At 25.4% G+C, this 62,457-nt stretch overlaps 1 pseudogene; it reads left to right on the forward strand.

Moving 5' to 3' along the window:
- Positions 1 to 23,649: 23,649 nt before the first annotated feature.
- LOC112603024 lies at positions 23,650 to 60,748 on the forward strand (annotated as a pseudogene).
- Positions 60,749 to 62,457: the final 1,709 nt, after the last annotated feature.

Here is a 62,457-nt window from a genome sequence, read left to right on the forward strand (position 1 = left end):
TTTTTTTAACCGATGTGCAACTTCTTATTTCTAACAGAAAATACAATATTTATTTCATTAATTTTTATTGTTTGTCAACGATAAAATGCGAATACTAATTCTTTGAAAATTAAATTATCATTCATTATGGAAATATATTTTAAATATTCATTAGAATATATAAGTATATTTAATTATTATTTCATACAAAAAAGTAATGGGTTTTATTGATTTAAACACAACTGAATTAAGCTATTATTTTTTATAAAATTATATTACGTAATAAATTGTGTTTGTCCATATATAATTTTAATGCGATTTTGTATACAGAAATTGTAATTATTAATCATTGAAAATAAATCAATTTTACTTTATTTATTTATGCAATGAATTCAAATCATATGACATATGTATATAGAGTCATATATTTACTTTACACATACTATTGATTAAATATATTAATCGAGTGATTTTATTGCGTAGATAATGATGTCAAAGTTGTATATAATAATTATATATACAAATTTCGTAAATATAAAATTATGTCTATAATAATATAGTTTATAATTATTTATTATTATAAACAACTATAGATGACAAAAAACAGAAGGATATTACCAAAATTCTTCTGGTAAATCGATTATTCAAAACATTTGTTGTGCCATCTGGATTTTATATTTCCATGAAATATGAAAAAATAAAATTATTTTTCAAACATTGTAAAATATGTTAAAAATATAAATCTTTTTTTATGGCTAAGCTGGTTTAGTCACCACTTTTGAATCCACCTATAGCACCGCTAGCGAAATTAATTAATTTATTAGACTGTTCTAATTTGTAAATGGGCTGTAATGTGTCGGCCAGCCATGTTGTTCTCTTATAATTGGAGGCGATGGTTTTCGTTCACGTAAACTCGTCCTGATTTTTCTAGTCCAATGGAAAAGTAAAATACTCTAATATTACTTTTTTAATAGTTTATAGTTAGTGTACAATAAGAAAATAGTGATTAATAGACAAATGTTTAAAATATTAACCGAAAAGATTTTAATCAAAGTCAAACGAATACTTTACTAATTAATGGATGAAGTAAGTTATAAAAAATGCAAAATTTAATTAGAAATAAATAAATAATACATTTTAAATTGTGTTTGAATCAAAGACTTATTGATTAGGTATTTTATAACGGTTTATATTTTATTTTTAGGAAGTATTTATATTTTGAAGTTGGTGTTCAAGATAACCAGTAAAAAACTTGAAACATTTATATTAGCTAATAAAAAAAATTACTAAAATAACATAATTAATATATATATATATATATATATCATGTCAATGTGTTTTATATTGATTCGTTTTAATTATTTTATGATGATTGGATAAAACGATTTTAAATATAGTTTAATAGTTACTTTTAATCAATATTTTCTTAATATGGAATTGTAATTTATTAATTTATGTGATTGTCATTATAAAGATTTTATACATTCTTATATTATGTTTATTATGTAACAAAAACCGATGTTATATTGTTCGTTGTATTATATTATTGAATAACAAATAGGTAGTATGTACTCCATACTATTATAGTCAGGTTATAAAGGTTAGTAAGTGCTTCTCATGTTTTTTGTTTGACTCAAACTATGATCCACTTGTAATTTGACAAATTGAAATAAAATTATCATATGTTTATATTTTATAATATACTTAATCTTGTATAATAATATAATATATATTTGTATACATTAAGTCACTAAGATTTAAGTTAATATTTTTTTATTAGCTATTTTAAATCATGGTATACAATCAAAGTATTTATAAGATATCTAATATATTTAAAGATAATAATATTATTACTAATAGTATAATTTTACTTTTAATATTTTACAATTATTTAAGATGTTATGATTTATTGAATAAGATATGTTGATCATAGTTATGAGTAGGAAAATGATAATATTAAAATATTATAACTTCCTAATGATAATTGAAAAAAAAACATTGTCTATTGAGTAAAAAAAAAAAATTGCCATCACTAACTACTGTGTATATTGCACTGAAATATTTAACGAATCAAAAAAATATTTGAAACTAGATAATACACATATAAATAATTATTTAAAAAATATTACACTTAATTAGATTTATGTTTAGTTAATTAGCAATTATATACAACGTATAACAATTTTATTAAACTTCTTTTTAGTTTATTTTATGTAAAAATAAAGATAAAATAAGTAAGGCTATTTATGATACCTATTAAGGTAAATTTATATTTTTTAAATAAGAAATTTCATTTAAAACATTAATTTCATACTTTAAAAAAAAAAAAAAAACAACCCTATGTTATTATTACAATATTTATTAATTAAATTAAATTGAATTGTATTTATTTTCATGAGACACATAAATATGCATAAATATTACAATTAATATTATTTATATTACGCAAAAATGTATCAATAATATAAAATGATTGTCACTGAAAGATATTATATGTTTGTTAAAGAGTCATGGTTTCTTAGTATCTACTCATATTATTAATTAATTTGAAATGATTGATTTTATAACAATTATTTTATAATCATAAAAAAATAGTCTGGTAATCATCATGGATAAAACATTTAAGAATAAAGCACAAAAAATTCTAATTGTTTAAGATAATAAGTTATTATTATTTATTTTTTTTATGAAATCCAAAGTTTGCGAACAAAATAATATCAATATTTAATACCATTGCCAACTTAATTCCAGTATTGTCAAGGTTTAGTTTTTAAAATTCTGTTTTTCATTTAGGAATTAATTTTTTTATTAGTTTGTTTCACTCTAACGGTATTTATATTGAAATTTAAAAGTACGTACCTGTATACAAAAATATGTATTATTTATGAAATTGTTTTAATATAACTATTACAGTTTCAATAAAACAATATACTATTAGTTATAAATTTTGTTTTCTACATTTAATTTAACTAAATAGTTTATATTGTTTTAAAACAAATTCAAATTTATTGTATTATAAACATCAAACCATATGGATATTAATTATTATATTATACACTACCGAACTATAAATTTCATTATCATAGTTTTAGGTGAGAGTATTATATTGCTTAATAAAAATAGTTTTGAATTTATAAAATAATACTCTGATATTTATTTTTTTGTATTTGATATGTTGATGCGATATTTGTTTAATTTATATTATAATACTTAGATATTCGTCGATCAAAAAAAAAACAAAAAAAAAAAAAAAAAAAAATAAATTAAATAGTATAGTTACATTCCAGATCACTGAGTTACTATTACATTGTACTTCTTACATTCGAAGATCAGTATGATAGACCATAAGTATGTTATTTTCATTATGTGATAATAAATTTAAGTTAATAATGCAAGTTTTGAATTTATTTTTAAAAGATTATCAGCAAATAATATTTTGATAATAATTTATACATAATTAAATTTATTACGTGTTATTTTTATTTATATCTTCAATAATGATTTGCTGTGTTATCAGAAAATTGCATTTATTTATCTACTACACTTTATTTTAAATTAGTCATTAATATACACAATAAAAAAGAAGATGGTCCAATATATTATCAGGGTATTTCATGGTCTGAAATAAAATTATCGCTTAAAGTACTTTTTACTCATACGTGTTATTAGGATTTTTTATGAAATAACGTATTAGATAATTTGCAATGCTTCTGATACGAATTTATCAAGTTTGGAAAGTAATATTAAATGGCCGACAGAATAAAAACTTTTTATTACATTACAAAAATTCGATTAATAAATAATAACCTCATAATATAGAGATGAAATAAAATAATATGTGAAATGGAATTAAAAATAATTAAATAATTTCTGGTAAATAATCAAGGCAAAGAGATTTATGTGCCTTATTTCTATTGTGTGGGATTTTACGTTTCTTCATAGATGTATTTATGTTCATGAATTCTCATATTATATATAAACATATTTATAATAATAATATTTTTGTAACAAAAAATGTTTAATAAAGAAATAAAATATCAAATAAAATGATGTGCTTAAATTTGGATTAACTGAGTTCATAGTAAAACATAAGTTATAAAAAAAATATTTTATAAGATAAATAATATCATAAAAATAACAAATTAAAAACAGGAGAAAATATTATTAATATATATATATTATCAAAATTACTTTATTTATTGGACTTTGATTTATAAAATTAGTATGATTTAATGATATAATCAAAATACAATAATTATATTTTATTTTCATAGTATAATAAAGTTTATATATTAATTTATATTAAAATTAAATTATAAGTATTATAAAATTTGTCATTCATTGGTTCAAATAAAAGTTTGAACTTTTAAATCAAAATAAATTTAATCAATTAAATATAATTTAATTTACTAAAAATAATTCTAATTAATAAATTAATAGTTGTAAATAAAACATGTATGAATTCTGAAGGTATAGCCCCACACAGAGATATCAGTAATATTAATTACATACTGTGTTCAACAGATTTTAGTATATGATTAAAATTTTTACAAATATATTTAATATAGCCAATATTTTCCAGAGGTAATAATTTATAAAAATGATTTATGTAAATACTATTAAAAAAGAGTACACACAAATATATACATTAGTCAAAGATCTAAAAATCTACATACTTAGATGTAACAAAATTTAACTGTAAATTATTATTATTATTATTAATCATAATAACCATAATTCATAACTACTGGAATTAGTTATTATTTATCTAATATAAATTATTTTATAGTTTAGAATTATTTCAAATAGAAAAACTGTCAATATCGTAGATTGAATCATAATATTTTAAATAATAATATAGTTTCACCTTTGTTTAATGATTTTTACAAAAAGGTAATTCATATTTTTAATTCATACAATAGCCCTCAAAAATAGTAAAAAATGTTTATTTTTACTTAACTTTATAAATATAAAGTGCACGAGAAAATTATCTCTCAATTTCTTAAATTAGATAATTACTGTATGAATATAAAAATAAAAATTAAATTGTTTACGTTTAAAAGAAAATTTTAAATAATATAATTTACAAATTATTAATATATAGGTGTGATAAAACCGAATAAAAGTTTTTATTTTTGAGTTACAATAAATATTTAAATATTTATGTTTTACGCAATTATAAATAATTTTGTATAAGTATGATGATGTATAATTGTAATATACGTATATTACGCTGACAATGAAATATTATTAAAATGTCATACATTTAGTTAATTTGCTTCTATATATTTTACTTAAATTTATATCTTGGTGTGGAAATGACTACCTAAAAAGGTCAACTATATTTTAAAAGATAATGATAAGTATATTTCGTTATACTTATGTACTATAAATCATATTTTCATATTAAAAACTAATCACGGTGTTATCATGACTAGTCTATCTTGACATAGTTAAATAAATCATTTGACGTACATACAATTATTCAAAGCGAAAAAATGTTTTAAAAATAATATTTTATTATTACTTTTACTTAAATACAAATGAAACCCTTAATTAAATTATGTAACTGAAATAATTCTAAAAATATTAGTCGATTTTTATCATTTTCCACGTATAGTCTAAGATAAAAAATGTGTTTTTTGAACTTAAATGTTATTACACAAATTATGTTTTTAATATTAACATTATCATATTCTTAATTAAATGCAAGACTATAAGAAGCGTATTTGTTTTACTCGTATCCGATGAATTTAAATAGTCATATATTAAACAAATATACGGATTAAGTAACCATAAAATAAATTATGTTTGGATTGTAATAATGAGAAAGATAATCAAATATTAAGTTGGTATTTATATGTATTTACATTAAATAAACTTATAATAATCATATAGAAAAAATTATTTTTGTCTCAGGATATTATTTGATATAAAATATTAGCGTGAAATTAATAAGTTTATAATACGTATATCTGACATTAACACAGCGTCATATCCTGACGTTATAGATTTTACATAATTTTAACAACCAAAGTATTCTATTCTAATAAAATTCGATATATTTTTATATTATGTTTCATTTATTTTATTTTAATTTATAAAATTGTATAATAATAACCAACATAATATTATTGGGTACTTAGAAATTATTTAAAACAAAATTATGATTTTCTTTTTAGTATTAAATAATTAAAAGATTTTGACTTAATAAATAAGTACATAATTCATGCATATTATATTATAGTTATATATTGATGTATTTATTACTTGATATAAATTATATAATATACGTACAACAAAAAAAAAAAGTGTAACAAAAGAGTCAGGCAGACTATTACTTTTATTTATATCATTGTATTGAGTTTGAAATTAAAGTTAACCCATCGGAGTCAAAAACGATTCTGAACAAAACTAAGATTAATAGTATTATATATATATGTATATTGTATATATTGTGTATAAAATATATTTATATTGCTGTTATATTTTTGGTATAAAAAACTTCTGAGAAATTCGAAAAATAAACATAGTAACAAAATGCAATTTCCAATTTATAAATTGAATTACTTTAAACTTTTAGGGTTTTTTTATTACATAAAAAATGCTTTAAGAAAAAAAAATATTACCGTTGTAAATCTAATACATTTTATGCATATTTCGAAGTCTACAAATTTTATAATATGTGTTAAAAAATAACACAATTGTTGTTGGTTCTCACTTCTCATTAATTTGTCATTAAATTATATTACTAAGTTTTATAAATATAAATTTCAGGTATTTATATAAATAAAACACAAATTAATATTTTCAATTGATTTTTGATTTAGCGAATTTATGATTGTGCTGAGGATTTAAATTCAAGGATATCATCAATAATAATTAAAGCTATCAATGGATCAAACCGTAACAGACAGTTTATAAATTAATGTCCTTATTTTGATCCGATTAAAGCTTTGAATGAGAAATACGCTCAGAGTTATAAATATTGTACGGTTATTGCACATTATATCTTAATATAAATCAGTTATGTCTTTTATGAAAAAATATGTAGGTACCTCTACCCACATTCGTTTTGATAAACCGCCAATATAGTACGTACAGCAGAGGGCCAATTCAACCATTTTACGTTTATTTTTAATCCCTTCATCCTGCAGACTAATTATAATTTCAGAAATAACTATAAATCCTCAACCATACGTTGTAGATACATACAATATTGCATAAACTTGTCTTTTCCAGTTATTAACTTATTTAATTAATAATTTATGTAGAATAAATTATTATATTATTATCTTGACCAGAACTTAGAAAAGAAAAAAATCACTGTTGGTACTTTAAAGAACATTTTTTTTTTCATAATAATTCAAGTTTTACAATCTTTGAAATATTTCTGTACAAAAGAATAATCGGTTTTTTTTAAGTAATTTAAAAGTTGTTTTAAAGTTGCGTCTAAACTTAAAGTAAAATGTTATTGACAATTATTATGTGTACAGCTTAATTTTAATTAAAGTAAACAAAGAAAAGCAATTTAAAAACTTGGTATGAATAAGATGTTGTACTTCAATGGTTTTAATATTTGAATAATTTATTTTCATAAAAATAATTAAAATAATAATAATAAATTTTTTTGTTGTTTCTAGGAAAATTAGACTCAACCATATTTAACCATTCTAAAGTTCTTATAATATTTACTATAAGTTCTATAACAATTACAAGAGATAAAACTTTAATAGCTCTAGTTGAATATTATATAAATTATACTTATCATAAATAATCACTTGAAAATTCTTTTTCCATTATTTTTCACTGTTAAATTATTTTTTTATTTTGTTTGTGTTAGTATTATGCACTTAAATAAAAAGTAAAAATATTAGGGAAGAAAATAATGGATATTATACGCAAATATACAATATTACTTCTAAAAATACATTTTGAGTAATGCTTGTACATCGTTTGTAAGATTTTGAATGTATGTTTTCAGTTTATACTCAAACAAACTACAACTTTGTTCAAACATTACTTAAATCTCTCTCCAAAATGTTTGTTTTGTGTTTCATTAGTGATTTGTTCGTGATTCTGTAATTTGTAGTTGAAAATTAATTGTGTCTTAAAGACATATAATAAATTAATAAGAATAATAAAATATATAACCTAGATACTATGTTATTCATCATATATATTTTACCTATTTAATTATATAAAAATAATTAGCTTAAAAATATTTATTTTAACTAAAGTTATCTGGGAATCATAATGATATATATGAAATCATACAGAAATCCATATGGATATATATATATATAAATATGCGCAATGAAAATATCAATAATTTATTTTTCTCAAATTTTCAGGAAAAAGTAATTAGTAGAAAGATTTCAAATTATAACTATTATTAAATCGGTTGCTAATGAACATTTCATATTAAATTATTTATTTGAACTTGAAAAAAAAAAATAAAATAATGACCTAGAGTATATTTTGAGAGTCTTATAGATTTTAATTGAATTACGTTTGTAAATAAATAAAGCTGTTATTCAAGTTACGACTGTTTTCGATCGAAAAAATAAATACAAATCTGATAATGTAACTCAAGTTACATAAAACAAAAAAGGAAAACAATGTTGTAATGGTTGTGCTTATTTAATATTGGCTATTCAACAAAATATCACGTATTTACAAATTTAAGTGTTAAATTATTATTTTTATTATTAATAATAATAATTTATTATTATTATTTTTTTTTTTTTGGTTGATCTTTTACAAAATATCAACGATATTAATTTTTAAATTTATAATGGTACAGTCAGTTTTATAACTATTTTATTGTCTATGTGATTTAGAATTCTAAATGAAGATAAAAAACAATACATTGTATAATAATAATAACAATTTTCTAGTCTGATAGTATTACTTTCAGTAAATAAACATAATTTTATACATTTTATATTATTTTAATATTACTGATTTGAATGTATGTATTATTGTAGTATAAGCTAAATTATGTATACACACACTCTGTGACTCTAATCAATGATTTATTTGTAATTGGTTTGGTGCTCATTGAATTTTATATAAATTAAGTATCTGGCGTATATTTAATTTTTTTATCTAACCTGTACAACCTCAGAAAATCAATAATTTTGAAATGGTTTTATTTTTATTTTAAGTGCCTTCCGGTGAGACAGCAAACAGACAAACGCCGTCTTGACAATATTGGCAGTCAACACACATCTCGAGGCTTTGGGAGACACCTTGTTAATGATGCGAACCATGTGCGTACTAGGAAGACTCGGTGTGTTCTTATGAATTTAGCCATCACAAATTACAAGAAAAAAATGATAAAAAAAGTCAGCCTATTACAAGTGTCTAGTATTAAATTTTAAATTAACGCACGCAAAATAACGTTCCGTTGCAATATTTATAATCATATTTTTTTTATATTTAGCGAATACATCACATGCATACGACATTTTATTACGACAACAATGGTCAATTTTTTAAACAAAGAAATTCCTTCGTTAAATCTGAGTAGTTGCATTCAAATATAACGCCATTGGTATAAACATTATATATATATATATATATATATATATATGTATAAAAAAAAGAAGCTTATTGAATAAACAACAACCGTCAAAATAATCAGAATATAATTATTATAAGTTATATTAAAGTAATAAGTACACATATTCAATACAATGCATTTTATGTTACTAATTTTATAATAAATTTCAGTATACATATTATAGTATAACTTCACATAGTGTAATATAATTCGAGTAATTCGAGTAATTACGAGCGCGTGCGCGCGTACACACATACATATACATATATATGATATGACTATTGTTACTTAACACTCTTATTACAAAATTGTCTGTTCATTTTGGATGGTTTGTTGTTGAATTTTCAAGTATCTACACGAAATAACTGTAAAGAAGAAATACCTATCATGCCTATACAAAAAATACTGCAATTTTATAATTTTTAAGACGTATATTTCTACATGTATATATAGCAGGTTAGGTTCCTACTTACTAGTGTTTGTCTATTACATCTATTGATCTATATAAACATAATATTGACTCTGTAGTAACGAAGCCGTTTCGTAAGTCACACACGCCGCATATACTGCTGTGTTTGACAACAATTGGTAACAGTCGCAACGATCGGTCGTTTTAAATTGGATATCACGGTGATCCGTAAAGTGTCACGGGGTTTGCGTGCAAATCAATTGTCAACGGTGCGTTTTTAAACAATGCACCATCTTAGCATATGAAAAGAGACAGCGAAACTATATGTTAATCTTTTAATTTCCAGCGGTCCGACGGTGCGCTGGCGAAATTCCGCGATGGCGGAAAAAGGAACCGTCATAACACGATCATACATGTATATGAGTGTATCGCATTAGATAAGCTAATACGCGTTTCGATTCGATTTCGAAAAAAAAGTAAAAATAGTGACACTTCCCTTGAAAAGTCTACACGTACAAAATATAGTAATCAGTAGGTTTAAGTATACGCACGTGTGTGTATAAAGATCGAATCTCTGCAGCATTTTATCGCGGGAATGAAAATTAGAGAAAATATTGATTGAATCTTCGGGGAAAACCAATATAATTTATTTAATATGAACATATGCGTAAGGATGTTGAGTCGTGCCAGTAAATATTTTTGGTAAAAGTATAGTTGCTTTAGTATTGTTAAAATCAGGGCTTGCATTTGAAAAAAAAACAAATTCGTTATACATTATTTACAATTTAAATATTTTACAAATTTTGCGTTTACCGTTATTCAGAATTTAAACGTTATTTAACTTTTGCATTTATCGTTATTCAGAAATACATTTTTTACAGTATTGTGTATGAAAAGGGCATTTATACAGGATTACAGCAATTTATATTTTGCACTGATTATTTTGACATACTTTGGCTGCATTTATTGATACCTTATTACAATTGATAAAATAATCAGCATCTACAATTTTTTTTGTTTTAATATAATATAATATAATATTTTATTGATTAAATAAAAGTATCTAGATAGCTAATATACTATAAAATATGGATATATTACTATCATTAAATAGTACATACTACATTAACAAATAACAAAATAAATACCTACCTATGTCTTATATCAATATGTAATATATTCATGAATACATAAAAAAAAAAAAATTATAAACATTTTATATTTTATTAATTGTTCCTTCTAACAATTAATGTATCTTATAATAGATCATAAGAAATTGAACTTCTCAAGTAAGACAATATAAATTTTAAACCAGAAAAGTTACATCCGATATTAACCTATTGGCTACAAGACAAAATAATAAAAATACTTAGCTAAAAATGGATAATTATAAATAATTAAAACTAAAATTGGTTTTTAGTGTTCTAAAATTATTAAATTACAAATAAAAAAAATTGTCCTACACAGATACCTCAACAATTCTGAGCGAACTGAACACAATAGTTGAATAGTTTAAATTTCGACAGTACCTAGTACAGTTTAATATTGTTAGGGCATTACTCTATGGCCTATGTGGCATCGCTAATTGTTATTATTATTGTTAATATTATTGTTAGTTATTGGCAATAAAATTATTCTATTTAAACTTACCCATTAATTATTAAATTTTAAAATAACATCTAATTGCGGAATAAAATTAGTACTCGGTTGAAATAAAATAAATCGCGTAAAATAAATATTTTCCCGAAACCAGTATTATAATTTATATTAATTATAACTATTAAATAATTGGAAATTAATTATTTCGTTCAATGATATACTATAATATATAACATTTTTCGTTATGTTTTGTTTAATGATATATCATATATTTTGTTAACCGTTATATATTGTTTTGTGTTATTTAATTATTTATGTTTATCGTTTTCCGTTATAATTTCGTTTACAAATTTCAATCATTTTTTGTCAAATACAACGTTACAATAACGTTTGCAAGCTTTGGTTGAAATACAATAAAACTAAATGTCTATAATAATCAGAGATTATTATCAACTTAGCGGGGTTAACAAAATAATGCATTTTTTTATTTAAGTAACTAGGCTAAGTTTGACATGATTGAGTTGTATTGACAATATTTAAAAAAAAATCTAGGAACGTTAGCAGATTCATCACGTCTTTTAATTCTAATAAGATTCAGACTTTCGCAACAGTCGATAAAGCGTATTAAGTTCGTTATGATTGTGCATGTCAAATGAAAGTTTTTATTCGTTTATAATACACATGACATGCGTCTAACTAATTCAGCGTTCCCTCATCATCTCCATAACGATTATGACCTTCATTCCCAACATCGTGTACGCTTGGAAACATAGGTTAATCGAAGGCGGAATTTATAGATTTACATTTATCGAAAAACTTTATTGCTCACGGTAGACATAAGATTAAATCATCTTTATTAGCTGCAGGTATTAACTTAAATATAGTCTTTGTGTGACACACTAGTACACCGTTTTCCTTGACCATCCTATACAATACTATTAATAGTTTTTTTTTTTTTTTTATCTCTTAATAATATGTATTATACTTACGTGATATAGATAATCACTATTGATAATATTTTCAGTGTTTTTGCCAATTTAGGCTACTGGCTGTTTGATATATTTACCAACCTAAATTTATAAATTATAAATATTATTAACTTATTACTTTTTTAAAAAATAAATTATTTAAATATCAAAATTTAAATACTTCATATTTAATAAGCATAATTTGATACAAATATTCAACTTGAAACAATAATTAATAACAATACAAATATTCATCTATCACTTTTAAGGGTTTCATAAAAATATTGAAGATTTAAAGATTCTTCTTTTAGGAATTTAAAAATATTGAAAATGCATATTCACAAATTTTTTATAAGCATTCGATTTTCAAATTTCAAAAGAATTAGTTACGAGTACACGTTTATAAATGTTTTTTTATATTCTATATGTAACCATAATAGCCAATTGGCCACTGAAAACAGTTATATTAAATAATATATTATGTATTATGCATTTAGACTCGAAGGTGTGCTGTAGTAAACACCCTTGTATCTTTTTAGACCTGTTTATGTATATATTTAATATGGAATAGACATATAAATATAACAATCCTATAAAAACTTTCACTAATGTAACATAAAATATAATTTTGGTTTGCATTTAACTATGTTTTAATTTTTAACTTATTATAGAAAAAATAATATAATTTAAATTTTAAATTATTATTCATATTCATAAAATGGCTACTTTAATCGATAAAATACTGCAATAACGTAATAATTAATTAATCATGTATTTGTGTCATTACTATAGTCTCTATTGTTCTTTTTTTATTCATAATTAATTTTCTAATTTAATCAGGAATTGTTTCATTTATCTGTTCTTCATTAGTTGATCATCTCTATGCAAGTATCTAAATTATATGATTCATTATAATATAATTATCCATATTAGTGAAATTAATATTTAAATTCAAAACAGATCAAATTACAACACTATATATTATTGGCTTTTGGATCTAATAACGGAAAAGTTTAATTTTTTCAATTTTTATGACACTATTTACATTATTTTCATTATTTAGTCAACTGTACCTTAATTATGAATAAGAGTATATGTTTATTTTTTATGGATATTTTATAGGTATCTACATAAAAAAAATGAAATATCTTACGTCTATCAACAATTTACATATGTAATACTTCAAATTAACTGTAATTATAGTTTTGTTAAATATTTAATTCAAAATTATATAACTGGCTTATACATTTATATTAAATTGTTATTAATTAATTCAAACGCCATGTGTGATAATTGCATACATTATTCATGTAAATAACGTAGTTTTTCGTAGTTAAACCGGAAATATAAAACGTAGGTATTTAAATAATAAAATAATTATGATTAAACAAAACATAGTAATTTAATATGAAATGTGAATTGTCAGGTACCTAGTATTAACATTTTTAGTTTTAATTATTCTATTTTTAAATGAGCTTTCTTGATATTTTTCCCCATTACCTATAAAATACTTTATTATCACTGTTTAAGATACTAGGTTATATAGTATACAACCAATATAGTTATATACAATTTGTGTTAAATATTTTATCAAATCTTTTTTTTTAGCATAAACTGTCATTGATCTATTATCTTTTGTTTTGTTAGTCCCTTTCTTATAGATTTTTTTTAAAACTATAAAATGCAATTAGTATAATGATTTAACTTTATTAAAGGGACATACAAATAATAAAAAAATCTTAAAAACTATATTTATGCATTTTTCTTTTGAATGTATTAAAACTTAAATTTCAATAAACTCTATAAAGTTCAAAAATGTCACAATATAATATAATAAAAGCATTTTTATTTTTTATTTTTGCAGCTATTACAGATGTATTACGCATTTATAGACGATGAATAAATAAAGCTGCACTTAATACATTTTTTTTTTATAATATGAAATGAATATATTAATAATTATGAATAACTTAATAGTTTTTAGTTGTAATATTTAAAATTTAGATCTAACTTTTAATATGACTGAAATAATATTTTAAATCTCCAAAGTATTAAAATAATAATAATTTCATTCTCACGTAGTTATAAAAACAAAATGTAATCTTCTGAGTTATAAAAGTTGAAATCAAAATATTTAATATTCTTTTTTCAAATATAATATAATAATATAATGGGAAATGTAAATTTATGATACTATACTATATTATTTAGTCCGAATGATGGAAGAGAACAATAATATTCTTAGAAACAGGAAATGTGATTTGAAAAAAAATTTACATTTTATAATGAAATCGACTGGGCAATCGTTTATTATTACTTTTGTAATATATTTTCTTATATAGTTCATTCGATAAAAATAAAAATTTATCTACACTGAGATATACTTGAAATGTGTCCATATTAATTGCAGTTCTTAACTGCTTTATCCTAAGTGACATTGGAGTTTACAAAATGTACTATGACAACCACCATGGATGAATATCCAGTAATAGGATTCGGCGCCATTTCTATACGTATGTATGGTATTGAACCTCTCAACAGAAATGTAATAATATCTAACAAGAATTAGTAACGCTAATAGTATAATGTAAAAACGTCTGTAGAAGAAACTTTTTAAAGTAAATAGTAAATAATCAATCAATGTTTTTCAATAATTTGTTTTCAGTAAAATGCGTATTTCAATATTTGAAAATTATTTTTTTGTGAACAACAGGCCAGTGTGAATAATGCTTACAGCACTGGGATCGGAATAATGTAGTTTTAAAATTATATACTCCGTGTTTCCATTTTGATTTATACCTTCTTAGAGTTCAAATAGTCAAAGCTCTATACACTTATTTAAATTTTTTGTTATTAAAAATTTAAAGTTGAATGGTATGCAATACACAAATAATATACTCAATTGCTAATCAAAAAAATTAATTAACTTTTAAAGAATATTTTTGGTACATATTTTGTAATTTTTAGTGAATACTTTACACTTTATAATTATATGCATATTTTATAATTTTTAGTATGTTGAATTTATAGCCACGTAAATTAGGTATGCCTATAGAGTGTAATATATGAAAATAATTATGGTTCTATCATTAAACATGAATTAAAATAATGTAACAATTTTAAACTAATGTGATACTAAATAAATTCAAATTGATAATAAAAGTGGTTTGTAGAATTTTGGTGATAGTTTATATCGACAATTTATAGTAAATAGATAATTTATATAATATATTATTTTATTAAAAGTTATAGGTGGTTTATATTATTTATACTTAGATATGCAACTCGATCGATGTACGATGATTTAAGCTTACTTGTAAAGAGCCGTTTGAATATGTAAATCGAAATAAAAATCATATAATGAGAGTTATTACAGTTAACAAGCGTTAAAGTAAGTACTAAAATGAAAATAAAAAAATAGGTATAATGATTACACTTATTTCAGCAAATTCATTAATACTAAAAACATCAAAGATTGATTTTAAAGAGGAGAGACTTATGATCAATGAATATGAGTATTGTGTATGACAACAAAAAGTAGCGATGATGACACTATTAGATATAGGTAATAAAATAGCAGTTGATCGACTCCAAAATATGATTTATTTGAATTTAATATTCAATTAGACATAATAGTCATAATGGTATATTAGAAGAGGAGTTATGGTTGAAAAATATTTATTCGTTGTAATTACACTTTTAAGAATTGAAAAAATTTCTAAATTATGAGACTACGAGTAAGAATAACATTTATAATATTGATAATATAAAATAGGTAATAATAATAATAATAATAATAATAATGAAAATAATACAAATAGTAATAATCGTTGTTTAAAGTCCTAGAGTCCAGACAACTATAATAATTAAACCAAGTGATATTAATCATGTAGGATAATGGGAGATGAGTATATTATCGCGAACAGGGTGCAAGAAAAATATTTTGTTTTCCTTGGAATTTTGTGTATTAAAAAAAAAAAAATAACAAGTTAATGTTAATATGTATAAAAAATATTTTATGTAAGTTTATTTCGATGTAATTTATTTAGATAATAACTAATAAAAAGATACATATTTTATTTGAGTATGAATAAAAAAAAAAAAAAAAAAATAACAAATGTAAAATCTTATAACACTTTTAATTTTTTTATAACACAAACACAGCTTTTATTAAAAATAAAAAAGTTTCTATTATATAATATTAGTTTTTTCTTAAATTGTTACATTTGCAGTTTTATAGTTTTATTTTACTGCGAATATTTATTTTTTTTTATGTGTAGGAGTTATAAAATGTAAAAGAACTTTTTTAGGATACTAAATAGAATAATATATATTACACAAACATTGACTTTTGAATATTAAATTGATATATAATATGAGCTTTATTAATTATTTATAATTCAAAAGTTGATTGGACCAAAAGTGTATTAATTACGAATGTTTTGCTTTGGTAGATTAATTGTTTACACAATTAAAACTATATTTGTACACCATAACTACATTTGGCTATTTATTACTATAATATGAGTCAACAGAAGCATAAACTGATTAACTAAACTAACAAGAAAACGTATATTTTCGTAAACGTTTCATATTTTACTTAAGTATTAGAGTAAATAACTTTATAAATTTACAATTGTATTTTATATACAATATATAATAACAATAATAATAATAATAATTAAAAAAAAAAACATTATGTAGTCAATTTGAATTATGGAAAAATATTTACAATATAGTTCGTATACGTGCATTATTAATAATAAGTGAGCATTCGTGAATTGCGTTGATCATTTACATTGTTTGATGGAAAATGTTTTGTACATAAACGAAATGCATTTACCTCTGGGATTTTATTAGTGCTTTTTACATGGCTATTAAATAATAAAAACCTTAATTTATGGTATATTACTTTTATTATTGTGTTTTTTGCTTTTAGAGATATTTGAACAAACATGTAAAATTATGATACGGTTCTCAGAAAAGTTCAGAAGATTAAACCTGTATTAAAATCAGTATTTTGAAATAAATGTACATCATAAATTATTTGAATTACTTGTGAATAGTAACCTTAATTTTTATTAAGCTTCTAAAATCAATAAAGAATAATGAACTTTTCAGTTCGATTTTTTTCTAAGGCATACAATAAACTTTAATATAATATTATATATCAAAAAAATAATAGTTGTTTATTTTAATATTTATCAGTATAGAAAATAATTTTTATATTTATAATTTTTTATTTTTATTAATCCAAAGTACATCTTTTTCTTCAATTATTATATTATATTATAGTTGTTAATTATAATAATACTATCTGAATGTAAATGTTGGTTATTATTATATTTCACTGCTCATTAGATTTTATTAAATTGATTAAATTTTTATTGAACAATTTGTACAGTTTTCATCTTGTAACACAATCTAAAAATGAGCATTTAAAAAGTTAAAATTGATAAATAACGTAATTAATGTCTTTATTAGTAGATCTCAATATTAATAGAGCAATTAAGTGGTCAAATAAAATTCACATGACGTTTACTAGCAAGTATAGATGAATTATACTCGTATAGTCAAACATATTTCTATATTTACTAATTCACAGTAAATATAAAATATATTATTATTTTGTATGTATGCAATGAGTTAGTTATAATGTTTGAAACAGTTGAAACTCATTTATTAATACACGGCACTATACATATTTTAAATTTTGAGCAAAGCGACGAATGTACTGATTTTGCAATGATGTGTGTCTGTGTATGATTTATATTTAAAGACTCTGTAATAGGAAAATGTTTGAAAATTGGTCCCAAGATCACACATAAGTTTTCTTACAGAATTTTAATATTCATACATATTTTTATTTATAAGTACTTAGATTTAAAATGCTTACAAAATTTGTTGAAACTATATAAATTTGAATGAGTTAAGGAAAAAAGACTTGAGAATTTAATACAAAATCATTTATGAGTTTCTTTTTTTAGGACCAAAAAATGTAAAAGATCAATTATTTTATAATTATTTTCTATAATTATTTTTATATACATTTCAACTTTAAATTGTAACTAAATTGGAATTTAAAATAATTTTTATTTTATTATAATTCGAAAAATATTTTTCTTAGAATCTTTTGCCGTTTTGTATATTACTATTTTAATTGTACACAAAGAAATGTCTATAATATCGAGATTAATTTTAAAATATTTATACCACGAACCTATTCATTCAACTTCTACAAATTGACTTATAACTTATAAGTGAATAAAAAACTTGGAATATTATATGAAAATATGAATTAATAAAATTGTATAAATAGTTATTATATAATATAATATACAATTAGTTATTTGTTTAAATTAGTTTTGATATAAATATGAACTACTATAAACGATTTAATATATAATAAAAATGTTAACTAATGAATAGTTTTCAATCAAAATTGTTTTTCAAATACGATAATTTATTATTGCATTAAAAATTAAAATATTTATTTCAGCGTTCTTCTCAATAATTAGAGGTACACTCGACACCTACTATGAGCTATATAACATAGCTAGTTTTAAAATTTTGAAATACTTGTTTCTGTTTATAATTTTATTTTTATAGTACAAATATTTTTTTCGCACTGTAATAGTGTATCATACTGTACGCTAAAATATGACAGGTTCTGGTCCTTGACGGGTTATTTTAAAATGTTTAAATAATGATCAATAGTCGAGCCCTTTTCAAAAGAATCGCATTCAAATTCTACATGTGTCTGTACAACAGATGATCGCAAACAATATCACTGCTCAACAATATTGTCGGGTGGATTATACGATTACACACGATCGCGTGTGTTTTTCAAATAATATGCTCTAGGCAAGGGACGTGCCGTCGTGTTGAGTCTTAATGGTTCGCCAGTGGAGCCCTTCATGCTGCGCGCTAAATTGTTTTTACCGAACATCTGTGTTGGAATTTGTTGTTCATTTACAGTCTTCAATGGCATAAATTAGAAGAGCACGTTGCTGTTCATCGCTAAACGACCGGAAAACGACCGATGTGATTTTGTATGGCGCGAAATAATATTTCGGAAATCAGTAAAGCTAATTCCACGTTAATTTTTGCTCTTGTCCCATTTTCAAGCATTACATACGGAAATTAATATCATTATGGCTTTGGAATTAATCCATAGCAACATTTTTGCCGTTTTATATTTGCGTCCACCCTGTCTGATTCGACGCAACAAATATATATATATATATATATATATATATATATATATATACAAACATACACGTTCACACAATATATATTATATACATATATGTGTATTGTGTATATAATATATACGTAGTTTATAGTCCAACCATTCATTAATTGTATTACCATATTTTATATCACACACTTTAGTGTTCGTGTTCGAGTTAATAGAGTTTCGGATTCAAATTGAATTAAATATGCGCTTCAAAATTCGAGTAAAAAAAGTTAATTTACACTAGTATAATATATCCAATGAATTGAATTGTGAGTCTGAGAGCATACTCACTACTATAAGCACTTGTTCTGTGTACATTTGTCACGCATGAACATACAGTCTATTTTTATTCCGTTTGTTAGTTGAACACTTGGATGTGCAAAACGTTGATTGAACTATAGGTACCACCCTTCTATTTATTTTCTTTGGAAAAACATGGCTCGTAATAAGTATATACTCGTATTTTTAAATGCAGAATTTAAAGAATTATAGTTAAAAAATAATAAACCAAATTACATGTTCTAAAAAAAATAATATTATATATATATAAAATAAATATAAGTTATTTGAAAGCGTAAACAAATTATTCTTAGTACATGGCATTTCATTAAAAAAAAAAAAAAAGGTCAAACAAAATACATTAATTTGGCTTAAGTAAATAATAACACGATTAAAATAAATTAATACGTTTTTTTATCGCATTTGCATTTGATAATATAAAAACAACTTATTGAAACTCTATCAAAAAAAATAAATATATATGTATATTGTATATGCTACATATACAATCACTTTAATATTATTTGAAATATTGGGAGTTAATTGAAATTTATTAGAAATACAACACAATATAATATTTTATTGATGCTAAAATATTACACGTTCGAGTTGTCGATTTTTCAATATTGCGAATAGCCATTATAATAATAATAATAATAAAAAAAAAATAAAAAAAAAAATACTATTATAAAAAAGTTATGAATTAATGTTGAAATTGATAGGTCATTAAAATATTTTAAAATTATTTATTTAAATGTATTGAATTAAAAATTGACAAAATAATACTTGTAATGGTATGTATATATATTATAATATATAATTTTAACTTAAATGTAATCGTATATATTTATTAGATGAAATTTAGACTTAACAAGTGAATTATATACATTGTACTATATTTTTATTACATTTAATTAAATAACATTTAGATTTAAGAAGATAGATTATATATCTAAATTCTACATAATATTATAGCTCCATTAGAGGACATTTAGATTTAAGAAATATCACAAAATTATCAAGACATTTAAATATTCCAATTATTTACATATAAAACACAGATGTTAAAAAGATGCTGCAATCTATGCTTTAATTACGAGCAAAAGCGGCATCTCAGGACATCATCATCTATAAAAACCTAAATGACACACAAAAACGCGCTCAGTCACCCACTCAGTATCTATTCATTAATTGTTAATTTTCTAAAATCTATGTTAATTTCTATTTGTATTATTCTTTGATCATTAAGAATATTATTTCGATAAATTATTCTCTGATATTTTATTAAACCCTAAAAACTAATCAACCCATTATCCAAAAAGATAAGACGGTATATAAGTTCCACAAAAGGTAAGGTAACACTTTATTCAACACGTACCTTAAGTTGTTTAATATATATATATATATATATATATATATAAAAGAAAAAGCTCTCATACTCATCTCCGCATTATAATATGGTGTGACGTAGTTATATTCAAGTGATGAAGACAATCAAATTAAACATGACATTAACTTCATACTACAACTATTAACGTCTTATTCTTGAAGTAAATGACCATTTATATTCGCTCGTTTCTTAAGCTTATTTTTAATTCATTGCATACTGATAAATATACTTATTATATTCTAATTAATATCATATGATTAACAATGCATTTTAAAATATAAAATATAATAATTATTTCGTACTTCTTTGATGAATTAATTCCTAAAATGCATTGTGTGCGTATTATTAAGGTTGTATTAAATGTGTTTAAATTAATAAGTATATATATATATATATATAGCTTTTTAATTAAATAATTAATTTTCTTTTAGTATTTCAATATTATTTGAATAAATTTAATGTTATGAAATTAAGTTTACTAAATAATAATATATTTACACCAAATAACGTTTTGACAACCTAATGATGGGTATTTTATTAATGTTTTGCAACAATACTAATTTTTATGGCACAGGTAATGTAAATTGTGAAAAATAATTCAATCACATTAATGTATAAATATAAGTAATAACTTATAATACTAAACTTGAAATGATTAAACGAAACAGTGCCTTTATGATATATGAACATATTTCAAATCTATTAATCACCAACGTCACTCGCATAATTCTTTACTGTGTAAAAAAACAACCTTTAAAGTAATCTTAAACGTAGATTATGAAAAGAACAAATTGATTTTTATAAGAAACACCTGAACTAAAATTGACTACTAGACTAATTACATATAATTGATAAGATTCTTATCTGAAATTACAGAAAAGTTTTTGTTGCATTTATAAAGCTTTGAAAGTAAATAAAACAAATAAGTACACAAGAGTAATTAACTTATAAGTTATAACATAGTTCTCAAAGTAATCTTAAAAAAAATTACCGTCACAATTTAATAAATTATAACTCAATGTTCTAAAAATGTCTAGTTATAATTAACAAAAAAATAAATAAATACAATTAAAATAATTTACAGCATCACAGTGCTTGAATCATTCTACAATTTTTCATTACTTAAATGTACAGAAAATCTAATTTTGTAAATTTGTAAAATGTATAACTTAAAATTGAGCTAAAAAAAGATGGAAATATAATATTTGTTGGAACTTTGCATATTAATTAATCAGCAAGCTAATTTCAAACGTTCTGCGATTTAAACTATTCTATCTTTGTTTAGGTACCTAAATTTAATTAATGATATTCTGTTGGTTATAACTTATAACTTATAAGTTTACACTATTATAACTGTATATTTTGTTCGTTTAGGTAAATATAAATATCGGTTTTTACGTACATATATTGTACCTGTCAAATCTATTATACGTCGCAATATTCATTTTAAAGATCATAATTTATTAAAATAAATATTAATATTTTACGTTTAGAAAATGTGTGATTAAAATCATTATTTTTTTAATATTTTAAGAGAAAAAAAACTAATCGTTGAAATTATTTCTCTAGTGTACTGTAGAATTCCATACATCGGTTGTACCTAATGAATTTCCCTAAACTATTTTACTCCAGTAAGCAGAAGCGTTAAACCGTTAACTGTGGTTTCCATTTACGTGAACCTAACAAACCAGAATATCATTACTTAAAAACGGTACAGCGCCGAGAATACAAACACATATTTTATTAAAACGGATATGAAGTATATCGTGTGTCGCATTGTTATATCGAATTCGTAGTTAAAATTTTTGTCTGATCTTCACTGGTCGGCGGTACTCACGACCGTTTTCACGTAACATGATCACAATGGTCCGGAGATTAAAAACACATACACGCTTACTCGTCCCCTATGAGATGACAAGAAAATATGCAGCTTATAATATGGCCGGGCCACATTATTCGGTCGGTCCGAACCCTCCTCATACCGGTTTTTCGGGTAGACGCAAGTGGTAATAGAAAACGAAAGAACGGGAGAGAAACAAAAAAAAAAAAAAAAAAACAACACGAACCGATGGTAATCGGCCTTGTGGATATGGAAGCAGGTACCCTGCTGCTAAACGGTGCGGCGGGTGGGAGTAGCCGTCGGTAGCGGACCGAGCCGAAACGGCTGCGGCGAGAGACCCATCGTCGTGCGGAGGAGAAGGAGACGTGACGGAAGGGGACTGTGCGCGTGTAACACATAGGTTCCTCACTGCCGGTGGTGATAAGCCTCCGACATCCCAGCACATGTACGCGCACGTTGTTTGGTCCGCACACAACGACGCACTCGAACGCATTATATACACACGTATTTATAATATACTCTATATATATATATATATATAATTATACTATGTACGGTATTTTTCTCCTCTTCGTTTCGGTCGCGTCATTATAATAATCCCGGAAAGTGTCGCGAGTCCGACCCGGCACACTCGCACATCCGCTCGGCACATTCGTAGTCGTAGTCGTAGTAGTCGTAGTCTTACGCGCACTCCTCCGTCGAAAACGCGTCCTGCGCGCTCGTCGCACCGTCAATTAAAAATCAAACCGTCGGTCGAATATCTTAGTAAATTTTTCCGCCTCTCCGCTAACGCGCGAACGTGTGCGTCCGTGACGACAGGTATTGGCACTCTCTGGTCCACAAATCTCAACCGATATCCTGTGGCGATAGTACCGGGCAGGGTGCTCGTCAGCCGAAAACGCAACGCGACGTTCCACGTACGCGTGTAATCTTCAAGAATCCTCTGCAGACACGCGTGGCGTTTTGATCGGAATCCGCGACAGAACCGCAAGTACGCATTATCGTAGTCGTGTCGAGTCCACAATGACGACGCGTCGTAAACTTCTGCTGTTGACGGTGACGTTTTTGGCCTTTTACGGTACCGCTGGGGCACAATCGCGCGCCGCCGCCGGGTCGTCCGGTCCAGTCGGCCGGAGCATTTGCGACACTTGTGCGTGCGTTCCCGACAACGTCCAACCCGTGACGGTCAACTGCACGTGTACGAAGACAAAAGTAAGAAAACACTACTGTCCTGGTATTACCGTTATTGTTATTTGTAAAATGAAATTTGAAATAAAATAAAAGACGACCCCGCACGCGTTTGGCGGGGTGGTTTCTGGATAACCTGTTCTACGACGACAGTGCCTATAAAAATATATTTATAAAACATTATAATCTTTGCCGTTTCCACGGTTTCTGACATGCAGACGTCTCGTTATGAGAGGCGATGGTTGTTTTTCGTTCTTTTCCTCCCCGACATTCCACATGCGTTTCTCACGAGTCTCACGGCAAGTCGCCGGAATGTTTTGCCTCGGACCCGAGTCGGTGGCCCGTGTCATCGTATAGGATCGGTACTACCCGCATTAATCAGTCCGACCGTTTAAATTTAACGACCACGAGAGTTTGTCGATCGTCCACAACGATTGTTTTATTGAGTTGTTTCTCCACTTTCGAGCAGAGGAATTCCGGCGGAGACCTTTTTTTTTATTATTATTATAATTATAAATTAACGTGGAAATTAATCGTTTACTCGCCAGGCCAATAATATACGGCTAGAGTCATTAAATTTGTTAAATTGTATTTTACAAACTCGTATTATTTTATATATTTTATCATGCGAACAATTCAACTAGAGTCATGGTGTAGTTTTTCTTGGTAAATTAAATAGGACTTATGGGAGTTTTAAAGTTTTCAGTAGTATCTCTCCCTGGGGGAACATTATAGTGGGTACGTAAAAGTACCGGCTTAACTATTATGATGTATAACACTTTTGTAATTTCATTTCTAAAATTACCTGTCCATTGCTTATTCAAAGTTTTTATCCATTAGCATTATCGTTAATATTTCTCATAGTGACATATTTTTTAGGTATGGAATACTCTCAGTTATTATTTAACACTTATTTTTTTTTATGTAGTTATTGGTTTGTATTATATAATTAAAAACTGTGTTATTTATTAGAAAACTACTGATACGAATAATATTGATGAAAAACAAATTATAATTACATAATATAATGAATCTTATTCATTGATGTGCATTGTGACTATGTTTAAATGGATAGTTTATTGTTTATTTTTATAAACTGATTTCTAAACGCTTATTTGTATTTTAGCATAGTAGTATAGCAATATGGATATTAATATTATACATATTTCTAAACCTAATTTATTCATTTTATATTATTATTCTTTTAATATATACTTAATTTTTAATTTTAGAAGTTCACTTACAAACCAATTTTTATTATTTATTCAAAGAAAATACCTTTTGTTGATAAATAATTATAGCTAAGAGGTTATTAAAGTTATATTCTTTTTTTTTATTCAATACAGATAATAATGTTTAATCGATACAGAATAAAAATATTATATTTTACATTTTATAAGTATTTTAATCTAATAAAATCGAATTAATAATGATGTTAAGTTAAAAAAATTATCTGGCCCATGATTATATACTGACTAATCGATAGTGACGATAAACTTTCAAAACTAAAAAAAAAAAAATATGGCGAATGTAAAATGTAATATCAGTGTACTCTGAATTAAAATGTATACTCTTATAGTGTAACTATTGAAAGATCTATGGTGTGGATTATAAGCCAGAGATAAACACTACTATGCATCTTTGTGATTCCATTGTTGTCTAAATATGTACGTAATTGAATATTAATATAATATTATTTTTTTTATGAAATAAAACATTTGATTGAAAAGATAAAATTAGTTAATAATGAATTTTACTTTTTTGAAGTTTTCAATTTAAGAAGCAGAATGGCAAATTTATGCTTTTATTTTATTTTTACTCATTGTTTTTACTGTAATATTTGTTTATCATTGTGTATTATATGTAAATAATATTTTTAAGATATAACTTAATTACTAGGTATATTAACTCTTTATCACCAATTTAATCTTTAATAATTATATTTTAATATATAATAAATATTAGTTTTATCTAAAATTGGGTCTAGACTTTATTAAATAATAAAATATAACAACTTTGATGTAAAATTGTATTATAATTCTGTAAATAAATAATTAATGTTACTTATTACTACTCCATATATTTTAATTTAGTGGTCAAGATAACTACACTTTTTGGATACACTGAAGTATATATTATATAGTATATAACACAAATCCAAAACCGCAATTGCAGTAAATTAGTTGTTATAATTAAATTTTAAAAATACAATAGTGAAGATTTATCTTGATTTTTTTTTTTAGAGCTTTGGTACAGTATATTTTTAATAACAAACGAGTCTTTTATATTAACAACTATACTTAGAATTTACTAAATTACTTTATTTCAATTTTAAACTATAACGAGAAGGGTTCAGGGTTATTTAAATGGTTTTAATTATTTATTTTGACATTTATGTTTTCAGTACATTTAGTAAAAATAAAACACGCAGTATTCGTCTGTATCTAAATACATTTAATTTACTGTGTAAAATTAGACATTAGACGTATTTATTTGCATATTGTACTATAAACTATTAAATAGTTTATTAAAGTAATTTAAATCATACACAGTTGATATTAAATTTTTTTTTTTTATTAATAACAATAATAATCTTTCGGTTACGTCACAGAAACTAAAATTTTATGCATATATTTTTAAATATGTTCAATATTTATGCATTATGCATTTTATATGGATTTTCAAGCAATCACTTTTTATAAAAAACAAATTTACAGTTCTGTGTACTTTTGATTAAAACTATTCGTATTATAGTTTTATATTTTCTATGCCTTCAGTGTTTTATAATACATATATTTTATTTTGTTATTCGACAATACAAATATCAAAAAGTTTATTAAATACGAGTTTATCTTGAATTTTTTTTATCAAATATAATATGAGTATGAGGAAAAGCAAACCAACGAGTATGTAATGTAAACATCCTGGTTTCTAATCATAATATATATATATATATATATATATTATAAATTTGATATATTATATAATAAAATGGTATGTGTTAGATTTAAATAAAATTGAATAAAATATTAAAGACAATAAAAATCATGATATATTTATTTACTTAAGCAGTTAAAATGTAATAAATATTTTAAAAATGATTTGTATAAATCAGCAAATGTAATGCCCAAGGTGACGAAAGTCAGGACAAACGAGCAGACACCGTAGTAAGGTTAAAGATATAATGGGTATGTATTATAAACTACCTATATATATATACACAAAATCAATTAATCAAATATTTATAATATTTTGAAAAATTGCGATACAGTAGTTATTTTAAATAATCAGCAATCTATAATATATGAACATACTGATATTCGTTTATTTTTATTTGTTCATAATTGAGTTTATTATCATCATTCTATAAAATCTATTGACTTTCCGAATGCATATAATTTGTCTTCCGGTCTGCAGTTATTTACATTAACAATACGCGTTTTAATAAGTTATGTATATTCGTTACTTTATAGATTAACTAACAATATATTAGTATTATTGATCGATCTTTGTACATTAATAATATTAGATTAATATGAGTTATAATATCACCTGCTTGTATGAAAATGGTAAGATAATGTCTGATTCGAGGTCCAAAATCTACAAAATCATAAAAGCCTTATTGCATAATTCAGGAACCATAATATTTCATTGTCACTTTTTGTTACACTATCAATTTTACGATTGTAATTTTTATTTTTATTTTTTGTCATGTTATGTTAACGGTCCTTGAATAATTATTGTAATATTGGTGAAATTACTTAAAAAGTATAAAATTATTATATAATTTACAAAAGAAAAAAAACATTAATGAAAATAGTTATTAAAAATTATTAAAGATGAAATATATTTTTTAATTAAAACAATTCGTTTAGATAAAGAATACCATAATATAAATAGAAAAACGAATAAAAATTAAAGGCCCATTTTAAGTATTATCATCTGAAGTTTAATTTGTAATAATAATATATTATGTACTAAAAGTATGTATTTATGAATCAAAAAGGTATTAATTTTAAATATGGTGACCAAAAAAAGTTATAAAAGTTTAATCTTTTTAAATATAAATATTGGTATGAAATATAATATGTGCTTAGTTAAATAGAGTCTGAGAAAATATCAATAATATTTTGCTTCTGCCAGTTTTCTGTAATCTTATGTTTTTTTTTTTTTAAATATTCTGAGAAGTATTTAAAATTGTATTTAAGTTTGTAGAATCAATATTTATTACTTACAATATGTAGGTAGGTCATAATTTTTATATTTAACTAAATTTTCTTTAACCGTACAGTCAATAAAAATTTAAATATTTATTTTTGTTAAAAAAATAAAATATTTTATTTATTGATAGTATCTTCAAGGTATGATAATACCTAGGGTCTAAGATCATAGTGTTTATTTAAACAAATAATTAATTTAACTGTTATAAAATATCTAATATATTTAAAAAATAAAATACTTCAGATTTATAATTATTATTTTGATTGTAATTCATTATAAAGCAATTCAATACGTAATATATAATATATTTTTAATACAAATTTGACAAATATTGATTTTATTCAAACCTACATAAATATTTCAGAAAATAAAAGTCCGTTGTAATGACGAATTTGGTAATTTTTTTATTGTTTAGATAATTTAACAATTTAAATACAATTTACAATTTTTACTAATTTTTACATTATTATAATTAATGATTTTACCTAACGCGTAAAATTATATACTAATTCACAGAACAAACTATGAATATATTAATATTCATTAGATCAACGTTTTCCTAAAGATTGAATCTAATCTAAATTAATGTTGCTACAAAATTTGTTTGGGTTCTTTGAATTTGATAACAGAATATATACCTTCGTCTCGTATATCCATGTAATTGTTTTAGGTTCTTCAACAGAAACCGTCTTATCTTTAAGAGTTGAAAACATTAAAGTTTATGATCTTTTATAATGAAAAGTTACTAATTATTTCCATTAAAATAACGTAAGATTTAATTAGAAGTGAACAGAATACTTCTAAACAAAGTTTTAGTTTAATTTGAGCTTAACAATATTTTTTTTAAATTTAGTTTGACTATTGCTTAATACTCGTATGTCAAGTTGAATACACGAATTAAAAGTGGTTTTAAGAAATTGTTGATTTAATATATTAATTAAGCATAAAAATAATGATAATAATTATTTTTGACTGCTAATAATATGAGGCGTGTGTATTTTTAACGAAGTCCTTCATCACATTTTTATACCTAACTTAATGATTAATTGATTGCAGCTACATAAAATGTCGTTCGAATTCTATGATAGGTGATCAACGTGGATTGTCAGGAATAATAATGGAAATAACTCTAGATCCTCAGACCGTTAATCATTTTAGTGTCTCATTCCGTTTAGTATTTTTTTTTTTTTTTTTTATATAATGTTTCATTTGATATATTGTTATTAAAAAACGTTTTTGTCCGTTACCTACTATTGTACACAGACAAATCACTATACTCTTGTGTACTTGATGTATTGAGTAAAGAACCGGATTGCAGGCAACAAACAGATTAAAATATTAAAAGAAACATTTTTCTTCTTACGTGAAGGGGGTGTAAATAAAAACCGTTTCTTTGTGAACAACTGTCTGGATAAAATGATAAGTAAAAAATTAGCTTTGAAATAACGATCGTAGTATTTGAAAGAGAAAATATATGTAAATAATATTATAATAAAACTAACCATTTAAAATCAATGAATTAGTTACTATAATATATTTAAAGTGATAGAATTTTAAAAATGAGCTTAAGTGAAAAAGTATAATAATAAAAATATAGATTGTCAAACAGTTACAGATTAGTCCTAAGTATAGGTTAGGTAAATACATAAATACATTAAATTTTGGAAAAGTAAAAATAAACATTTAAGTTTAAATAGATTCGAATGGAAATTAATATAAGAATATTTTCAGCTTTATCGTAAAAATATTTTTGAACTCGGTATTATTATATGATGTATGTTTTTGTCTTTAAATCTGAATTGAAAAACAATTTATATTATTATAATATTAGATTACTGTAAGTGTGTTTTTATTTAAACGTACTTTGTTAAGGTTCAAATATTAGATGATAAATGTAGATGACACACTTACTATACAAATATTGATTTTTTGACCTCATTCACATTGTTTTTTTATACTTAAACTGCCACTTTTTAAAATTTTTTATCATAAATTATACACACTAAAAATAAACAAACTGCGGCTATTTCACGAATGTTTGACTTAGGTTTTACAAACCTATACTATACTTGTACAGTTGTACACGTAACAATTTATAATTATTAGGACTCAACAACCATGGTTTTTCATTTACCGATATAGTAACCGTAATCGAAACCAAAAACTTTCAAACCTAGGTTAAAAGCAGTCAATAAAATCCGAGAATTTAAAAAAGTCCGTTCTCAAAGCTCAAACCGAAACCGAAAATTTTCAAAATCTGACGATAAATCCCAAAACGAAAGTTGATAATGTCGAAAACCCCCTAACCAAAGCCGTCAATATTTGAAACGATTTCGAGCCATTATATGGTTAATAATAATTGGTATCCACAATAAATAATACCAAAAGCAGTCGGTTAAAGAAAAACTGTCTGACCCCACAAGGAATAATATGAAAATATTAATGGTGGCGCGACGCGCGTTTTACCTTGACACCTCGACGCGATGTCCTCGGGGGAACGGATGACTCGTTCCGCCGATAGGGAAGGCATGTCGTGTCTGTACGTTTGGCGGAAATTTAGTCACACGGACGGTGCCGGATTTAGCAGTAGTGCACACAGACGGGACGCGATTCACTGGGAGGAGGGGACGGCTCAAGGCTGAGTCTGTTTTCGGGGTTTCGGGTCTATGTAGATTTTCCGACTTTGCAAAGTGAACAATCATTGAGGATGGTAGTTGTAGTTGATAATAACGGTCAAGCGAAAAAGTACTCGAAAACAGATTAACCTCTTACACGCTCGCATTCAAATCGATTGTGTATTTTTAACAGACCAAATCGATTCATCGCGTCGACTTTTAGTCATTGCATAGTGTCGAAAGACGATAATATTATTATCGACTATTTATCATTAACTGCGATTATATAATATTATGTTTGTTTTTGTTTTTTTTCCCGCAGCTGCTTATCGTCCGGGACCAGGACACCGCGCTGCTGTCGTCCGTCCAGGATCTGACGCTGGCCAGTTGCGGCTTCGTGTCGCTGCCGCCGTCCGGGCTGTCGGGCTCGGCGTCGCTGGCCCGCGTCACGGTGCGCGACATGAAACTGTTCCACTACACGGCCGGCCTGTTCCCGGCGCTGGAGAGCCTGTCCGTGGAGAACGTCGACGAGCTGGTTCTCGACGGTTTCGGGCCCGCCAACCGGACGCTCCGCCACCTGACGCTCCGGCGCACCACCGTGCTCAGGCTGGTCAAGGGCACGGTGACCGCGGCCGCGCCGCTGCGCAGGGTCCTGTTCGACCGGGTGGACGTGGACGAGATCGAGTCCGGTGCGCTGGACATGTCGTTCGTCGGCGACGGCGACAACGGTCAGCAGGCGGCCGCCGACGGATTCATGGTCGTCGATTCTACGGTAATTCTATGCGCGTTATTAAAAAAAAAAAAATAAATAAAAAAAAAATAACGAATAAACCGTTGTCGTCGACGCTGTTTTCGTTCTGTTACGAAGCGATGAGATTAATGAATGGGAATCAAATAACGTTCGTCTTGCCGTAGACACCGCTAAACGCCGCTCGTCCTGGTCTTTAGGTCTCACTTGTAGCGGAGAATAACAAGCATTACGTCGAGAGACTGATGAACGCCTATTATAAAAACGAGGAGAAAAAAAAAATGAATACTAGTTTCAAGAGCATATTTCAAAACGTATCCTCGTGGCCCATAACTTAATAATATATATATATAATATTACTTTGATACCTAGTATAGAATTACGTGTCTAATGATGACATGTGGTTATGATAACGTTTGGAAAAAAAAAATCGTTTCAATTATTTCTTCCGAAGCGGTATTAAAAATGAAAAATAAAAACTGTAGGTAGATTTAGATCAAAATATTATTTGCTGACGTCAGAGTAAGATAATGTGTTAGCGCGAAAACCCTCGTATCTAGTTAAACGGAACTCTTGAATTTCACAAGAGTTTACAAATCGTAATTATTAACAAGAGCTGAAAACACATGTTTTCTTTTTTTTTTTTATTGTTATTAGGTGAGTGGTACTAAAAACACTTTTTGTACAGCTAAAAGTCCACAAAATTTTCCTCGGAAAATCTATATAGATTTAAAATAGATAACTAAAAACTTATACGAGTATAAATAAAATTACCGTCAAAATAGTATAGATACCTACCAGTTTTCAATCAGGTATCGCAATCCGTGATACCTATATATTATTTTTGTTATATAGATACCCCGGAACGAAATTTTAGGAATTAATTATGCAGGTGATGTCCTATACTAACAATTGAAACTGTTATTCAATTATTGTTTTTGTGTTTTGACTATTTTAGATTTTGTTCTAATTTCGTGACTATCTACTAAAAGTGTTATGACATTTTAAACTAAAAATTAATAAAAAAAATGTCGAGATTAGCTTCTTACTTATTACATGAAAGGTGTCATAATAGGGACGTATTTTACATTAGAAAATAATAAATTTAATTTTAATATCTAAAACTTTTTTTTATTTCTATTAATTTAGATATGTAACTATATAAACACATTGTTTGTATTTGTATTTTGATAATTATTATTATAGTATATCAGTGATTTAATGAAAAAAAAAAAAAAAAAATGTAATCACGTGGTTAGGTGTAGTTATGGTAAAAGCTATTAAAAAAATATATATAAATATATATTATATAACAATCATTATTGGTAGTTTCTGCGATAAAACTTAAATTATTGATTAACGTGTTACTCAATATGAAATTATAGGTTTTTATATTTTTAATTTTTTTGTGACACATTTATTTAGTTTTCATATTTATAATTTTTGTTTCGTTGAAAGTTTCATCCTCTAAAAACTACAATAGTAATTTGTATTGCTATATTTAATTAATATTATTACAAGTAATACCAACTACTTATATGTAAATATATATATTTATTCTCTATATCACTGCATTTTTTAAGGCAAAAATGAGTGAATTTTGTTCGACTTATTTATCTTTGAGCATTGAGAATACTCTTTCAAGTTTATGTTTTATTAATTTAAACTTTATGGTATATTGATTTTATGGTGAAAACAGTTTTCAAAACAACATCATTTTATAATTTATTTGTGTTTTAGTAATAAATATTAATTATTGTTTACAACATTCATAAAACATTTTAAAATAATTGAAACGAGTTTTATATTTTAAAATAATAAAAAAAAATTACACAAACTTTACTGATATTGAAAAAATAACAATAAAAATAAATTAAAAATATTGTATAGAGAGGAAGATGGAATACTAAAATTCAGTTATTATCGTACATAGTGAATATTAATATTCCGTATTTCTTTACTACCTATGAAACATATTATTTGAATTTAAAACACGTCGTATATCCGATATTTACGTATTTTTGTGTATTGCGTACACGATAAATTGTAACCAAAACTCGTACCTACATGAGCATAACGTATATATTATATTTATAAGCACAGAAATGCATGTTATAGTGTCGGCGGAAGTAATATGTTATTTTAATTTAATTATTTGATAAAAAATATTCCAATTTATTGCATTGGGAAACTGGATTGCAAACTACTATGATTAAATTTAATAATTTTATAACTGGTCAATGAATATAAACATCAGCTTGACTGAACGATTTTTAAGTTCATATAATATTTCAAAAACTGATATTTTTATACAATGCATTTAACGAGTACAATATCAATTGGACGTGCAAACTTCATTTGAAGTATTGAACTATGCCTGCGATATTTTACAATAATATCCTCATTATTTAATTACCAATGTTAATATTATTTTACCAACGTATGACACTGATTACTATTTATCGAGTTTCGTATAATTAAAATGTTACTAAACCATAAAATATATCTAACAGGGTATCAGTTATAATAACACACCAATGATTATCAATTACATAATTTATATCGTATCTGTATTATTTAATTAAAATTATAATAAGAAACTTGTTTTATTAAAGCAGAAGAGGAATTTAAAACACTTTTTTATTTTTATTTTTATTTATTGAAAACACTTTTTATTTGTTTTTGAACATTTCGTTGTAATTCAGTTTTTGTTATTGATTCAATATGGTATTTTATACAAAATGTAAATTTAATTAATAAATCCGTCCAAGAAAAAAAAACCGAAGTTATTAATTTAATTTCCTTCTACAGTATGATATTGATAGTTTTTAAATTAATGAATTTTATTGAAAAGTTTAAATATTGAAATATATGAGTTCAGATATTAAATTAAGTACTAAATTTAATTTGCAATGTATTTTGACATAAGTAATCAAACTTCCAAGAAAAATGACGCATGACTCATTGGTTGTATTGATTTGTTTGCCTCTCGTTTTATTTTATTTGTGATTTTCCTCTTTAAATATCTCAGGATTTGTTTAAATTTGCTTTAATGAAATTATTCCAATATACGTAGACATAAACAAATCATAATAATTAATTTTAATCTGAATCGCAATGACGGATGCTTCGTTTTCGTATAATTGTAATTTTTGGAATATATTGAAATTTAAAAAATAATCTCAAAAATAATATTGTTTGAGAATAATCAACTTAAAATTATACATATATATAGGTAGAACGATATAAAAAAACTTACCAGAAAGTATAAGTTTATAAGTATTTCGCTTTTTTAAGACATTGTTTTTTTTTATATATATAACGATTTATGATTTATTTATTTTAATATAAATTGAATCTCATTTAAAAATGTATTTAAGAAAGCTGGAATTTATCGCATGTTAGGTAACTGCTGGAGAGTCATTGTATAGATCGATTTAGAGTTGAGTAACCATATAGGCTACTGGCTAGTGTGTTTTCAATTCATTACTAATATAAGAAAAAAAAAAAATAAGAAAAATCGAATAATTATATTTATTATACGATTTGTATTAAAATTCACTGATTATATTTAATAAATTGTATAAAACTAAAAAAAAAATTAATTTAAAATAAAATGTATATTTTGATATAGTAAGTAGTTTACACTTAATTATGTGTTATGTTAACTTGCAAATACAATTATTTTGCAATCTTATATAGTTGACTCATATCATTATATAAATACCTATAATCTAATACATACACACAAATATATCTTATGACATTTTTGATAATCATTCTTAGGAATATTAGTATTCATCCATTAACATCATATGGTATAAAAGAAACACATTTGAATATTTTAGAACTATTGGTACTCTATCGTTTGTCGAAAAATATGAATAATTTTAGAAGATGTATTATGACAAATAAACACATAAGTGCATTATTATATAAAATATGTGTGTACAGTACTCACATATAGTATATTTGATGAATAATGCATCGATATAGGTAAGCCTGAACTAGACCACACACATCGACATTGACAATGTAAAGACGACTGTTAAAAAAGATAACGTAACATTAAAATAATATATAAAAGTGCTTGTTGTAAAGATGTTATACTCTTTTTGTTTTTTTTTCTGCTAACAAACGCGTTATAATAAAATATTTCAGTCTAAGTAGGTAATATATTTTGACAAGAAGTTTTCAACAGAGAAGTTCACAAGAAAAGGGTGGAAAGTTTGGCGAACAAAACAATCTTAATAAAATGCAAAATTTAAGAAGTAAAAAGTTTTTTCTTCCAACTAAAATATTGAATGTCAAACTTAGAACGTTAAATGCTACTATTCTAGACAAATTTTTTATAAATTCGTCAAATAACAAGTACGAAAATATGTAATAATTTAATGGAAAAGTAATGTGCTTATAAATGTTGTTTGTAAATGTTATTAGCAATATATGCGTTTTAATCCGTATACTTTAAATGTGCACAATTCAGAATATGTTAGAGAACTAATATGAAAGTTGGTATAGTTTTATCTATAGTGTACAGTACTGTTTAAAATGCAACGGCTTATACACAATATTAAAGTATACTATCGAGATCTTTATCAAGTTATGATTTATTTATAAGGTATTGCATTTTTGTATTAGAATTTAAGAAAAATAATATTCTAACTAATTTGAGAGAAAACGATTTTCATAATATTTTTCGTGGGTAGGTGGTACTCCAAAACTCCACAAACGTAAAGAAAGAAAACACATATACATATTTCCGCGAAAATAATGATTATATATTATTGTTTTGTAGTGTGGGTGTAAGCGTTGTCGTATTAAACAGTTTTTTCCTCAACACAAGAGTAAATTGTCACTGAATTTTTCACAATGACCTAAAATATTTTAATAATGTCTATTCACTATGACACATAAATGGGTCGCGTTGCTGGACAATCTATTGTTTAAAAAACAGCACATACACAATACTATTTATTTTTTCTACCTTATTTTTACCTTAACTTCTATTATATGACATAGAGGTCAACGAATTCTAATATAGGACACGATCAAACTGCAGGTTTTGCATGTATTATTTTAATTACAAACGATTTATGCGCGTGACGTTTGATGTCATACATATCGACCACTATTGTTTTCGAAATGTCATTGGTCTCTGTTATTTTTTTTCTAAACGGTACTGTGGTAAGGTATTTTAATAATGATGAAAATAGTAAAATGAAAATCTTATGTGGCGATCCATTGACATGATGATATTAGTATAGCAGTAATAATATGTATAGTCAAAACGAATTCAGTGATTAGAATTCGATTGCAAACCGTTAAAATTATTGCAGTTTTAAATAATTGGACCTAAATTATACCGTGTTCAAACGGGATCTGGTATAATGTATAACGTGTTATCTGAATATTAGTCAGGAATAGTTATAAATATAAAAAAAAAAATAAAAATAAAATGTAAATATATTTATTACCATTTCAATATTTGAAAAAAAAGAACCTATCACAAATTTACAACATATACATTACTATATTATGTGCATCGTGAAATGAGAGTACACGCGCTTATTTCTGCGTCAGTGGGTCTTTTAGGGTTCGAATGCATTATACATGCATGGGGGTCTACCGAGAAACTTATGAAGATGAAAGAAAATTATATTATTACTACCAAAGTAAACGGCAGATTTTATTTTGTTTTTTTAACTTTCTTTTTTGTTGAATTCAATAGCACGCCAAAGGAAATAAATTCCCTAAACAAACTTTTAATACTTTTCTATAAATTACTACGTCGTGTATTGTTTAATTTCATTTTTATGTCTGTAAACGAGATATATTTAGTTGAATAAAAACCTTTTAATATTCTGGATAAAGTCTCGGTTTGTGTAACTTACTTTGTATACTGATTTAAATATGGGTTCAAACAGTGTTTTTTCTTTTTTTTTATAATGTATTTTTTCTTTGGACGCTTTGAATAACCATTAGTTATCATACTCGCAAATAATTTATCATTAATGTTATACATATTACTCTACTGTATAGTAATAACTCTATTAATAATGTATGATACAACAAAAAATAAAAATTATTCTTGTGCATTGTATCAAATTTTAAACCAATTACTTAAAACGCTTTAATCATGCATATTAATTTCAAAACTCAATTTTTTATTTATAAAAAGTTATTTTATTCTTAAATTCAGTTAACTTCAGTATGACCACCTAGTATTACCATTTATATTAAATACCTATATAATATATTATGTAATATTTTTCCAACTGTTAACCGTAAAATCGATTTATCGATATAAGGTAAGATATCAGGTAAAATTAAAATGATAGTTTTTCGTTGTCTCGAATTTAATAAATAATGTTGCATTAGAAAAAAAACATATATATTAGGTTACTATTTTGTATGCATCACTATTGTCACAATACATGATTAATAATCAACATATTTTACATGTCGTTATGCATTTGTGACATTGTTATAGCGAATGTATTTATACTATTGTGTTTTATGTGTAGTGTACATCTACCCGTAACGACGCGAAGTTTAGACATGGGTAGGTTAGGTATACATACAAAATACCTTCGGAATACATAATTTTGTTGTATAATAATTAAACTATAGTATCGAATGAATTCAAATAACACGTCGTGAATGTAAAATTTCTAACGTTTATGGGCAAAACGTGAGAATATCCGTTCGTGTATAGATTCATTGATTTCCATAGAAAATAAAGAAAAAATCAGCTTTGTAAAAAAAGTAATTGCCTAAATTACAGAAAATAGTGACAGTAAGAATATATAATTACTTGAACGATCCTAGCGTTTTATCTCGCAATAGTTGAAAATTTGAAATACAATTTATTATTATCCAATTGGTCGAACAAATGAATATTATTGTAAGCGTAACGATTAAAAATTTATTGAGCTATTTTACATACTGTATTACTGAATTAGATTGGATAAACATTTTTGTGATATCAGTACATAACACTAGCTGTTTTAAGTTACTGCTCAAATGTTGCTCTAGTTTGATGGTTTTTTTTTTTTAATCAAAAGAAACATAATTTAATACTTTATAATATATAAACAATAACCTATGTTTAGATATTTGTATACTATATCTTCTTTCTTCTTGTGTTTTATTGTTATGTCGTTTTATTATTACATGTAACAATAATTTACTTATTATGCACCGATTAGAAAATACAAAGAAAACAATATCTTATTCTCAAATCAATAAATTTTCTATCCAGTCATAGACGGCCATTTTCTATAGATACCTTCAAAAATATGTTTATTTATATTATTCTTGGTTTTTCGTATTCACCAAAATTGTGTTGTTAAAAAGTTTTGAAAACTGGCTCTCCTCTATTATAATAAATTTAAAGAATGAAACCTTCATTGTGTTGGCCTAATGTGATCACCGGAAAATCATTCATCCGTCTAATTTTTTTTTTGTGTAAAAGAAGAATATAAGCAATAAGATGTTCAGTTGGAATGTGTAATATATGTACCAATATAATATAATGAAATAACTTTAAAATACTATTTTAAAAGTATTTTATTTTATTGAATCTTAATAATATACAACAATAGACAGTAAGAAAAACTTTTGTTATATGATAAGTAATAATTCTAATTATATTTTAAATATAATATGTTCTCATGATAATATTGTATTAAGTATAATTATTATATTACAAAAATATTATTTTAATCACATCGCGTGGGTATAATTAAGCGTTTTTAATTGTAAATAATTATTGTATTTATGCCTAAAAATGTATTTACTTATAAAAAATAAATACATTTAAAATTATAATATTTTTTTGTGAACGATAATCATTTTTTTTTTAATTTAGATATTTATGCTAACTTACATTTAAGAAATAAATTATCAACATTTTTTTGTTTAAATATAATATAAAACTTGCAACTTATAAGTCGTTTTCAAAAAAATTTACCAAACTATTATGATTATAACGTTCTTAACATTTTTAAGCGTCATAAATACTTTCATCTCGTTTTCTAAAATAATTTGAAATTCTTCGGGGTTTTCAATTTGCCTAATGGAATTTCACTTATTTTAAATGATGCGTTTAGACGTAGAAAATGTTTTACATTAAAACGTAAAAGTGATTTTCTTTGAGCCAATAAAGTTAAATTGTTAGTAAGAACAATATGAATAAGACACGATCGTATAACATTTTGCTTCAAGGAGTTTTTGAAATGGCTAAAATCATTTAGTCTTACGGAATGAAATTATCTTATTTGATAATTTACTTTATAATAAATTCACCCTTACACTCGTTTAGATAAAGTTGAGAAGTATTACGTTTTCAAACTCCATACAAACAATAATGAAAATAAACTTTCTGCGGAAGAGTGAAATGAGTTATCAGTAATAATGCTACAAAATATATCTCTTGTTATATCTATGTCACGCGATAACAACATTATACTTTTTAGAACATTTGTATTAATAATAATACAAAGGTATATTCGTTTAAAACTCATGTTACCTATCTCTGTTAAGAATCGTTAAAACGAAAAACAAATTTCATAGCCGTAGTAGCAAATATAAAATGATACGAATCCCTTTTTATTTTTTAGTTAGAAGTAGTAGGTACAAACTATGAATTAAATCCATTTTAAATAATCTACTCAGTAAAGAAAATCCAAAATACGATAATTTATCATTTTAGTTTTAATTTTCGCAAAAGAACATCAATTTCATTTAAACAATTTACTCATAATATCACTCTCAAAGTACTTCGATATTTCGCTGCAGAATACAAATACAAAACCCTATATTTACATTTTACTAAGAAAATATATCCATCAGATATGTGTTATTACTTATTATTTATTAATAACAACTTCGTCAATTAAGCTCGTTTTTATAAATAATAATACAATTTATGTTCATCTACTATGTATTTTAGTTTGAAGTATATTAATATAAAAATAATAATAAGTTATGATATTAAACTTAAATAAGGTTAAAGTGCTATTTGGTAATTCGTTAATTAAGTGTAGTTATTTTAATCTTGATCTTTTTATGAAGTTCATTATAAAATGAAATTTAAATTAAGAAGGTTTACGAATATAAACATCCTTTCAGCTGAGTTTATAAAATACCATTAATGAACTTTTTAAATTAAAATTACGTTTGGAATACATAAAAAATAAATAAATCAAACTTTCTAGCACATTATTTTATGAACTAATTCAAGTAATTCAAGAACTGTTATAGAGAATAAATAAAATATTATTAAAACAAAACAAAAAAAAAGTATCCTATATAATATATATAACATAATATACGTCTTAATCTTATACGAAAAGTGCAGAAGACATAAAAACATTTGTACATTTTTTTTTTTTTAACGATGTGTTGATTTAAGCAGAATAGATTATTAATTATTCGAAATAATTGATGACTTTCACGTTGATTATAGGTATGGTAATTATATCGTATACGTCATGTACGTACATGATTGGTTAATAAACTTTTTCGACAATACATTAGAAAATCGCAAACGCAAACTAAAAATTCGTTTCCATAAAATATGACCACGTCTTCAGGCAAATAATTATAATATAAACAAACGGATATACAGTGTGTACCTATAGTATGTATTATGTTTTACAATAAAATAAAATTAGGGAAACACAAAAACTATAACGCATTATTTTATTTTTGTTTTCATCCGTTGTAAAACTATACGCGACTCTCTGGGAAATGATACGTAATAACGTGTTTTACACGCGTTGCCGAGTGACGATTTATTTTTCTGGAGTATAGTTTGTAACGGTTTTCGGTCTGACCTGTCAAGCCGCCGTTCAGCCGAGACATCATTCGTTCTACCGAAAACGCGGCGATAAACGTCAACGACGACCGCACAACACTGACGACTCAACTAAAACCTGTTGCTCGCCGAACGACGAATGCGCTAAAAACGTTAATAAAACGCAATTTTTGTCCGCAGATCAAATCGGTGCAGTCGGGCGGCGTGAACGTCCGGTCCGGCGCCGTCAGGATCCTGAACAGCACGCTGGACAACTTGGCGGCTGGCGCGGTGACGGTGGACGACGCGCGGAGAGGCGTCCGGCTGTCCAACAACCGTCTGGGCTCGATGGTCGGCGACAGCGTGTCCGCGGCCCAGTGGGACGGGACGGCCGTGCACGTGGACGGCAACGCGTTCCGGGCGCTTCCGGCCGACATGCAGCTGCTCCGGTCCGAGCGGCCCGCCGTGTTCGCCGGGAACGACGTGGACGGCGTCGACCTGGCTCCGTTCCCCTGCCGTCCGGCGGCCGACAACCTGTTTGCGTGCGACTGCGACCCGCGGCTCATCAGCGTATGTCAACCAGGTGTCCCCGGGCGCTGCAGCGGACGTCGATACAGCCGGTTCGCGTCTGCTGGCCGACAACCACTGCTGGCAACCGGTCACACACGCTGGCCGGTTAGCATGGGACCCGCTGGTCAGGGAGATCGTGTGCGAGGGCGCTGACGACCGCGGCCCAACCGCCCCAGTCGCCCACGCCCAGACGCAAACCGTCTGGGAGGGAAGCCCCGAACCGCGGCGTAACACGGTGTTCGCCGCGTACGCGAGCGGTGCCGATCGTCACTTCGTTCTGTTGCGTAGCCGCTTAAGCGCTTACACGTCAGAATTGTTTTTCAAATTTTTATTCCAAATATCTTTTTCATATTTTTACGACACGACACCGAGCTGTTCTAAAACTTTAATACATAAAACCTATAGCGTACGGATGATATTGGTATTATTACTTAAAATATGGTTTCGATTTTATTTTTATTTTTTTATAATATTATACTTACTTTGAAACCGTACAACAGACGCGCTGCTCCTCCACTTTATTATAATAATTATTATAACACTACCTACTACTCTAATGACAATAATATTAGATAATATTGAATTTTGTAAATACTACAATATATTATTATACATATTATATTAAGATGAATTGTGTATTTTTAATTTTTTATCATTATATTATTATTTTTTTTTTTTTTTTTTAGATATTAAAGATATTAAAAAGTTTTTTAAATCTTTTCATTTGCTGTATTATTTGACATCACGCCACAACACTAAAAATTCTCTCGCCGATATTATTATTGTTACAGTCAGTTATCGGAGCAATGGTTTATATTCTACAGGTATGCACGTTAGGTTGCATAGACGTTAGCTCCTCACAATCGAAGCGACCTTCAGTTCTCGTGGATAATAAATAATATTATCTTTTTATTTTACTAGAACACCGGTGGTAAAGAGGTTGTTATTGAAGATAAAAAAAAAAAAAAAAACTGTATTATTAATTTTAATATCAGAGAAAAATGTAATATAATTATTATATTTATTTATTTTATCGAACCGGGAGGAAAATTAAAATTAAAAAACATTCGAGTAATTGGATGGGTATTATTATTATTATTACTATCCAATTACGTAACGTAATGAAAACTGGAATGACCCCTTAGAGTCCATTGAACATTGACAAACAAGTCATTAAATATTTAATAGAATAACTAAAAATGTTAATGTAATATACAATTTTAGTTACGTTGTAATTTAAATCATAATATACAACTACACTATACCAATGCCATTTTATTCAATAAACTTTTCAAATGTTAATAATATGATATTGTAAAGCAAATTTCCTCATTAAAAGGTATCTGTAATTTTAGGTACTGTAAAATAGTAAAATTAATTGTTATAATAAAATGTACAAAATTACAATGGAATATTTTTTAATAGACCTTTGTGTTCATCCATCATGATTTGTCATAATATTTTTCGGTCATTGGCATTAAACGTCATTCAATCCATTTTAAGGGGTTTTAGTTAGGCAATTTTAATGAAAATTTTAGAAAATGAAAAATATAAAAAATACCTTATAAATATCATATTCTTCTTAACACATTTACGTTACATACCTATACATTTTCGACCTCTTATAAAATACCAATGGCTTTGTACCTATTTATTGTTGCATAATATTATGAGCATAGTAAAAAAAAAAAAAATAATAAATATTAAAATATTTTAATTAGTTAAAATTATTATTAAAATAATACATTTTCATTAAACAATTAAATTTGTAGACACTGCAGAATTGTATATGATACGTATTTCTATGTTTTTGATAACTGAATACTTAAACGTTTTACATAACTAAACAAAAATTATGACAATGAACAATTTCTTATAGATTTTTATTATCAAAGAAAGAAAATATTATTTATAGTTTATACCAAACAATGAATGAAAAAAAACCGAATAGATTTAAACTTATTTTTGTATAGAGCTAGTAATTTTTCCATATAACTTAAAGAATTTGTAGGTACAGAGTGGGGTATTGTTCTTAAATAAAGTTTTTTATTCTTGAGTTACGCACGCATACTGTTCTCTCATTGAAGTGTTTCCGATATTATATTTCGCATCTGTTGTAGGTACTTCATAATAATAATTTGTAACCATTTTGTAGCTATTCATAATGTGTTGTCCGTTATGTCAATTTTACATTATTATGGATTCGATTGGGTTGATCAATTCAATTGCTGCTTAAATTTTAGATGTTTGAAGTATATAGGTATATATTTTAACCTTTTATCAAATCAGTTACCTAGCATTATTAAGTCGGAAAACGGCAACCACATAATTTGTGAAACGTACACGTTTATTTGAGGTAAATAAAATTGGGAGATAAAATTCCAAAAACATTACATCTAGTTCTAAAATAACGTATAATTTATTAGTATTCCATATAATTTGAACTAAAACGAATAAATCACTTCAAAGAAACAGCAAATAAATGTATACATTAAAATATTATTATCTACCTATCTATTATTATGCAATCAATGTAAACAAAAATAATGTGCCGTTAGTTATTCGTTTAATTTTATGGTTTAAGAGCAACTGAATTCAATGATTGCATAAGAGAAAATCAAATTTACCTTGAGAATGATACTCGAGATGTATGTATTATAACTTTGGTTAAACACTCGTCTCTCTGTATACGTATGTTTACGTTATTGTCTTCAGTTAATTGACGAAATGATATTTGATTGATATTTCATTGTATGTATCTATATTTATAATTCACTTTGAGAAGAGTTTTTCTGAAAAATGCTTTGTGTTTTTTTGTACTAATCTAATAAATTGGTATTGAAAAAAAAACAAAAAATAAAAAATAAAAAAAACACGAGGTCAAAAAAACCTCTTTTTCATGATAATAATACAATTATTAAAGAGAACAATATATATTTTTTTATTTTTTCATAAAATAATATTATTATTTTTTTATTTATCTCCGGTTAAAACAAATTTAAATTGAATAAAAATTATTATAATAATTACAAAATATATGTTTTTTGTTTCATTTTAATAAACAATTACTTCATCCTTGAGTTTTTAATTTCTTTTAGTTGTTTATTATCATTACCTATTTAATAAGACAGCTCGAATTGTATTTCTTACGATTTAAAATTAAATTATTATGTTTTATTTTTCTCGAAAGGTTTTAATAGAAATAATATTATATCATTGTAATTTGAAGTATTTATACAAATACTCATAACTTTATATTATAAATGCTAACTTAGTGGGCATAAATTATAAAGATCTCTAGGGAGAAGGGTCGCCGGAAAATGCACCTAATTATATTTTTAGCAAATGGAAATAAATCAATGATACATAATAAATTATTTAAAGTGAACAATGTATTTAATGTTATACTAGATATAGTTGAGTTCGAGTTCAATTTTGGTATCAAAATTTAATAGATGATAAATTTAATCAAAACTTAAAGGTTAACAGAGAATAGAGATTAAGTCCAAATATATTTATGTTGAGGTATCTAAGTGAAAAAATATGTCTGCTCTTATAATATCTCATATGTTTTGAATTGAACTTTGAACACATTTTTAAGCCAAATTTTCATCCATACATGGAAAAATTGTGATTATAAAAATATTTATTTTTTATTTTTACTCATTACATTTTTAATAATGGATACTTAATTATTATTATTACAATGACATATTATGCTATATAATAATAATATTAATAATAATATTTATTTATTTGCAAATAATTTCTTTTGTACATTAATAACGCATCTTATGTACATATATAATCAACAAAATAAAAATAAAAACAATACAAACATATATCATAGGTAATTATATATAAATATAAAATATTAATAAATAGTAATTTTAATATTTGCAATCCTCCTATAAGTTATTATAGCTTGGGTTGGAGGATATTTTAAAGAGTTCAATAGACATTACATGTTTTATTTCATTTTAGTACCATTAATGTTATTGCTATTCAAGAAATATTTGTACCTTTGCTATGTTTTTACATTTTTTCATTTTTTTTTTGACACGATTTTGTTCATTTTACAAAACATTAAACTGAATTATATTGTATTGGGTGAAATTGATTTTAGACAAAATATTATGTCGTTGAAAAAAATTGTTTTCTGGACTTAAGCATTGTGTCAGAAAAAAATTGCGTGACATAAATCTTATAACTTTTAACTAAAATGGGAATTTTATCATAAAGGTTTATACATTTTTTGTTGATAGAAGTTTATAATATTTTTCTCAAAATGAAGAAAATTGTGATTATATATAATAAAAATAAAATCCTAATCGTAATTTTTGTCGATATTTTCGTAATATCGTAAACATTCTTGTGAAAGTGGTATGTTTAAGGTTATTAAAAAACATATTATTTTAATATATCTTCTAGTTTACAAGTTTACCTAGCTTAAAATAATATAATGTTGCACTTTACTTTTAATTATGAATCAAATATTATTAAAACAACTTTATTGTACATATGAAAATAATTCAAATGGGTGGTAATTCAATATTATGAGCAGTAAGAAATAAATTTAAAGATTAACAAACAAAATATTGGTAACGTTTACATTAATTTACCTTACCAATAATAATAAAGGATACATTTACCGAACTCCCATATTTAGTTGTTAGTTTTGTAAACAACTTTACTAATATCATCCTAGTGACTACATAGTACACGGACATGCTTAATCTCAATTCTCACTATATCAAAATATCCTTCAACTCCGAAACATACACATGGAGTAATAGTCAAAAAACACAGATCCAGAGCTCTTTACCAACGCACTTGTAACCTGTCATGTAAACAAAAATAAAATAAATTAGTTAATAGTATTTTTAACAAAATATGGTTTAACACAAAACCATGACTTTCAAAAGTTGTTTTACGTCTCTTGTTGAAAGATGTGCAGTATTCAATAAACGACAATAAACATCTCAATATACAACGGCAAACCTTATAAATAAACAACCCTTTAACAGTTTGTTGGTGTCTCAGACTTTGATAAAGCAGAATCATTTTAAAAATCATACGGTCTGTTATAATATTTTAACTCAATCTTGGTTACTTTCTATTAGTAGCATGAGTGTAAAGTGCTGTTGAAGAGTTTCTGAATTCTCCGCGGTCCAGTTGCTCGTTCAATAAATGTTTCACATTAAATTATCTTTAATACGTCTTTTATGATTAACTTTTAAATAAATATCCTAGACTTGGCCTTAACACTGACAAAAGTTTCTAGATGCCAACCAAAAAGGCTCTCAAAAAAATCTTATTTTTTAATTATTTATATAGTGTAGTTAAATTAATTATGATTTTGATAAAAAACTTCATTGACGTTTCTTCCTTTATTTTTATTAAACTATATATATGTATACATGGATAGAAACTATAATATGATGTTGTCGATATGTAATAACTTTAAATTGTATAAATTAGGTGATTAGTTTAAGTTTAATAAATAGTTTTTTTCTTGGATAAGTAGCCAATTAGGTCTAATTTTTTTATGTATTAAATGATAACATGATATCACAATGTTTTTATTTTCTATATAATGGATATAGCTTATGTTGTTATAAAAACGTATTGTAAAAAAAAAAAATAATCGTTGGGATATGCGAAAAAACAAGTAGTAAAATAATTCTGTGCAATTGTATATCCCCCAAGTTTAAGCTCTTATCCTTAATTCTATATGGCATTTGTTCTATTATGTTTATAGCTTATATATTTTTTGAAAAAAATGTTGTATTCTTAAAAATGGCATTTGTGTCAGTATTTTTATTAAAAATGTTCATGAATTTGAAATGTATTATAGTTATTAGTATATCTTAAAATTTAATATTTAAGTTACATATTAATATAATAAATAAAATAGCAGTCAACGGTATAATTTTATTTATTGAAATAATTTGTTTATTTTTAACTATAAATAGAAATGTTCATTTAGAATTTTTAATATTTTTTTTCATTTTTACTTGTTTATACCTACTTTATTTGGTGAGAATGATATTTGTTTTACAAAACAAAAATGTTAAAATCAAAAATATTATAAGAATATAAATCATAGGTATAAGTGACTAGTATAAGAAATATTTAATTTGTAACGCTTAATTTTAAGCGACAGGTAGGAATATGGTTATTATTATTATGTTTATCATTTTACATTTTAATGGTATAATAACTGTTCACATTCATTATTATATGATTATTTAAAAGCAAAAGGGATTAGGCAAGAGCTCTTGCCATAATATGTCTCCTACGCATAAACTTCAGATGACCCACTATAGTATTATAATTTATAATGTTATATTACTGCATATGATATTAAAATGAGTAAACGAGTAATAAACAGTTGAGTTTAGTCCAACAAAATTCTTAATATTAAAATTTTGCGGCCATATTAAACATTTTTCGGAGTGCCTTGTTTGAGTGCATTTATTTACCTCAAAATTACACCCTTTCTAGACACTAAAACAATATTTTGTAGGTAGGCAGTGCATAGAGAGAGATAGTAAATATTTTTGTGACAATAAATTACATAGTTTTTGACCTTTTAGTTTTTGATATATGATATAATATTATGATCTTTGGTATACTACTGATAAGTAAATAGTTAACAGAAAGCTACAATTTAAGGCTATTATGGTCTTTGAAATCAGTAGATGAATATTTTTGATTTTTAAAGCGGATCAAATATGTCGACTAGTAAAAACGGTCATATCCGGGGAGTCAATCACTTTGCGACTTATAATAATAAAAATAGATTTTCAGTTATTTATTACTCACAATATTAAATATTATCAAATAAATAACTTGATAATAAATTAATAAGGTTCAAATAGACAGAAATATTTGTAAATATTTTAGTATAATATTTGATAATCAATAATAATAGTCATGACTCATGATATACTATAAATATCATTAAAACTAGGTAACTTTCAAATATATTTAGTGACTAAACGTTTAAGTACCAACTGATAGAAAATGTATTATGTAAAATACATTTTTATTAAAAAATTAACTTAAATTGTGTTTATATATTATCTGTTTTGAAATGTTTTTGATTCCAAAATTACACGTTTCACTCAATTTCTAAATTCTTTCTCTGTATACATACAGTACTAGTTTATAGTCTTATAAGTAATATAATATAGCAATTTTTCACATTTTTTATGACAATATTTTAAAATATGAAACATAAATAAGATCAATAAAAATAATTGTATGAATAATTGTGTTTCGCTATTAAACTTGGATTAATTTTCAATAATATATATAAATTAAATATTCTACGGCTCTCAATAATAATTATTATATAAGTACCTGGTACATATTGCATGTAAATAATTATTATGGTCATATATATGAGATACACTTGTATAATATTAAATGTATTTTTTATAGTGTTTTTCAAATAAAGTATAATTTATTTATGCAAACCAATCATTAGCGGATGAAAAAGAAAATATTAGAAAACAATAAGTTTAACCGATCAATCAATTATTAAAACCGTAAATACTCGAAAAAAAAAATATTATGCATAAATAATATTATCTCGGAATAATATTAAAATATGTATTTGGCTATCAGAATAGTAAAACGTTTGTATCTGATTAAAAATTCAAAATTATTGTACGAAAAACAATTGGGTCAACGTTATATAGTTCGTGTAACGCGCAACTGTAATTATTATCATTTGAAACCAAAGATATTCGTTAGCATAAAACCGGCATAATAGCAAATACAGTATTGATTTTATAAACACAAATGGAATGTAAATAAACCAACAATTTAGGAAAGTTTGGTAATTTTGCTTATATTATCTTTGTTTATCTCATCGTAAATGGAAGGTATTTTATTGATAGGTATAAGCAATAGAATCGTTAGAATCAGAAAATTACAAAATAAATTAACCGTTTTAAAATTTATAATGATAATAATAAAACGTACGTAGGTAGGTATAAAATTAAAAATATTATTACATTTTTAAACTATGAATTCCGTTTGTAATCTACGAGGGCTGAAAATATGTTAATTCATATTTTGTTCTCCCTTTTCCACCATTTGAAAAAAAAAATTAATTTTTATTTTGTTTCAAGTGTTAGGGCAAAAATGAGTGGTGCATAAAACACTCGATGAACATTTGATTGACACTAAAGTGGTTGTTCGTTACGACCTTAAAAAAGGTCTATGTCACTCACCCCTGACATTGTTTACGTTCGTATACAAAAGATCATTCTGGTGGCATTAGAAATGTGTATAAAATATAAATGGAATAATGAACAATAATAGTAATAATGAAAAATCTAAAACATTACATAGGTAGTATACTGTGAGAGATATTTCGGTTAAGTACTCTTGGAAACCACTGAACAATAAAAAAAAATAAAATAAAATAAATCCATAGGGCAGGCGCTCGAGTGGCCCGTGAAATCTATCAGTTGTCAATCAATTTTTTAAGAGTCTAACAACATGTCTTTCAATAATGTTTTATGAAAATAAATGAGTGTCCTTATTCCCCATAAAAAAAAAAAAAAGAATAATAATAAAAAGCCGAAAAGTAGTAAAAGTGAAAAATATGAAAAGTATTATACAACTTCTTGATCTACCAATGACTCTACCAAATGGCTAATATAATAATATACACTTATTGTGCATGTAAAAAGAAAAAGAGAACCATTTTTCAGTAAAACTGTAAACACGAAAATATTGTTATTATAATATATAAACCGTGGATATTGAATAAACGTAAAAAATGTTTCACTCAAAATTGAAAAAATTTTAAATTTTAAATGAACGTTAGTTGGCTTTTTCTGTTTTTCCAACCATGGCCATTGAAATGCAAGTTTTCAAAGATCGTTTATTTTTATTTTTAAGGTTTACGTAGAAACAATTTAATGCAGTAATAACAACGTTTATTGAGGAACAAAAAAAAAAAAAAAACAATAAAAATAAAATAAATTATAATAATAAACAACACGGAATAAAAGTTAAAAGCCACGGTTTAGAGAATTTTATTTGTTCCGTTACAGAAATACATTCTAATGAAACAAATACATTTTGTTAGCGATTCGTAATCACAAACTGTGTTGCTTTTATGATGATCCTAAAGTCCACGGTTATGACGTGTTTAATATAAAGAATGTGAAATAATCCTGAACAGGATTTTTCCGCTTCAGGAAATAATAAGACATTGACACTACTTAATGTTATTTATTTTCTGAATGTTTGTATTGGAATAAAATATTAGGTACATTATGCACATTATTATATTTTATTTTGTGGTTTTAATAATAAAATATGATGTTTTAAAAAATATCTCGTTGTTTTGTTAGACTTAAATGAATACAGCATTGTTATTAATGAAAAAATATATTTCTATGAATTCAAATTCTTATCATTGGTACAATAAATTATATTTTAAAGGAGACAAAAAAAAACGTACCTAATATTTTTTAATTTTCTTTTATAATCATGGTTTTAGTAATTAAGTATATACTGACTGTAATTATTACTCCTAAATAGATTATTTTAGATTGGATCAAATAATGAATGCTTTCTATTTTATCAATGTACGTATCTATAATGTGATCAAATTTAATATTAATAAGAATATAAAAATTGAATAGCACATGAAAATTAAAATTTAGTAAAACTTTTTATGATTCATTAAAAACTTAAGGTAGGCATATTAGATAGGTATTATATTAAATTTTATATATTTTAGCTGTATACAATTCTAAATTTAAAAATTCTTAATCAATTTCGACAAAACAACTTTCATAAATAATGAACGATAATCAAGTATAACATTATATAATATATTTTGAATTAATATTGAGTAAATTTACTAAACAAACTAAACTTGAATTCTTCTTTATATTAAATTTTGAAAGTTTTTGTAATGTATTAAAAACGTTATGAAATGTGTTTTTTCAAGTTTTAATAATTTTCATTAATAAAAGTTATATTTATTTTGTAATGTTATTTCTACTTATACAAAGTAAATACAATTAATCGGATAAAATTGTTGTTATACAATTTGTGTACAATTTCCAATTAATATAAAATATTTCTTGCAAAGGAATTTATGTTAAATTAAAAAATTAAAAAAATGATAATATACAGAGTAATATTATATTAATACGTTAATAATGTTTAAAAAGTCAAAAAGTATTAATATTAATTCGTTAAAAACAGTTTAGAATAATATTATAGTGGCTAATATTTTATGATAAAAAATTATACAGAAAAATTAGAAAACATTGTGACCTTGGTCTACACTATGTTAATTATAAATTATTAAAAATATGAAAAATATAAATTATTTAAATACTTAGAGGTTAAAGATTAATTTATTGATTGAATTATATGTAAGGTATTATAATGAGTGAGTTAAGGTAACTTGTATAGATATTAGATATCATATATTTTATTCATTTTTCATTAATAATATTAAATTTGTTAATTAGGTGTATTGCTTATCCAAAATATAATATTTTTTTTATAAAAGTTTCTTATTATCTTATATTATTATTCTTTTAAATTTAGGTTAGAATTATATTATTGTACAATTGGTATTTTTTTATTTTTCATTTATTTTCTGCAAATTGTTGCAAATAATTTCATAAATTTGTATCCATGTTAAATTGGTTTCTCGATATTTTAGTGCTTCTCACGTCGCCTTCGAAGTAGATGAAAATAATAAAAACAAATTGACAATTTACACTTAGGTCTTAAATAGTATTCTAAAGTTTAAATACGTGTTGAAACGAAGTTTCAATAAAGAAGGGACGACAATCATTTTTAGAAAGAGCAGTTTTCTAGGCTATTATCAAATTAATTTGAAATTCTTAAAAACTATATTTTTTTTTAATCTGCTATATTATAACCTTGAATGAACGTTAATAGTTTTTCCGTCAAAGGAAATCAAAATTATTTTATCAGGAATACAATAATTTTGTGGTAGTCTGTGATATACAATAAAAATAATAATTAATTAAAAACTTATTGTTATTTCAGAAATATGTTTTTTTCGTAAATAAACATAAATTGAGCGAAACAAAGTCAGTAGACAAGTCACATTGGAAATTATTGAAAAAATATTGGTACTTACGTATTTTACAATATTTAGTGAATTTTAATTTAAAATAAGAAATGAAGTATTTAAAATATATTTGAAACGTAAAAACTATATAAACAGTTAACAACTGCATATAATGTGTACAATACATACTCAATATTCCAACATGATATATTATTGGTGCGAGATAATGGCATCAAAAGCCACATGTTTGTAACCAGGAGTAAAATATTGTACTTTTCCAATTTTGCAATCGGTGCCGATAGCAGTCGTTTGCTGCGAAAACGTTTTCCCTAACCCACCAAAGCCAAGACGAAGTGAAACCGCGCGCGCCCCGTTTCCCATTAAGTTTCATTCGAAATTAGTTTTGGTATAATTAATTGTAAACTACTGTTTCATTTTCCCTGAATAGTTGCACTGGAATCCCTAACCAATTAAAGTGTTTATTATGGTATTTATTGTTTTGTTGTTCTACCTACCTATAGCTGGTATTGTGGTGCAGTTGTATTTGACATCGTGCATTAAGGATTTTGCTAATAGTATAATCTGGACGGACGTTTTGAAATTATTATGTATATTTTGTATGAATGTTTAATTGCCTCGAACTCGAGTTTAACGGTTAGGTAACATCAATAGATTTTGCGTACACCTACCTAAGGCGTTGTAAGATTTCCTGATTAGCTGTTGACAAGCAGGTATTACTACAACTGTTATTGGGCACGGTGACAGGTAGGTGTGATCGTAAACCGCCGTCTATCGTGATAACATGAGGTAGCGGTTCAACGACTGATGTGATCTACAATATATATATTTAGCCATTGTATAATATGTATAATGTATAATTCCACTTTGTCATTATTGATTGTGCATTTTTTTCTATTTTTCTTCTTTTCGTTTGAGCCCCACCTATAATCCCTCCATTAATCCAAAACTATTTCTATCCAATAAAAGTGATACCAACTCCATTTACATTAATGCCATATTATTTGTTCGTATATAGATAGAGTTGTTCATTTTGATCTATTAAAAACCACGTCTCGACATAAACGAGACCAATCGATAACTAATATAATGATGAATGTATTTCTATCGTGTAGTTAAGTACAAGTCTTTGCTAGTTTTTAATTTACTAGAATATATTGCAGATGTCAAAAAATAACGGATTGACAGAATTCAGTAAAAATAGATGTTTTCATTTATCAAACAGTTCTCAGAAATTGGACAAAAAAATCATATAATATTATAAATAACTAACAAACATATTTATCCATTAATTTTATGTATTTAAATAGTAGTTAATCGGGTGTAGTACGTTTTGAAAACGAGTTGAGTAGGTATTGGTAAATAAGTCTATTGAGACTAATATTTCTACATGACGTCTTACGTCTAACAAACATTAGTATACCTTTTAGTTTAATTAACGTATACAGTACATAATTTATTTTGTGTATTATAGTTTTTATTTTCAACGCGGTGCTTTAAAGAACAAATTATTTTCGTAAATATTAAAAATAATAATGCCTTTAACAGAATACTCTTCCAAATGGGTTAAAATTATACCTTGAAGCTTTTTATTTTTTTAATAGTAATAAATTATTGTTTTAGGTATATTTTATGGCGTAATTATTTTTTGTTCCTACAGCGTTTTTTTTTTTTTTTGTTTTTTTTTTTTATTAACCTACAGCATAAGGTTAACTGTTTTATTATTTTCAAATTAAATTATATTTTTAATGTATAATTTAAATAATTTAATTATATGTATTGACTAAATTAAATAAATACTATGTAGTTAGTCAATAGTCCAAATATAATAAAATACGTTATGTTATAGTTAGTGCACGAAATTAAATTTTATATTAAATTTAGGAAAAAAATATTGTAGTATTGATATTACATAAAAATAAAAAAAAGAACATACTAAAATAATACATAGTTATTCATTTTTTATGTTAATGCAATGTATAATTAATATATATTTTTACTGTTAATTTAATTTTAAGTTAACCGCAACAGTTATATTATATTTCAATAGTCCAAATAACAGTAAATATGAGTACTTAACATGTTTGTTAGACTGAGTTTGAAAGATAAAATGTCATAAATAAGGTACCACTCAATAATATCAGATAAGAATAATAATTTGTATTAAAATATAAATCTCTTTTATAATATATGTAAATAGCCAAGATTTTTAATTTCTAAATGTATGCTAGATTGAATGGATAAGTTATGCAAAGGGGATTAATTTAGGGAGTTATTAAAGAATTTTCAAACTCGGGTAACGAAATTATGGAAATTAAATATTTTCATGAATAAAGCTATGATTTACATCAAATAAACTATATTCTATCATATATATATATATATATATATATATATTACGTATGAAAATAAATTATTTGGTAGGAATTAATTTTCATTGTATACATAATTACGTTCCTTTTAAATTATATCCTAATATCGTTGAATATATAGAACTTGATAATATAAAATCAATTGAAAAACAATATTTGAGAAGAATAATAGATTACATTTCCATTTAAATTCATTAAGTGAAAATAAATAAAGCATTAGTTATTGATTTTGTTTAAAATATACAAGTTTCTTGATAATTTAATAAATAAAATATGTGTAACTGATACATGTTAAATATTTCTTGTAAGAAAAGGAATATAATATTGCTAGAATTAATAGTTTTTTTTTTTTTTTTTTTGGAAGCTATTGATAAAATCGTGTATAAATAAAAAAATAATGTATTCTTATCATAAAACTTAATCAGCATTTTGTGATTATAATAATTGTAATAATATGCTTTGCGTGTGGTTAAGGTATGTATGAGTGTAATATATGAATATTGTTTATAATTATTTATTTCAATAATAAGAGTGCAATAAGCCATTAAGATTTATTTAATGATACGGACATTCAAATGTATTTTAAAATATTAAAATAACCGAAATTTAGATTTTAAGTTGGTCAAATCTAACTACATTAGCTTGTTGTTATTTTATTTTAAAAATATAATGTATTAAGTTTACAAACAGTAAACTGTTAATATATTTGTATTTCGATCAAAAATATTTCAACATTACAGAAATAAATGATTATTCAATATAGAAAAATTTTAACAAAACACGATGGGGTGTTTTTTATATAAAAAAAAAAAATTAATAAATAAACAAGAGTAAATTAAAAAGAATTAAAAATTGGAGTTTCAAATTAATATTATATTAGTTTTAATGTGATACATAAAATTAAAAATAATGGCCAAATTCATGTCGAATACGAATATTCGAGTATAATAGGGTTTTTATTTTAAGCAAAAAAAAAATAAATAAAAACTAATTGAATATTCAATGAATTGTACATAATTGTTAATGAAATGATTAAAATATAAAATAAATTGATAATAATATATTATTAAATCAAAATGATTTTACAAACATAATAATAATCACTTATCCTAGACTGATGTTTCACATTCGCATATATAGGTAATATGTAAAAGTTTCTTAATAATTTGGATATATCGATATTTTTACTTTGTTAATTAATTATTTGCTTATAATGAAAAATTTTGTGTGAAAAATTATTGTATACTGTATATTAATGTTCTACATTGTAAGCTTTATTAATAAATTCACTGTCGTTGTATTTTTATCGTTTCTACATGAATAAAACGGTTCATAAGTTAATTAAAATTTATAGTTGAGAATCGATTTATCTGTAACATTGTGTTACTCGATCTTTTTTTCAGTGAATAGTTTAATCTAATATTTAAACCTATTATAATAATATGTTGAATTCTATTATGGACAATAAAAAAAAAAAAAAAAAACTAATATAGAAACAATCAAACGTCCTGTCAAGCATTATAATGCCTCTAAAATCGCAGTAATAAGTCTAAGACTTTATGTATAAAAAGCGTTGGTTGATTTCAGCATTATTATGCCTCCCACTCCCGGTGGCTGTAATCGCAAATAGGTACCCGATAAACTTCACTCGTTAGTGCGACTTATTGTGGTAATAAACAACCACTGAAGGGGGGCGGGGTAAATCGAAAGGTCACAAAACAAGTCGACGGTCGTAAAGGTCGGGCGCACTGGATATTCATCATACTTGTTATTAGTATATACCGATTTACTTTTTACGCCACCCACGTAATTTACCATCGATGTAGTAAGTATATAATAATATTGGTGTAATCCGACACTTTCAAAACGTTTACTTCCATTCTCAGAAAACAGCCGTCGTAAAAATATTAAATATTATATTAGATACCGTTTACAGAACTTTTTTGGCTTTAAGCATTTTTCGTAGAATAACTCTGTATACACAACGTTAGGCTGTTGTCATTTTATACTGCTGTGATATTTATAAATCATAATAATTCAACAATAATCTACAAAGTGGTTAACTATATGGTGCATCATATGGATTTTAATTACGATTATTACTTGGACACATAATAATAGGAGGATATTGTTATAAGTGTTAAGTTATAACTCAAATTTACTCGTATTTCATCATTTTTTTTTGAATAAAAATAATAATTGATATTGATAGATCGTGACAAAAACCTTATTTAGAAGGATTATTAGTTATTAGTATTGGGTGGCTGGAGTGAGGGTTTGTTGGTTAACGACATAATATCTTCCCAATTGTTTTGGGTATCGACGTGGTTTAAAATTTTCAATTTCCATACTTCATGGTTTTGTACACTAAATTAATGCGGAATTTATTTTTGATTTGAATTACTATATTCCGGTTAATATCATACAGTATGTTCATTGATATATTCCAAAGTAGCTTAAATATTTTGTATTAATTGTTCCGAAATCAAAGTTTTAAGATCATCAAATAATATTTTTAATTCACAAATTCTGCAGGAGCCTAACACAATACTTTTGATATCAACATCATTGGTCAATACTAATTTAATTAAAGCATATAATAACTCAATTTGCATAGTATTCAATAATACGTCACTAATGTACTCTCATCAACATAAAAATATATCTCATGTTGACCGTTTTCATTTATTTGTAGTCGGTGTAGTCGGTGCACACGGATAACCCTGTCACTATTATTTTTGTCACCTGTAATTGTCCGATTGCGTGGTCATATTTAGCTAATCGAAATTGTTTCCTTTAAATATATTTTATTTTTGCGACTTTTACGCCATTTCTGTTGGTCTAATAATGCTTTATTTTGCATCAATTTTCCTTTTATCCATCTACAAAGCGTGTTAAATTCAACAGAAATTTAAACGTATTTTATGTGTTAGTTATTTATATTTAAACGTATTATTAAAAGTTATCGTGAGCTTAAACAGTCATATTAAAATGTTGTTAAAATGGAAGTATTTGTATTGCAAACCAACATAAACAAATTCTTAGCTTACGCTTTCGTGGCGAAAATCAATATATTAAAACCGAGGGGCCAATTTCATATATAGGCCCCCGAGTCCCGATTTTGTTTTACTGACTTTGAATTTATGTCAATATTTAACAATTAATTGCTTGCGAAGTGACATTTTTTTACTTTTGCTTAAACTGTAATTTCTGTTTTTCGTACTTGATTAAAAATGCCTTCCTTTCATTGGCATACATAATATTTTTGGTAACTTCTATCAATTGATACTAGTTATTGATGTGTCCATAAAGTTGGCACTGGGAAAATATAACTAAAATTCAAGGTATTTATAAGTTTCAGGTAAAAAGTAAATAATTATAGTATGAATAAGGTAGGAAAAATTTGGCAGGTTACGTGAAGTTGGTCCTTTGCTTTAGTTTTAAAGTGCTAATTTTAGATTACAAGACGTTAACTGTAATCACTTATGTTGCTTGTTAAAATTTAAAAATGGTTGCTAAATATTGATATTAGCTTGTAGGTTTTATAATATCTCATATTTGCAAAAGTTATCTTATATATCTTGACATTTTTTTAATTATGTCAAGTATCTTGCGTTTAGATTTTTAGAAAGTACATCATCAAGATACATTTTTTTCGGAACATTAAACAATAAAACAAGTTATAATTTATTGAAATAAGTTTTTAAAATTTCTTCGAATAATTTCCATAACCAATTACTGAAATCACCAAATTAGTCATATAAGAAATTTTAAAAAGTTTGCAGTATGCAGTGTATGCTTATAATTTTTGTTTCTAAAATGGTATAACCATAATACGTAAAAAACGAGCAAGTAGGTACCGCTCTGCTGTACATTAGGGGGTGGGGTGAACCTCGGACTAGGATAGGTTAAATTTGAATGCAATGATAAGTATCATTGTATACGAAAACGATTCTGAACAGAGATGATTTGTCAGTCTAGGATATATTATATTTAAATATTGTCATAAATTCTATTTAGAAACAAATATTTTATTTTTCAATTAGGATGCATTTGCAAAAGTTATGGTTAATCAATTAATTATTAAATTTAATTATAATTTCAGTGGTCTATAAATAACTCAAGAAAAGTCAAAATTTTTTGAAAATTAAACTGTTTATAGATAACATTGGGTGAAAATTTCAAATATTTACAGTGATTAATTTTTGAATTACAACCATATAAAAAAATCGATTTGGTCGAAAACTGGTTTTGCGTAAAAATTCCCGTTTTTCCGTTAACTGTCTACCATCTGTTAATTTTATCACATTGTCCATGTCTAATAGCACCCAATAATTTTAAATAAAATACGCTCTGTATTCAATTAAATACATAAATGTTTAATATTTCAATATTTGTAAATGAAAATAAAGTTTTTAATTACAAAATTTTAAGGCTCAGACTTGAATGGACATTCGGGCACATCTGAAACAATGAGAGGTATAGGCAAAAGTGGTTCCACAACTAAACCAGATGAGGTTTCCGTATCACTTGGTAATGGACTAGACATCACAGGAGACGATGATGCATTAGAAACAGTTGGTAGTGATGAGGAAGATGATTTTACATCTAAACTAGAAGCAGATTCCGCAAAACTTTGTAATGGACTAGACTTGGAGGGAGATGATGGCACAATAGAAACAGTTGGTGGTGTTGGCGAAGATGATTTTACATCTAAGCTTGAGGAGGTTTCCACAACAATTGGTAATGGACAAGAATTGTCAGGACACGATGGCATATTAGAAACAATAGGCGTCGTTGGTAAAGGTGGTTTTATAACTTCACTTGTGGAAATATTCGCATCACTTTGAAAACGCTTACGCTGGGGCATGAACACCCATGATGGCATATCAGCAAAAGTTGGCGTCTTTGGTGTAGGCGGTTTCGCAATCAATCTCGTAGACGTATCCGTAACGTGTTGTAAAAGCATACGCCTAGGTATGTACAGCTCTGATTGCACATCGGTTACTGTTGGCGTCGTTGATGTAGGCGGTTTCGCGACCAATCTCGTAGACGTATCCGTAAGCTTACGTCTAGCCATGTACAGCCTTGATTGTGCATTGGATACTGTTGGCGTCGTTGGTGTAGGTGGTTTCGCGACCAATCTCGTAGACCTATCGGTAGCGTGTTGTAAAAACTTACGCCTAGCCATGTACAGCCTTGATTGCGCATCGGATACTTTTGGAGTCGTAGGCATAAGCGATTTTCCGACCAAACTCGTAGACCTTTCCGAAACATGCTGTAAGATTTTACGTTTAGGCATGTACAGCCGTGATGACACAGAAAAAGTGGGTGGTGTTGGTGAAGGTGGTTTTTCAAATAAATTAGAAGCGATGCCCACAACACATTGTGAAGGGCTTGACTTGGCAGGATACGATGACACATTCCAAAGAATTGATGTTGGTGAAGGCGGTTTCACAACTACACTAGTAGAAGTACACAACGACTCAGTAGAAACATCGGCAACGAGTTCATTTTCATGTTTTTGTAGAATTTGTTCTGGGTCTTTAGAAGTTTGTGCTTGCTCGGATTCGATAAATTTCTTGTAGCATTTTCTATGGCAAATTTTAGTGCAGTCTTTACATTTGTACACCGACTTAAATAGTTTTATCTTTTTGCAGTATATACAGCGTACGAAACGATAAGGAAAAAAGATTGTTTTGATGAAATTATGGCAATGATCCATTTTCATAATATGTTAAGTTATAAGTTATTTATTTATAAGTGCGAATTGTATGTACGATACGATACGATTACAGTAGTCAACTAATTGTTTATATCCCAAATATTTATTTAATATTTGAATTCCATGGGTTGCTAACAGTTTCATGCAAATATTGTAATTATTATTATTTTTTAATTTCAGCGTGCTAATATTTTTTTTTGTTAAAATTGTTATTTACATTAAATATCCTCGTTTTATTATAAGATTAGAGTAATGTTTAGCATTTCCACAAGTAGTAAAACCACCTACCAACGACGCCTATTGTTTATGCCTACTGTGTCCTGACAATTTTTCATTACCAATTGTTGTGAAACTCCTCGCTTAGAGTAAATCATCTTCGCCAACACCACCAACTGTTTCTATTGTGCCTATCATCTCCAAGTGCGCTATTACAAAGTTTTGCGGAATCTGTTTAGTTTAGATGTAAAATCATCTTCCTATACTACAACTGTTTCTAAGCATCATCGTCTCCTGTGATGTCTAGTCCATTACCAAGTGATGGAAACCTCATCTGGTTTAGTTGTGGAACCACTTTGCCTATACCATTGTTTCAGATGTGCCCGAATGTCCATTCAAGTCTGAGCTTAAAATTTTGTAATTAAAACTTTTTCATTTATTACAAATATTGAAATATTAAACATTTATGTATTTAATTGATACAGAGCGTATTTTATTTAAAATTAGGTGCTATTAGACATGGACAATGATAAAATTAGCAGATGGTGACAGTTGACACGAGAGAAGTATTAGATAATTTGGTTGCAGGGCTCAAAGATACCTTTGATTAGTAAAGGC

The sequence above is a fragment of the Melanaphis sacchari genome, unplaced genomic scaffold, assembly GCF_002803265.2.
Source record: "Melanaphis sacchari strain LSU unplaced genomic scaffold, SCAv2.0 Contig93_pilon_pilon, whole genome shotgun sequence".
Taxonomy (NCBI): domain Eukaryota; kingdom Metazoa; phylum Arthropoda; class Insecta; order Hemiptera; family Aphididae; genus Melanaphis; species Melanaphis sacchari.